Source organism: Dermacentor andersoni, chromosome 10, assembly GCF_023375885.2.
Source record: "Dermacentor andersoni chromosome 10, qqDerAnde1_hic_scaffold, whole genome shotgun sequence".
Classification (NCBI taxonomy): domain Eukaryota; kingdom Metazoa; phylum Arthropoda; class Arachnida; order Ixodida; family Ixodidae; genus Dermacentor; species Dermacentor andersoni.
Window position 1 is genome coordinate 58,048,759 of NC_092823.1, and position 72,089 is coordinate 58,120,847.

Below are 72,089 nucleotides of genomic sequence, written 5' to 3' on the forward strand. Positions count from 1 at the left end.
CGCCTTTATTTTCAACAGACCAAATACAGAGCCTGCTAGAGGGGCAGAGGCTAAAGACTTAAAATGCCTTACAACGGCCTCTGAGCCTTTACAGTTTGCTAAGTGGTTTTAGGCAAAGATGCCCGTCACGCTTTCATCACAAACAAAAAACAAAACAAAAAACACGGAAACAACACAAATAACATAACCATTTTACACTTTTATCAGAACAGTATCAATGTCTATGAATGTCTATAATACTTACATCCTGTAGGGAGTGCATATATACATTAAACATACAGTTCACATGCATTCTTGACAAAGCTATTCCTCGGAATTTAGAGAATGACATCCGAGAACAAATGTCATGGAACAAAACACCGACAGCGGATCCCTTTCATGTTAAATCTTCTCAACCGAAATATTAAAAGTGCGAAACAATACCAGAACCATGAAACCGATCTAATTTTTTTTTGTTTTTAGCACGGCTGTGTCCAACGTTCGTAATCGGTGTCCGTATGGTGTCCGTGTTTACCCACGTCAGCCAATCCACTATCTCTGATGAGACCAAATAAAGTGGCTGGGCTGTGCTTATATCGGTAGCTATGTGTTGCAAAACGAACGAAACTACAAGCACAGTTGAAGACTGAACAGAAATTTGTTGCCCAAGTGCACTGCGATTCTGACCTAAAGAGTAAAGCATCGAGCTGCTGTGCCAGAGGCCCGAGGTTGAGATTTTCCACCTGTCCTATTTTGTTTTTGTTTTTGTTTTTTACAGTGAGGAGGAACGTAGTTGGTATGAACCCGACAAGCAACCGGCCAACCAACCAGCTGAGTGACCCAGGCCACACCACTGAAAAAAAGAATTCCGACTGTGGCCTTAAGGTGCAATCACACAGGCGACTTAAGGAGGTTGCGCGACCATTTTGGGCCGCAAAGCGACTGAAGCCAACCGGTGCTCATACCGGCAAGTCCTTATTAGCGCGACCAGCAAGTCGCAATCCCGTAGATTGTTGTTCTCAGCGAGAGCTGTAGGGATCTACACAATCCGCCCGCCCATCTCTCGTTTCGAATTCCTGCAACAGCCATGGATTTTGAACCGAGCGAAAAAGAAGGCGTTGTCACTGAACTGATGTGCTGTACCGTGGCGTCAGCTGTGGCAGCGTGGAAGTCTCCGAAGAAAAAGGAATGCGAGAACGTGCGCCAATGCCTGCGTTCGCGGTAACTGGCCAGCCAGGCAAGCCATCTCCTGCCAGAAATGTGCGCCAATAACGAGGAGTATTATTGAGAGTGAGCTGTAATCTGTAGTTCGCGCTCCGTGGGAATGGGTACACACTTTTTGTGTTTTCTGTTGTTCTTGAGGTTCCTGCGAATGCTACCATGTACATACGACACGTTACTGGATCTGCTGCGCCCCAGCAACACAAGGCACGACACCAATTACAGGCCTACAATCTGCCATGGTGCCGTGGAATTTGTACTTGGCTGGTTGCAGACGAACGCCACATAAAGCGCATGATAACTTTCGACGTGCCGCTAATTGAGTTAGTAGTTTGGCAACCACGGCCGTGCAAGTGCAAAATCAAGCAGCGAGCTACTGGCCAAAAATTTTGGATTTTAATAAAGTTAACATTTGCGACCATTTGCGGCTGGTGGCGTTGTGACCAACTTGGTCGAGCGACCGCTTTAAGTCGCAGGTATGAACAAGCCTTTGCGTTTAGAGCAGTAGACAGCTGTGCTGCGGAGTCATCGTTGAAGTCCAACTGCCTCTCGTGCTCTTTCTCTTTAAGAGTATCGAAAAACCTACTTGGGGAGAACCTGTCCAGTAGCCGGCCCACCGAGAGACAGACCGACCCAAGCATAATCATAAAAATGCATTTAGGCAAAACAAAATTAGTTTAAAATCATCATTCACGCTTGCTATCGAAACACGCCCTGCAAACGTCCATCAAACTGCATAGTAATTTACCAAAGCTGTAGGCTCTAGTGAAGCCATTCACTCAGAAATAAGGTGGCCGTACTTGAGGAAAGCAGAATGTCAAAGTTGCTTTGCCGTACCAAAATTCAACTTGCGCAGTAAAGATACTAACAGGTTGCCCAGAACGAACTTGCAGCGAATCGTTATGCACATTCCTTTCGCATATGTTGAATATGGTTACATAAATGTTTAAGGTGAATTTCGTGTTTTCTGCTACGGTTAAGTTGAAGACAAGTTGTAATTCAGTGCACAATCACATGCTGAACAAGCAATTTCAGCCTAGAGAAAGTGCAACATGAAGCAAAGCTTCGTTTTCACATTCCACGCATGGAAATTGTTTTCCAATACATTTATTTGTCTGAGGGCCTTCCGTACATAGGGCTATCTGAATGAATATTTAGTATAAGATTACAGTAGCATCATAGTATACTCAAGGGCTTTGCCCATTGGTACCTTTCTCTGAATTGTTGTGATTGCTGCTATCCAGTGCGGGATGTCACTGCTTTTCTGTGCAATTATATTTAGAAAAACTGTCACGTGAAATAATGGAGGCATACCATACAACAAAGAGTGGTTCTGATTCAATTATCCAGCCATGCTTTACGCTGCAAGAAAGCAAAGTTCCCTTATTAGATCTCACTTGAGGGCACAGATTCGATTGATGCCTAGCGATATGGGTGCATATATATATATATATATATATATATATATTGCTTTGGAAAAGTGGAATTTAAATGGTACAGCCAAGCCGATACTTCCGGAACTGTCTGTTAACGCCCTGAATATACGTGGTAGGACAAGAGAGTGCCAGGAACAAGTTCCAGCTTGCCACCAACCACAACAGACCAACTGCTTCAGTGACTGTCATATGTTGGGACTACAGATTTTTAATGTGACATTAAGATAGACACGGGTCACAACTCTAGACCAAGCCTCAAATGCACGCGAGGCTCGGTACTTCATGACCAGCCGCACCTCCTACATCAAGGGACCACAGAATATCACCAATAACATGAATAAACGGTGTTCCTGGCTGAATCAGGCGTTCCGACAGTGCCGATGCTTGTAGCCGACACACGCCAGCATTGATTGACGCTGGTCCTTCCGTGTGCCTAATTAATGAAACTACTTTGGAGTCAACCAGTATTTTTTCCGGGAAGCCTGTTCGTATGTGTAGCTACTATAGTTCGTCTCAGGATATCCATAAATGAACGACAGCCGATCTTGAGTTTGAGGGTGAGAAGTCTAAGCTGGAAGTGCTCTTTCTGTCAGAGGTAAAGATGGTCTTACTTTTATGACAACCTGATATAAAAAACATGAACATTACCATGGCGTGGAATGAGGAGGTGTCTATTGGACAACCTGAGCAAAGTGAGTGTTCGACGGAAAAAAACTTGACGAAGGAAAGCCATTATGCGCGGAAGACGAGCCGTTGCAGATCTCCAAGCTAATCTGCATCGGGCCATGTCCCAAATCAACAACCGCGATTAAGGTGCCGTCATTGTTGCGCGACAGCAGAGTCTTCAGAAAAAAGCCGCATAGCGTCAGCCTTGAAGGAATGTATGGTTAAGGCAAGAAGTGCAAGGCATGTTAAAGGGACGGAATATTAGGCCATCGACATCCTATTTAAGGAAGGTTGGTCATTGTGACTATGCACTGATTCCCGAATGATAAATAAGCAGACCAAACTTTTTCCATAAGCGATGCCTAGGATAAATTACGTCATTGACGACACTGGAGGATATAAATGGTTTTCGCGTAGACGTATGCAAAGGGTATCGGTACGCGTCACTGAAAGAAGAAACTATGAAGTTTACCGCTTTTGTTAGACGGTTAGACCTCTACGAAGACAATTGGTTAACATTCGGCTCAAAGAATTCTGGGTCATGGTTCGAAAAAATGATGAACAAATCAATCAGGAAATTCAGTGGAAAGTTTTGCAGTGTACATCTGGATGATATCGCTGTCTACTCCAAGGGCCCTATAACGTAGAGCTATTCCAGACTTTTGTATTCCAATTCTGCAATCAGCCCACCGTGATTAGTAAACGAAAAATTTGAAGCACCCCCACTTCGCCTGTTTGTCTCGTGACATCACGAAAACCGCAATTGCTTCCCGCTTGATATGACGCGTACACACCTATTATGTATCATTGGACCAAACAAAAGAAAAATAGTTATTTCTGATTCGACACCTTTTAGCCATTAGCCCTCGGCTATTGGCCAAAAGTTTCGGCCTGCACCCACTTCACTTGCTTGTCACGCGACGTCAACAAACCGCGAAATCTCACCGCGTCAAAGTAACATGTACGCGTTAAAGATGAATTATAATGTCGAACAAAGCTGAATTCTTTTCCGAATAGCGGCAGGCTGCCCCATTCCCCAACGAATAAAAGATAGTTGCCGACGATCGCCCAGGCACTGGCTACTCGCTCCTGCCGGAGGGCATGGATTTATTTGCGTACAATAAAACTTTCTGCGTGTCCGTGCAGCGTTCTCGAGTACTTTCGGCACGTTTACTACCTCGCGCTACCAAGTCTTATTTGCTTAGGATTCGTTTTAGCGGCTTTCATAAAGTTCCGTTGCATGCCGCCGTGATTTTGGACAAGCATCCTCAAGAAGAGTAAAGGGAAGCGGACCAATCGCAGACGCCGGCCCCAGCCTTTTCGTTCTGTTGTCGATTTTCAGTGCACTGGCTCGGCCCAATCGAATCCCTCTCCACTTGAGCGTGCTGCTCACCTTTCTTTTAGCTAATTAGACAAGACACGCCGCTCACTGTAGGCAATATTATTTGTTTTTAAAGTAAACACAAATGGCAACTTATAAGCGAGAAAAGCGTTTGATTAGTCTGTTCAGACAATCCTGCTGGGCACCGCCCGATGCCTGCGTTGGCGGTTACGCAAATTTGACATCAGGAGATTGGCCTAAACATAATGGAATAGTTTAACGTAATAGGGCCCCAGCACAACGGAAAATCAGGAGGAGCACCTGTGTAAAGTACCTCCGGTACTAAGCACCGCTCGACTTAACATTAAGATCAACTGAGCGTTTGAAACGGTGCTTGGCGGTGAAGCGAAAAGCACTAAGGAAGAGTGTTCAACGCATCAAGAAATTGGTGAACACGTATGATGTTCATTCCCTCAGAGTGTTTTGAGACGGGCGGGACATTTCCGTGCATTCATAAGAGACTATGCCGGAAAGAGCAAATACCTAAACATACTGATCCAAAGCGGCGAGCCATTTATGTGGTCCGAAGAGCGGGAGAATAGGTACACCGCACTTGGCCGCTTCATTTATAGGACCCTCTATTAACGCACCCCGATTTCAAGCTGCCACTTGAGCTTCGTACCTACCCGTCTTAATAATGAAGTAGGTGCCATACACCACCAGCGTGATGATAGAAACACCAAAGAAAGTAACTGAGGCTATTAGGCTACTTCTCTTCCATTTTTACGAAGACACAAGAAAATTCCTCAACTACGAAGGAGGAAGCACTGGCGGTGGTGTTAGCCTTGAGATATTTCAGAAGCTAGATGGAAGGCAACCACTTCAAGCTGTTGAGATACAACCAAGCAGTGACGTTCCTATTAGAGCTGTCGCAGCCGAAGTGCAGACTAGCTCGATGGTTTAGCAAAATACAATTAAGCTTTGACGTCATACATCACCCAGGACAGAAGGGTCACGATGCTAACGCCCTATGTAAATTCCATGTGCCGCATGAAACCCCCACTAGAAATGTAAACATGTTACAGCTTTGGGAAAACACACAGGAGATGGAAGTAAAGAATGGTGAAATATGCTTTTCGGAGACAAAACTGCGAACTGTTCTGAAGATTTACTACACTAGACCAGAGTCAGAAGGTCACGACGGATTCCGCAAGATATGCACCCAAAGAGCCCAGCGTTTTCTAGGGAAAACATCACAAATTATGTGAAAACTTATAATCAGTGTTAGCTTGTTAAAGCCAAGTACAAGTCTACAGGCAACATGATGGTCTTGCAAGTTATTAGCATGTCCCCTTCGAGGTTGTTCATCTTGATTTCGCTGAAATCACAAAGAAGCTGGAGGGAGTTAGGAGGACGCATGCGTGCCTTGTCGCAGTGCACGAGTGCACGCGATTTTCAGCGCCAGAGCTGGAAAGAGAACGCAAACTGTGTGATATTGCTGCAACGAGAACTTTTCCACAACGTCAGAGTAGTCGTCGTCGACAATCTCACACGACGACTGCAACTGCAGTCGCTACAACTGCAAGAAGCTGTAACTTTGGGCTGAGAAAAGAAATACCAGCCTTCGTTTCCCCGCACCTTACCATCCGGAAGCAAATTCTCTTGAACAGCGAGGGATAAGCAACTTGAAGATGTACATAGGAATATAGTCTGAATTCAAAAGTGGCTGGAAATGCGCCTTAGAAATAGTCGTTGCGCATCACAACAGATCATACACAGCTGGCTAGGAACGCAGCCCATATTTTGCGGCATTTGGCATGAGCTCATGGCTGCCAACGGAAGACGAGTTGAGTTTAGTGAAATAAGTTGATCTAAAGGAACATCCCAAGACATCTCCTCAGCGACAATGAAAAAAAGTTTGACCGCCGACACTGCACAAAAGTGCCGGAGATTGAAACGGATTTGTGGATTCTGGTACGCAAGGAATTTCATCCAAAACACCGTTTACTGGACCTTATTATGTCGCCAATACAGGTTGATAGCAAGGACTGCCGAAGACGATATACTATCTAGGACCCAGTGAAAAAGTTTAAAATACTTCATTTGGGAATGTGATGCCCTACTAATACCTGGGGGCCAAGACAGCCAATTGGGAGTCTGGGGCGGTCCACATCGCCAGCATGATAATATGAAGAGAACAACCCGACGAAGTTAGCAGGAAGAATGTAGCAATAAATGAGTTCTACTTGAACTACCCTAGTGAAAGTTGAAGAAACTGGAACAAAGTACGTTCAACTCAGAGGTCAGTGGAGGCTACATTACAGGTTTCTTTTAAGCAGATGGGGGTGTATTGAACATCTTCGAGTTTGCACAAAAGTTCCAGCTACTTCAAACAAAGAACAAAAGGAACACTCTCCCGGCAGCTACAACCCGTCGCATGCTCTTTACCATGTCAACCCTCTCCCCTACGTTCGGTTGGCTGCGTCTTTCGCCTTTGCTTCCCCGTCGACACGACTGAATGTGCCCCTCTTGTGTGGATTATTAACAAATTGCCTACCTGATTTCCCTTCCTTCTTTTTGTATATATAATGCCACTGTGTGCAAGCGCAAGTTTGTAAATTTTGGATTCACTTTCTTGTTTTCTCTTTCCCACTCCATTTTTTTCTTTTATGGAGAAAGTATATAAACTTCGTTCTGTGTGCTTGCAATCGAACTCTCGATGAAGTCCAGACGCCACCTGAAACGTCACTAAAGTCCTGTTTCTTGTTCATATGTACTTTTATAACCCGCCTTGGTTGCTCAGTGGGTTTGGTGTTGGGCTGCTGAGCGCGAGGTCGCGGGATTGAATCCCGGTCACGGCGGCCGCATTCCGATGGGGGCGAAATGCGAAAACAGCCGGGTACTTAGATTAAGGTTCACGTTAAAAAAATCCAGGGGGTCGAAATTTCCAAACTCCTCCACAACGGCGTGCCTCACAATCAGAATGTGGTTTTGGCACGTTAAGCCCTATAGTGAAATTTTACTTATATCATGTGTATATATATATATATATATATATATATATATATATATATATATATATATATATATATATATATATATATATATAGTCATATCATTACAAGCCAACAAACACTGACACAAAGGACGACATAGGGGAAATTACTTGTTCTTATTAAATGAAATAAAGAAATGATAAATTAATGGAAATTAAAGTGGGTGAAAAAACTACTTGCCGCAGGCGGAAACCGAACCCTTCGCATTTCGCGTGCGATGCTCTACCAATTGATGCGCTACCAATTCACTTTTTTGGGTGGGTATTTATGTGCCCTAGCAGAACCCTGGGAGTGTTAGCCAGGCGTTTGAACCGTTCTTCTTGTTGCGGGGGTTATTGTACAAGTTGAGGATGTACATGTTTCGTCGAGACACGTTGCCAGGAAGAATCTCTACCATGACGTATTCAATTTCGGGCCTGTCGAGGTCATGTGCTAGGCAGGAGATCTTGTTAGAGTCCAGCGCGGTGGTACCGCGTCTTCGCGAGGGTCTGGGTAGCCAGTGGTATCTGGAGAACGTGGCAGTGGGTATTACAGTTTCTTGTAACAGGATGACGAAGGGTATGGCTTCGGGGCTTCAGAGGTCTTGCAGCAGCGAGGCTTTCTTCAATGCGAAGTTTTTGCAGTTCCACTGCTAGATGCGAAACGCGTCCTTTCGCCTAGACCTATTGACACAAGTGGGATCGGCCCGGGCAGCCGGCAGGTTGTAGGAGGATGATTAAGGGGGTTAACTGGCCGTGGGTGTGTGTTGCGACCTTTGTTGATGGCGGGAGTGTCGACGTGTTGGAGATAGTCTTTTGCTTGGCTGAGCCGATTACTGCGGGCCGCGACGGTGGACTGCACGAGGGACACGTTCTCGCCGAGTAAGCAGATGCTCTCCTTAACCGCCGACAGCGTGTTCTCAATATGGTCACAGTCGGTAATGTGGGAAGAAGAGGACGCTGATGGCGGCCTTGGAGACGACGAAGAGTTTAGTAATAATGCTGCTGTGCGCTTGTTAGCTCCGCCATTAAAAGCCATCCGTGAATAGACGCACGCTTCATCGTTCCCGTAGCATCATTGGTCGAGGTGCGGGATAATCACTTGTGCAAGACGGAGCTCCGCAGCGGACGTAACTAGGCGGCCATGTCATCCGAAAGAGGGTCTTCAACCACGGCCCGGTTGTAGCCACCAACGCTCATCCTGGGCCAGCCTCGCGGCCTTGGCATGTCATCGACGTCAACGACAACGTTGAAGTCTTACGAACGGGTCAGCGCACACTACAGGTGGCATAACACGCTTATGCTGGCTGTTATAATATTCTACCTAAATAAAAAGCACAGGTCTGGTTCCAGACACACTAAGGAGAGATTGCAAGTTGAGGCAAGTGGAAACAGAAGCTTACAAATTTATTCGGCAAGCCTATCGGCAGCCAACGTGCTGCGAAGAACGACCGTGGGGCCCGCGCACAGACGTCCACTGAATCGTACGTCGCGTACATCGAGGACACCCTCGCTCTTTGCCGCAAGGTGGATAACAATATCCTCACAGGTCAGCCACGTTTTAAATGGCATCGTGGATGACGTGCTTAACCTGCTTGGTTACAAGGACATAACAACGGTCCATGAGATCATTCACTAATGTCGCCGCTTTAAAGGCGCGAAGAGCCACCGCATAGTTCAACAGTTTATGCGTCTGCCCAATACCGCAGCTTCACCAACATTCATCATTGTATTCACCTGCCAAGAAAAGGAATTGATTTATATTCCTTGTTAATGTATCTAAAGGGCAAAAGCATTTCACCTGGTTGTATCTTACGTCGCTAAAAAGTGCGCTTGATAGTTACTTAACGGTTTCGCAGATTTGAATAATGCTGTTCCTAATCTTTCAACATTTTGTTTTGAGCTAAAATGTCCATAAAACTAACCATTTTATAAAAATCGCGCTCTCACGTATTGGGCTTTGTTCATACGACAAGATTCAATGTGATAGTTCTTCTATTTTACAGTAAAAAAGTAAACGTTTGCTTTGAAAACTATTTATTGAGGCTAGGCAGCGTTTATTGTTTTGTTATTGTAACAGCAGTTTTGATTTATAACAGAAAAGTAAATGTGAGATTAAGCTGCGTACCATTCAAAACTTTTTGTGTAAAATGTGTAGGTAATATCGTTCATATCTCTTATGCCGTGATGCAACAAAGTTCACTGCTCTACCTAGGCCGACAACGTAAATATTATTATATTTTTTTGGCAGGTAATTGCGTCTGCAAATTGAGGGTGGTTTACCGATGTCCAAAAACCGTGTTCAGTGAACTGGACCTGTCTTGCATTGACACGTTTCATGGTATGAGTAAATGCTAATGCACCAGCAAAACTACAGCTCATTAGTGCTTCATATGTGGCAGTTTGAAACTTCGTGAAACAGGTGTTTGCCCACCTACATACATGACCTCCGGACAACAAATCATTTCGTCATGAATGTCAAGACAAGAATACAAGAACGTTAACCTTCAAGTGCAGCCTGAAGCTTAATGGACACTTCATGCTAAAGAAGTCAGGTTTACTCGAGTCGTACAGCCAATCAGAGACGAGGAGAAGCTGGTTTATTTTTAGGCGGCGAGTATAGAAGACAGCGGCAAAGAAAGCCTTCGCAGTTTTTTCGGACTGCCGAGGTAGTTTAATAATTTGCTTTGAGTAAAAGCATATTGTTCGCTTCTACTGTTTCAGAGACGAACCAGATCGTCTACGTAGGTAAAGAAGTTGGAGATCAGAAAAAAAAGGTAAGTAGCTCCGCTGGCACCATCCACAGAGCAAATTGCAGTTAAATGAGTGCATGGACATTTGGAAGGTGTATGAGCATTGAGTCAGAATCAATATTACTGCCAGGTCTAGCAGCGGACACAATTGTCACTTTACAGAATCTTAGTACACATTATGATATAGTGATCAGGAAAGTATACTAAAGAAACCGTGTCACAAATGTGCTAGAAACAGCAAGGATAATAAAATTATCGAAATGAGTAATTCGACCGTCTGCTTATGAACGAAGTAACAAAACGACATAAAGAACCTTTGTAAGTTAGAGCGCCCAAAAATAGGACGTTTTTAACGACTCAGAGATCGGAACCAGTTTTTTACACTTCAAGGTCACAACTGTCTATTGGTTCACTCCTTGTTAAAGCGAAATCCTTGTATGTCTCATCATTCAGTCGACATCCTAATTCCTTGAGTGAAAATGCTGCGACGACACGGAGGGTACAAATATCATCATCATCATCATCATCGTCGTCGTCGTAGTCGTCGTGATCAATGGCTCAGATCCCCGTATGCAAGCAAGATGGATGATAAAGATGGCTTTGAACACGAATTACGAAGGATGATAAAGTGAATTAAGCGGGTGACTCAGGCGAGTCAGAGGCAATTGAATTAAACAGAGGCAATCGAAGTAAACATGAAGAGACCTTACTTGATAAGCGCAGAAAAGCGCTGTCAAAATGCTAGATGGAGGAAGCGCGGCAGCAACATCGAGCGAATTGACCTTCGTGCATCCACTCAGTTCAACGCGAAGTAGCCGTCGAAAGCACAGCGCGTACAAAGCTACTAGCACTCGGCGGACTTTGTCCGCATCGCACATCGCTTTCAGGATACAGCACCAGCGCGGCTTCGCCATATGCAGCAGCCAACAGCGTGCAACTCCCCCTCCCCCGTCCTTGTGCTCCCCTCGGGGCCTCGCGCATGCCGGAAGACTGCGCTTCCTCCTGCCTTTCCTCCCATGCGCGCGCAATATTGAGCTGCGATCATCGGGTGACCCTCGCAAGTTTCACTCTCCGAAGCAGCATACAACGCGCGGTGACGGTTGTATTGTGCTTAGAATTGATACGGAACATCAAGGCGACGGCTACACCAGAGATGCACCTGGAGTGTCAACATAATCGCTATAGCAAGAAAGAAGTCGTGTCCTAATGGTTACTGTCGCTGTGCTTGACCGGCAGAAGCTCGATTCCACTGTCGGTTGCTTATTATTTGTTTATAATAAAACGAAGGGAGGCAGCAACCTACCAACTTCAATGTGCCTATACAGTGAGGCGCGAATTAATTAGGTATAAATGGAAACCACAGGATAGCCGCTGAACTTTACATTATACAGACGAAAAAAAAGATGGTTCAAATGCGAACAAAAATACGGAAGCCCATATGATACACAACTTCCCATACAAAATTGCTTTCAAGTATTCTTGAACGATGGTGGTTATTTAATTTGTACTCAATAAACGGTATACGATAGTTGTTGTGCCCCACTGTCATCGAAATGCGGCCCTTCTTGCCTAGATAGAAGCAACGACCTCATTTCCAGAAGCACAAACCCGTGACCACTGTCCGACATTAACGAGTAAAGTGGCAAATAAAGAATAACTCAGTGAAGCCTTTTTCGTGAACTCTTCCAGGTTTACCCAACCATGGCTTCTTTCTGCTAATGGCTGTTGTTTCTGTCGTGCCGAATGGCTCACACTTAGCCAAAAAGTCACAGGCTTGCCCAGCACCCGCGGCAGAGCAAGAGCGTAAGGCTGCCGAGGTGGCACTAAGGGAGCTTCATTTTCAGTAGCACGCACTACGCCTTCTTCGCAGTAAAGTCTATTTGCGTCGTTTTCACGAGAATGAAGTTAACTATCCACCCGCCATCGACGGCGAGCTGCTGCTTCTGCACAGTGGTCTGCTGAGCCAGACGTGTCGTGGTGGCAGTCGCGCGCATACTTCTGCGACTCGCTTTTTCAGTATTGGTTCACGCCTTTCAACGAGGTGCGATGACGCGCACCGCAGAGTTACGCGAGACTATGTGGTGCACAGGTCACATCCATTGACGCGTGCCACAATATCATGCAACTGTTACATGTCGTGACACTTGGAGGAATACGATGCAAATGCAGTGCAAGGTTACACGCATCGACGCTGTGTGGTGCGTACCTCACACTGCGTGAGAACCGGCACGATACAACGTTGTTGTTGCTGCTGCTGCCGCAGCTGATGATGACGATGCTCATTTATTTGCATCAGCCCTTTAGCGAGGCGGTTACAAATGGTCACCTAGCCTGCTTCATTTTTCAAGCACGTTACACATGGTTTTCATTTGAGCAATTTTGTTACATCACAATGTTGATGTTTCTTTCTCAACACTTATCTACCCTGTACTGCTACCAATACAGCTGCTATATGGCGTGCTACCTGGTACAATAATATGCCACTGCAATGCAAATTGTGCACGTACACACGCCATGCAGCGCGATTCTTACATCGCTTGACTTCTCGCGCTCTAGGACACGTGTATAGGGCATGTTTTCGCAGAAGCTAGCAAGCGCAGCAGAGATGTGCTGCCGCTATTGCTGATGTTGCTGATGCTCTTGTTGCGTGATTATTTCCTTTATAATTTTCAATGGCTCTCTCCACAGCGGCTAGGAAGCGCTGGCTTAGCGTAGTGGTATAGTAGCTGACTCCCGCGTAGAATGCGTGGGTGTGATGTTGCGTGAAGAGTATTTTTTTTGCTCCTTCCTGGTGACAGCTGCGACGGACACTGGCGGCGGACGTCACCAACCGTAACAGCCATTCGAATGAGCCCATAACAGCTCGCGCAGATAAATGAATTACGTGCCCGATGATGGGATCAAAAATTTGGTCCCCGAGCACACCAATCCGATACTCTCTCTAAAGATGCCATCCGAGAGCGCACGCGCTGACAGGTTTCACTCCGGTCGTCCAATTCTGCATGCTGCCCCGCAAAACAGCGTGATTCGTCGAGCGAGTCCGGCTCTTCACAGTTGGTGCTGTCAGGCGAGGGCTCTAATGATGATGTATGGGGTTTTATGGCGCAAGGGCCAGGAATGGCCAAAGAGCGCCATGTCTGTGGTAGTGGGTGTGCAGTGTAACTATGATTACTATGAAATTGGTGTGACGTGGCTGTAAAGGGGCCTTAAAATATACGCTCTGAAGTGCGTAAAACCTGTGTAATAAAATTATGGCGATGACATATGACTTGTACTATGAACATTTCGATGCATTTAAAAAGAATGATACGATAGGTAAAATATATCAGATTATAAGAAATGCTAGAGCACTACTGCCTCCTTAGAGCCCTTGAAACACAAGGGCCTGGAGGCATGTGCTATGCAAGACAATTATCGCAGTGGCATCCTCTGGAGAGAGGAGGCGCTACGAATACATGGGACTAATAACATGTAAGGTCACATCTCTGAGGAAACATAGGACTGTGTCTGTATTAAAAAGCGGTTCTGGACCAAGAAACATCGCAGGATGAAGGGGAATGTGCTGTCGGTATGCTAAGGAAAAATATCTCTTTCTCTCAGATTCGGCTTCCCGACACTCCAGGAGGACGTGGAGTACGGTCAGCCTCTCCCCGCATCTACCACAGGTTGGAGGCTCACTTCCGGTGAATAGAAAGTTATGGGTGCCAAATGTGTGTCCTATTCTTAGACGACAGAATAGGACATCTGTTCGGCGCGATTTTGCAGTAGAGGGCCAGAATCCTAACTGTGGCTTTATCAGGTGGAGCTTATTATCCGTTTCCGCGTCCCACATGTGTTGCCAGTGGGCTCGCAGCTTCCTACGCAAGAAAGGCCTCAGATCTGTGACAGGCATCTCAGCGGTAGGGTTAGCGGCTCGCGATGCGATCGACGTGGCCATGTCGTCCGCCAGAACGTTCCCTTCAATTCCCCTGTGGCCAGGTACCCAGCATATTATGATATGCTGCTTAGATGAGTACGCTTTACACAAGACGGAATAGAGCTCATTAAATACGGGATTTTTATGTTTGCTGAATGTGATTAAGGCCTTCACGACGCTTAGGGAGTCTGTATAGATCGCTGCTTTTGGAAGTTTTGATTTTCTTATATGCTTCACAGCAGAGAGTAATGCGTAGGCCTCGGCCATAAATATGTTTGTTTCCGGATGCAGTACGTTGGATTCCGAGAAGGATGGGCCGACGGCTGCATAGGATACCCCAGCATTTGACTTCGAAGCGTCTGTGTAGAACTCTGCACAGGAATGCTTGTGCTGGAGTTCTAGGAAATGCATTCTGATTTCGGCCTCAGGAGCGTGCTTTGTAACTTGAATGAAAGATGTGTCGCATTGTATTAGCTGCCACTCCCAAGGAGGTAGCAGCTTGGCTGGATGCATTAGGCGAAGCTCGAGGAGTGGAACATGCATTTCTTCACTAAGCTCCCTCACACGCAGCGAGAAAGGCTGTCTTACGGAGGGAAGATTGCGAAGGAGTGTAGCATATGTCATGTCATTAACGGTATTAAAACACGGATGTTGAGGATTTGAGTGGACTTTAAGAAAATATGTTTGGCTGATGTATGTTCTCTGCAGATGAAGTGACCACTCATTTGATTCTACATATAGACTTTGTATGGGACTCGTTCTGAAAGCACCAGTGGCCAGTCGGATTCCTAGATGGTGGACTGGGTCTAGCATCTTTAGCGCACTCGGGGCGGCAGAGTTATATACTACAGCACCATAATCCAATCGAGACCGAATTAGGCTCTTGTATAGGTTCATTAAACACTTCCTGTCACTACCCCATGTAGTCTGGGATAGAAGTTTCATAAAGTTCATTGTTTTTAGACATTTTTCTTTCAGATATTTAATGTGTGGAATGAAAGTGAGTCTGTAGTCAAGTATGATACCTAGGAATTGGTGTTCTTGGCTGATAGGTATTCGTTGTCCACACAGTTCTAAGGAAGGATCCGGAACCAGGCCTCTCTTTCTTGTGAAAAGAACACAAGAGCTTTTGTTAGGATTGATCTTAAATCCATTCTTGTCTGCCCACATTGAGACTTTGTTCAGGCCATGCTGTACCTGTCTCTCGCACACTGCGAGGTTACAGGATTTGAAAGCTATTTGTATGTCGTCCACGTAGACAGAATAAAAGATTGCCGGTGGTAATGAAGCGCGAAGCGTGTTCATCTTCACGATGAAGAGTGTGGAGCTGAGCACGCCTCCTTGGGGTACACCTGTTTCTTGCGTAAAAGGACGCGAAAGTACATTACCGACTTTTACCCGGAAGGTACGACTGGACAGATAGCTTTCTATTAGGTTTAGCAAATTACCATGGATGCCCATTTCTGATAAGTCTCTTAAGATTCCGTAACGCCACGTCGTATCGTACGCCTTCTCCATATCGAGGAATATGGATAAGAAGAATTGTTTGTGTACAAATGCGTCCCGGATATTTGCTTCTACACGTACAAGATGGTCAGTTGTGGAGCACCCTTCTCGGAAGCCGCACTGGTAGGGATCAAGGATTTTGCTCAGTTCAAGGAAATGAATGAGTCGCCGATTAATCATTTTTTCAAACACCTTACAAATGCAACATGGGAGGGCTATCGGGCGGTAACTTGCCACTGAGGAAGGGTCCTTGCCTTGTTTCAAAACAGGGACCACAATGGCTTCCTTCCATGCGGTTGGAAGGTACCCTGCTTCCCAAATGGTGTTGAAAATTGTGAGTAGTGTAACCTGCGTGTCATAGTGTAAGTTTTGGAGCATTTCATACATGATTCTATCAGATCCTGGTGCGGAGCTGTTGCATGCGCTCAAGGCAGCTCTCAATTCGGCAATACAAAAAGGACGGTTGTAAGGCTCATTCTCTCGACCTTTTCTTGTTAATGGCTTAACGTCCTTCTGTTTGTTTGTATTTGAGAGAGGATTGTGTATAATTTGTTGGACTTGACACGCTCTCAAAATATTCCCCAAGTGATTCTGCCTGGTCTTGCAGTGTATCGCCCTGTGTGTTTACCAGGGCGAGTGAATATGTTTGCCGCCCTCTAATCCTATTAACTCTGTTGCAGGCTTTGGCCTCATCCCTAAACGAGTTAATACTCGATAAAAACTTGTGCCAGCTGTCTCTTCTGGCCTGTCGGCGGGTTCGCCTGCCTTGGGACTTTATCTTTATTCTTACGGGCGATCTTACATTCGCTGTTCCACCACGGTACACGTCGTTTGCATGCCAGACCACTCACTTCGGATATGCATTTTGATGTGGCATCTATTATGAATGATGTAAGATACTCCACAGCAGCATCAATTTCAAGAGAACACATGTCGGCCCATGAGATGTTAGTGAGAGTTCGAAATTTCTCCCAGTCGCCTGTGTCTATCTTCCACCTAGGAGCTTGTGGAGGATATTCGTTTTCTTTAGATGTTCTTATCAGTATAGGGAAGTGGTCGCTCCCGTAAGGATTGTTCGTAACTTCCCATTCGAGTTCGGGCAGTATGGACGGGGAAGCTATGCTAAGATCTATTGAAGAAAAGGTTCTGTTTGCTAGGGAGTAATACGTGGGTTCCTTCTTATTCAGCAAGCACGCACCTGAAGAAAAAAGGAACTGTTCAACAAGACGACCTCGTGCGTCTGCACGAGAGTCGCCCCACAGGGAGCTGTGCGCATTGAAATCGCCAAGAACAACATAAGGTTCTGGCAATTCATCTATAAATGACTGAAATTCATGTTTGTTTAATTTGAAGTGTTGGGGTACATAAAGCGAGCAAATGGTGTCGAGTTTATTTTAAAGAACAGCTCGAACCACCACTGCTTCAAGGGGCGTATGTAGATGTAAACGCTGACAGGAAATACTTTTATGAACCAAAATGGCAACACCGCCTGATGATACGACTGCATCATCGCGATCTTTGCGAAAAGTTTGTATGTTGTGGTTTTAGGTGTGTTTCCTGTAGACACAGCACTGTTGGATTGTGTTTTTGGATAAGCTCTTGCACATCATCAAGGTTCCTAAGAAGACCTCTGATGTTCCATTGAATTATTTGTGTATCCATATTGGAGGTCAGTAGGTGCTGTGTGTACAGAAAGAGAAGTAGTGATTCGGAAAATTACAGAGATTAAATTACAGAGCCCTTTCAAGGCCCTGTAACGGGAGTTTTGCCCTTTCTGGAGCGTTCGAGGGAGCCTCGCTGCTCCTTAGGCGCTTGGTGCACCTTGAGGATAGGTGTTGTGTCCACTGCCTCTAGTGAGGCTTCGGACACGTGCTCTTGCGAGCGAGACGTTTTCAGAGGGAGTCCCGCCTTGGAGGGCATGACCCCTGCGCCCACCAGCCCGGAGGTCGATGGGGCTCCCTGAGGGATTTGACTGCGCCGGCTGTGGCCAGCGCTGGAAGTGGCCGGGGAGGTTGTGGCAGCCTCGGCTGCGCCCACCTTCGGGGTCGATGGTCCCTTATGCTCGGTTGGCGGAGCCGCGCTAGCTGCAACCACCGTGGGGGCAGATGGCGTAACTGCCGACTCACTGCGTGTGGGTAGGACAGCCGCCGGAGGCCGTTGTGACGCTGCCCCCTGACGCGCCAATTCGGCAAAGCTTTTCTTTGGCAGGTATGCTACCCGCCTGCGTGCCTCTTTGAGCGATATATTTTCCTTAACTTTGATTGTGACTATTTCTTTTTCTTTTTTCCATGATGGACAGGACCGCGAGTACGCGGCGTGTTCCCCATCACAATTCACGCAGTGTGGAGCATTCTCGCAATTGTCAGATGGGTGTTCTTGGGCACTACATTTTGCGCAAGTCTGGTGGCCTCGGCAGTTCTGTGAACTGTGGCCAAATCTTTGACACTTAAAGCGTCGGAGAGGATTGGGGATGTACGGTCTGACTCGGATCTTTAGGTAGCCAGCCTCAATGGTCTCAAGTAGCATACTTGATGCAAAAGTTAGAATTAAGTGCTTTGTCTCAATCTCCTTGCCAACGCGCCTGATCTCTATTCTCTTGACATTGGTCACATTTTGATCGCTCCAGCCCTCCAGTAGTTCGGCTTCAGTCAGTTCCATGAGATCGACATCGGAAACGACTCCGCGGGTGGTGTTCATTGTGCGGTGCGGTGTGACCGTCACTGGAAGATTCCCAAAGGATACTAGATTAGAGAGTTTCTCGTACTGTGTCTTATCACGCAGTTCTAAGAGGAGGTCGCCACTTGCCAACTTAGAGACTTTATAGCCTGGACCAAAAGCTTCACTAAGTGTCTTCGCAACAAGAAAAGGTGAGATCATTCTCGCTGCCTTTTCTTTTTTCTCTGAATGTACTACATGAAATCTTGGAAAATTGTCATTATTTCGGCCAAAAAACTTGAAAACTTCTTCGGTGCACCCTCGTTTATGAGGGCGATGAGGAAGTGTTGGAAAAGAACTTGCCATAGATATGTGTAAAAATTCGGCAGCGCCGTCAGCCACCCACCATGGAGCCCAACAAGGGGACGCTGCAGGACCGTGAAAAGGCGGCCTGCACGCGCCAGCTGTACGACACCACTATAACCAAATCTGTTATAACCAAGGTTGGCTATCCCACACAAGGTTACCCCTTGCCGCCGAGGAGAATGAAGTAAATGGAAGAGAGGAGAAGACAGGAAAGGTCAAAAAGTAAGAGATAAAGACGAAGATTCGAGAGGAAGAGACAGGAAAAGGCGACTGCCGATTTCCCCCGGGTGGGTCAGTCCGGGGGTGCCGTCTATGTGAAGCAGAGGCCAAAGGGGTGTGTTGCCTCCGCCGGGGGGCCTTAAAGGTCCAAACACCCAGCATCAGCTCAACTCCCAGGATCCCCCTTTCCCCAGACACGGCTAAGCCGCGCACGGCTACACGCGGGAGGCTCCAACCCTCGTGTGCTCGGGTACGTGGTGTCGCAACACACCAAACGCCTGCTGACGCAGACGCCCCTGCGGGGGGGGCGAGGGCTCTAATCAAGAAAGAGAGTGAGGAAATTTGGTAAGCAATTACAAGGTAATTGAAAGCATATATAGACTACCAGGAATAATAGCAAAGGAAGTCAGAGTAACAGAGACGGCAAATTGTAGGCAAAGGATGCAACCGAAATAGACTACGGATATTTACAAAAACAGGAGCCGCAAAGTGAGAGAAGATTTGTATGATAAGGCAGAGGGGGAATTCCTTGCTATGTGAGGCCTGCACTGGCAGCCCGAGGACAATAGCATACCGGACCAAATATGCGCCACAGGATGAGGCATGTTTGGGCATCAAAGAAACAAAATCCCGCAGATGACTCGGCAAATCGCATGGAATCTCAAGATAATGAGCCAGCAAGACGCGTAAGGAGTATTCGCCTTCCAAAAGCGTTGGGTAAATGGGAGGATTACTTGTTCAGCAGTTTACATAAGAGACGATTTGAGTATCGGTGGAAGAAAAGCAGGGAAACGATTTATATATAGGCTGAGTCATTGCGAGTATATTTAACGGCAATTTAATTAGGCTTTAAATGCGAAGATTACGACAGAGATCAGACTGCCAAACTTTTGATACCCATGGAAATATGAGAACCTGGATAAATGAAGTAGTAGGCTCTGTGTCCTTGCCCCATTTCTAAAGCGATGCTAATAAACATCATGATCATCATCATCCCCTGGCGTCTGTGAAGGCGAACGTAGAAGACAAACCATGGGCGATCTGAACGTGCACATTACCTCTCTTTCATATGTCGCCGAAGCTATTCACGAGATATAACTCGGGCAATTTTTCAGGTCAGCCTCAAATATTTTCCCGTATCACCTATTTATTCCTTTCCTGCGTTTCCTTTTTCCTGCGCCTATCTGTACTTGTATCCATATGTATTGTAGTGTCAATGGTTCCAAATTAGGCTACGTTTATTGATTTCTTTTTCTAAACAAATCCTGTGTTGGTTCCGACACCATCCATTGTCTTTAAACTGATAGCTTATCGCAGATGGCAGAGTTTATTTGCTCCCTGCTTGTTCTTTCTTCAACATTGCGTTGCTGTAATTGATCAATTTATACAGTATTTTCCCGTTTGCATGCATACTTCGTAGTGCCGTGATATTCATGCAATATTTACTAGTATCATCCTGGGCGCACTTTTTTCTTCCTGTAGTTTTGATGCATGCTATTGCGTTGTGCGAATAATGCTCTTCTTGCGTGATGCTTTTATTGATGTTTTGCTGATTAACGCTTCATTTACGTTGATATAACAGTATCCCCCCTTGCCCAATGCTTTACAGAAGGCATGTAAGATATTCATAACTATCAGTTTCACCATAAGGGCGAAGCAATCAACACGACAGCAACAAGTTAGATTTTTGGAAGAAGTGGAAGAATCGTAGCTGTAGTGGCAATGCGAATCGAAGTAAACGTAAGCTCTTAAAGTAAAAACGAGCTGTTGTTATAGGGGGTACTCTGTTTGAATCCTGACATCGTACAAGTTCGTTTGCGTTTGTTAATGATGGCCAGCGCCGTTGTTGTCAATTTAGCACCAGTTTTTCGCATTGGGAATGTCGCAAACCATTTTCCTGGGCCTATCTTGGAGATGAAAGCCGCGCCGCTAAAATTACATCAATTGCAGGTTTGAGCTCTGTTATTTTCTGCACATTTATATTTAAATCTGAGAACATTTAAGATAAAAACATGCGCTGTCGGTGTGTTGTTTCGTGACATTGCTTGTGGGCTGCTATTCTCGAAATTCTTAAGCAAAACTTTCTCCAACTTCTCAAAATTCTTTAGAAAATTCTTGTCTCGTATGAGCAACTTTAGTGTTAGAGTGAGGTGGGAATATAACCCACATATATCGCATTTCATATGGCATGGCGCGGCATATAGCATACACATACCTAACTGTACGCGGAACCTAAAGGCGATGCCTATAGGAAAAATTCGCTTGGGGCGTCCTTATATTTGGTATCGGAATAAAATATATTATAAATATGTACTGAACCTCACAGCAACGCCGACGGGGTAGACGACAGCAAAAATATATTTGGAGTGTTCTTACCATGGCTATCGAAATGAAAGCTAGAATAAGCGTGACGTAAGGAGATATGCGGAAAATCAAGTGGTATTTTTCTACTCAATGTAATCAAAATTTGCATTCTTATTTTTATGGAAACGCCTGATTGTGTGGCAACTGTATAATTATCTCCGTGTATGAGTAAGATATAGCATATTCATCAGTCCTTGCATGGTGCACAATTTCTCTCTCAGTCAGGTCATGGGAAGGTTGCACAGGTTTCTGAAGGGAAGCTGACGCGGCAGCACACAGAGGTTTTCGTTACGCTACACACACACACACACACACACATGCACATACACACAAACACACACACACGCACACACACACGCACGCACGCACGCACGCGCACACACACACACACACACACACACACACACACACAAATGTCTATAAAAGACCTTTTTTGTGTGGTGCAGTATTAAGCGCACCATTCGATGTATATAAATTGCAGTTGTCACTACGGAAAGCGAGTATAAATGTATAAAACAAGACATTTCTATCTGCTTAGTCCCTTAAAACTGTGGAAACTCACAATGGTGGCGTTGTGGCTTCGCCGTTACGCTGCTAAACCCGAGGCCCCTGGGAGGTGACTCCCTGTCACGGCGGTCGTGATTCGACGGGAGCGAAATGCACCAAGGCCCGTGTAGCAAGCATTAGGTGCACGTTGAGGAGCCCCAGCTAGTCAACATTACGGTGGAGTCCTTCACTACGGATTGCCTGATAACCATATCCGGGCTTCTGAACGTACAACCCAAGGATTTGTTCTTAAAGCTGTGTGCGGACACCTCAATACTGATTACTCGAGGCAATGACGATCTCAGAGGCAATGCACCACTCCGTTCGCCATGACTCCGTCTGTTCGCAAATGCCGACGCCACTTTTCAACACATGCTAGCTGAAAAACATGAAATTTGTCTCCCACACGAATAAGACTTAGCAGAAGAGGATTGAATATTGTATACGAAGAAACTGCCTACCCTTGCACTGCTTTTCCGATACAGTCGAGTAGCGGAACATGTGATTTTGGCACCACCTTACAGAGCGAAATTAAAGATATATTTTCATAACTCTGGGATAAGAGTATGCTCGTTTCTATCACTATGGCACAGAATCTTCTCATTCCCACGAAAATCCAAAGACATGCTCCGAACGGTAGGTAGACCTCCCAAATCTTGTTGGGCCATAGTATAAACATTCTTTGTGTGTTTGCACATTAGAGTAACATTTCACCTTGAATATTTCCCTCTTTACTGGCATACTTAATCCTGCGAGAAAGCTTTGTCCATTTGCTATGAAAAAATTATGCACTTCGACGAGGATGAGATTTTTCTGTGTAGTCCCCCATAATAATTTTGAACGCTCTAGCTCTTGAGATAATGCTTATCAGTGCGCATAACGCTGGTTCGAAATTTGTGTTCGAAATTTCCGAATCAAATGGCAAAGCGACTCTCATTACAATTGATGACTTCGCATGGCGAGGCGTTACTGTGTCGATTGGCAAGGAAAATTCTAGTAGTATGTTCCAAGAAAATGGTGAAGTTATCACGCACGCGGTAGTGTGGGGCCCCGGAATGTTTTTAGCCACCCTTAGGTGCACCTAAATCAAAGTTCACTGGCGACCACACAATCTTTCTTTAGGTTGTTCACGCTGCTTCCTGCTTCATGCAGTGCGTCACGCCCTATCACGACAGTGCGATCTACACGCGCAAGTAAGCACCGGCCTCAGCAACCGACCGTTTCAAAGATTTGAAAACAGCTCACAAAATGGGAAACACATATCTGCCGAAAATTGCAAAGTATAGTGCATTTCCGGCTCACACGATGACTTTTGGAGACCTATTCCAGTTCTCCCCACCAACGTGAATGCAGAGCGAGTATGTGCGTGGAAAAAGTACACATATTAGTGAATAAATAGCGTTCAGCATGCAATTCGCGCCCAGCAAACCATCAGAAATCGGTAAGGAATCGCATAACAGCGCAAAAGCATTTTTTTCGCCTGATCAAAGCTACTATAGAACGTCCCAGACGCATGAAAAGCCCTCGCTTGCGAGGAGACCTGTAAGTATCCAAATGTACGTAATCGGTTACTTGTTCGAAAAATACATTTTTCGTAATGTTGTAATTTAACGATTACTTTCTTTATTCGGTAATAATCATTATATTTCGCTTACGTTTTCAAAACCAAACGCCTGTAACCAGTCAGTTTATTAACGAGACAAGCTGCAACAAGCGACGTAGCATTGAGAATGTTAATTTCGCAGAAACTACAGTGGAACCTTCGAAATTGTGCAACGCAACAGCCTCGTGATTTCACACGTTTAGTACGACAGAGGTGCGGGCTCGGTATTCCTCTACCGAAGCTGTTAGCCCCTCGGTCGTAAGGGCTTTTTGTGTCCGTCCACGAGCATAAATTATCATCATCAGCGACAATGGTTCATACCCTTGCCTCTCCCAAGCAATAAAAAATGCAATGGATAATCCCTTTTGTATTGAAGCGGCTACAAGCACTCAGCAAAGGGAAGCGAACGGTGCATATAATAATTGAAATCACGCATTGAACATGTAAAAATACTGAAAGATATCTATAGCGGCGCCACAGCCACCGTAGTCCTTCATAATGAAAGCAACAAAATCCCTATAAAGAAAGGCGTCAGGGAGGGAGATACGATCTCTCCGATGCTATTCACAGCGTGTTTACAGGAGGTATTCAGAGACCTGGATTGCGAAGAATTGGGGATAAGAGTTAATGGGAATGCCTTAGTAACTTGCTATTCGCTGAAGATATTGCCTTGCTTAGTAACTCAGGGGACCAACTGCAATGCATTCTCACTGACCTGGAGAGGCAAAGCCGAAGGGTGGGTCTAAAGATTATTCTGCAGAAAACTAAAGTAATGCTTAAGAGTCTCGGAAGGGAACAGCAGTTTACAATAGGTAGTGAGGCACTGGAAGTGGTAAGGGAATACATCTACTTAGCACAGGTAGTGACTGCGGATCCGGATCATGAGACTGAAATAATCAGAAGAATAAGAATGGGCTGGGGTGCGTTTGGGAGGCATTCTCAGATCATGAACAGCAGGTTGCCATTATCCCTCAAGAGAAAAGTTTATAACAGCTTTGTCTTACCAGTACTCACGTACGGGGCAGAAACCTGGAGGCTTACGAAAAGGGTTCTACTTAAATTAAGGACGACGCAACGAGCTATGGAAAGAAGTATGATAGGTGTAACGTTAAGGGATAAGAAAAGAGCAGATTGGGTGAGGGAACAAACACGAGTTAATGATATCTTAGTCGAAATCAAGAAAAAGAAATGGGCATGGGCAGGACACGTAATGAGGAGGGAAGATAACCGATGGTCATTAAGAGTTACGGAATGGATTCCAAGGGAAGGAAAGCGTAGTAGAGGGCGGCAGAAAGTTAGGTGGGCGGATGAGATTAAGAAGTTTGCAGGGACAACGTGGCCACAATTAGTACATGACCGGGGTAGTTGGAGAAGTATGGGAGAGGCCTTTGCCCTGCAGTGGGCATAACCAGGCTGATGATGATGATGATGATGATGATTGAACATTCACAACAGCGTACATTTCAATAAAGAACAAGCTCAAAAGAAGCATCTATCATAATCAGCAATGTGTTATACCCCTGTAAGCAAGGGAAAACTTAAGCTTCGCCATTAAGAGTGGAACGTGGTAGCATTCGAAGATCCCTGACTGCTTCTCACGCTTCCCAGCAAACTGCCCCATATATAACTGAAATGTTTACCGGGAAACGCTGGCGGCGAACGCTATGCACGAAGGCAATCTTTCTGGTGAAATAGCTGCCTCTTATTTAGGCAGATCCAAGCGGTTGTGCACAGCCACTCCAAAATAGTTACCTCATTTACAGGTCTCTGTTATTGTTTCCCACTTTTAATATTTGCGTCTGAGAAGGTGGAACCTAAAAGGCATGCGTTATCGGTGTTTAGTTTCTTGACATTTTTTTGTGGGCTATCATTCTGAAAATTCGGAGTAACAAATTTGCCAGAAATGTAAGACAATGGATCTGGAATGTCAGTGATTGAATGGCATGGCAATATAAGCCACGTATGGCGCATATCATATTGCAAGGCGTGGCATATATATATATTCCTAAATATAGACGGAAATTATCGCTCACTCATGACTCCGCCAACACTGCATTTTAGGTCTGGCCAAATTGAGCTGAAACGCGCAGAGAATACATTGCGCGAAACAATCGTATCTGCAAAGTACTGCATCGCTACGCGCCGCGGAAAGGTCTGAAATTTCAATCCGAACGCCATTTCCCTCTTCACTCACGGCCGCCGCGCTACAAGCCGGACGGTGACGTATTCGTTCCCCTGTGCCTACGTAATAGTGTCCGCGGTGGGACGTCGCTCGTGGTGACACGCGACTTCGAGAATTATTCAAGACAACATCTGTTATGTGTACGATCTGTTGCTTGAATTGGCGAATTGAAGTTTAGAGAAATAATAAAACACACAAACGGAATGTCTGCGGGTTTTTTGTTGTTTTACTTAGCACAGAAGCAAGAGAGATGTACTTCCGCTTCGTCTGCTTATTTCCACGGTCATGCGGTCACGTGCGGAGGTACCGAAAATACGTCATTTTCTGCCGTACTCCAGCGCCTTGATCACGCTCTACGATTCGCTTGTTCTGTCTCAGTACTAGTGTAGCACTGAATTATACAGCTCGTTATGTTTCCTTGTGAACAGCGCGCAAAATCGTGCGCTGCTCAAACGAGACAACAGCTCGCGTGCCACGGCGTCAGCGGAAGTGCGTAGCGCTGAAAGAAAAAAAAAGCGAGGAGCAAAAAAAATTATGAAGGCGGGGCCTGTGACGTGCGCGTCACGCGATCCTCGAGGTCCGTTATGCAAGAACGCAGGGAAGGAATTTCGCTTGCGTAGGCTAGACGGGGCGGGTGGAGAGAGTGTCTTGCTTGGCAGTGGAGCCCGTCTGCTGAAGTCACGGGTTGGCGGCACTGAGATATTCCTATCTCGGCTATTAAGGAGCCGATATCAAAAATTTCGCGGCAGAATGCTCCCTAGAGGACACGTAACAACTTTCAGCGTATAGCAAAAATTCGCTAGGGGCCTGGTGAGGGGCCCTTCAAGGCTATAGCGTTAAAACATGCAACAGCCAGAAACTACAAGTGCTCAGCAACGTTACGGGAACAGTGCGTACGTTCATTGAAATCACCCATAGAACACACAGAACAGTATATCTCTGAATAAAGAAGCTCAGAACAGTATCCGTTCCTTAAACTAAGCATTACATACCTTCCTCAGCAGTTGTAGTGGCGGTTTTGTAACAGCTTCGGTGGATATCTGCACTCACAAGGCAGGGAGGGCGAGTCAGTTTTCGTTTCCTTACGAGAGCTACGACATCTCAACAGCGAAGGCTCCTTAAGACGTGTACGCAGTCCTTAGTAGCGTGAGCGCATGTACGCACACGCACACACACACACTACTTTGGCAAGAACGACGACGTCAATAGTTCGATGTACGCGCGCAGCCAACGTAAGCGGCAGTGGCCAACGTGCTCCTACGTGCCTTGACGTCGACCTGGCACTTGCTGCATACGCAGCCCACGCGTTGGTCGCACCGACTTCGCCGAGCTGCGATGCATTGCACAAAGAAAAAAAAAGCCACCCACGCCGGTTAACCGACGGTCTCAGGCAGCAGTTCAAAGCGGCGCGCGGGTTCGGCTTCGTTCAGTGCATGCTTCGAAGAAAGCAGCGGACTGCGCGCGCCTTCACGCAGTTCAAATATAAAGGTGATGGCTTTTGGCCCGGCGCACTACAAGCGGCGCAGCGTGATTAGGTGCAATCATCGCTTTCGCGCGCGCTAGAAATGTCGTTCTATAAACGCGCCTTAAGGATGCCAGAAAGTCACATGCGGGCGATTTTTTTTTTCAGTTGCTCATTGGCCAAACTGTGAAAGTCTTAGGTGTGAGCAGCCATGAAGCGCTTTGTTACACACACGACCCAGAGGCCGAGTAACAGGACATTTGTGCGCAAAATTCGTATGTATTACGACACCGCCCTACACCCCTTGCGCACATACAGACCGAAACAGCTAACCTCCCTATATTTCCTTCTTTTTTTCCTCCGTGTAACGGCTGCCTTCGCAACAAAAACCAGTTCATATGACGAGTAAAATGTTTAAACGCAATAATAAGCAAGATAAGCAATGCACGTAAAGCGGCATGGAAATGCACTGAAAGCGCCAGTCAATTACGTTTAGTAAATTTTCGATTACTTTTGTGCGGCTGTAATTGGAAACTTTGTACAATAACGTTTTTAAATGAAGCATGTCTAATTATATTCGGTTACGTTTTTGTGCAACGTGCGTAAGTCTGCTTGCGAGCGTCGCGATGGTGGCGTAAAAAAGCGCCCACCACTGAGATTTCGCTTTCTCTGTGCGAATCTGATGGCCAGAGGAAAACCTGCTTGTGCGCCCATCTTGGAGGTCATGCTCTAATCAACGTGTACTTCTGTCGTGCCAACGCAAACTGAGCCATTCAGAGGGAGAGTACCGCCTGTGTCGAGCTGCGAAACACTGCCGTTCGAGAGAAGATGCGCGAGCCACAGTTTCCCTTACTTCAGAGACGCAGGACGAAATAGGCAAATTTTAGAATTTTGACTACCTGCTTTATGAACGCTTCGCTTCACATTGGTTTCACAATGGGCGTTGGATGCGCATGTAGGTGCGGAAGTGCCAAATGTTCCATTCAGCGAAAAAGCCGTCGTCTGTATTCCTCCCGTAGCAGTGAAACCTCAACTGAAGTACAGCTGCAACGGAAAAAGAATGGCACAAGTGAATCATAACCGGAGCGAAAAAATTGCGACACGCGGCGCTATTGTTGCCGAACACGCTGATAGCGAGATTGCCAGGCATATTCCATTTCCAAAGCGGGGGTGGTCGTCAGAAAGCTGTCCATCCGAAAGCTTGCATTTTAAATGATAGCTTATGCTCTGCTTATCGCTAGAATCATGCGCCAACGTTGTCGCGCACATGACTTCATTTCTTTTTCTTTTTTTTGAGCTGGCGTTTTGGCCGGCAGCATTTCCTTTAGCGAACGTTTCCCTCAAAGCCCACAATTTGCTGGACGATAGACTGTCAAAGGCTGTCAGCGCTAGTGAAGATACAGGGGACCATGCATGAACATGCATATTCTAGAGGTGAGTTTACTTTTTGGCAACAAATGATCGCAGCACAGCTTGAGCTCCAAATTTTGTCTTTAATTTTCAATGTCCTTAACATTATAGCGCAGAATGTGCAATAAAGAAAGTATAAAATGAATTGACAGCTGTCAATAAATTAAGAAATCCCTTCCAGGCTAGTGGCTTAGTGACGCGCGAAAGCTCCACCAGCCATTACGACATTGCGTGCCCGTGCGGGCAGTGAGGCATAGAGTGTGCTCGCAATACCAGGCAGGCCCTGGAGTCGCTTCCATTCCTCTTGCACAGCCTCCCAAAGCAGATCTTTTCACGCTCCGTGCAGTTGCCGTCTTGCCAGTTGCTGCTTCATGAGGCCCCACACATTTTCAATAATATTGAAGTCCGCTCTTTTTGGAGGCCATGGAAGCTCCTGAATGCGCAGCTCAAGCCTCTGCCGCACCATCCATAAAAAGAAAAAAAAAGACATTTTGACATTTTAAGCAAAAAGCCTGGGAAGCTTTTTGCTTAGCAGAAACATAGGAACAGCACATGGGAGTTATGAGGGTGCAATAATTGAAAGCTAACGCTGTTGTGCATAAGCACCGCGGTGCATTACTCTCTTAAATACCGAACGAAACCACTCCTTCGGAAAAAAATAACAGCCTTAGGGCTCAACATTTTATGAACAGAAAAAAAAATTATAGTGACAACTTTTCTGAAGGATCAGCCAGAAAATAACGTTGTAAGTGGATAAAGACAAAAAAAGTTAAATGACAACAGTCACATGTTCATTAGCCCCAAAAGGCACCGGTAGAATGCCCACATCATATAGGCCTCAACTGAGAATATTATTTAAAAAAAAACAGACTCCTAGCCCTCCATTTCAATGCACTAATATCAATTCATAGCATCCATTTACAAATTGTGAGCAAAAAGTTTGCCAGTTCTTTTGTGCGAAGTGCATATAGGTTGCAAGTAATTATACCTGCTTGTGTGGATGGGGCTCCTGTCATGCTGAAAAATGAAGCATCCATCCGGAAACGAGCCATTCAGGATGAAAGGAATTAACTTCCTTTCGAGTATGTCTGCATAGGCTGATGCTGTCAGAGCTCCATCTATCCGGATGAGCGGCCCAAGCCCTTGGTATGTTATAACACCCCACACATTGACGGATCGTCGGCCGATAGCAATGACGTGTTGCGTATACTCGGGTTCAAACCTGTAACAAAAAACAAAGCTCACGTGTTGCTTGTTACGCAGCAGCTCAACAGTTTTTTTCAGAAATTCGCGTAGTAGGATTTAAATGAAAAGTAAACTCCTTAGCAACAGGTTTTAAAATATGCCAGGCGTAGAGAAATGCAATAAAATGAAAAGACCACCGCAGCAGCTGCCATAAACATTCGGCCATTTTGTTCTTAACATATGTGAGACGAAAGAACACGTAGGCAAGCGCTGCTTCCCTGTCCTTTTATACACGGAAGCACATGACCTACCGGGCACAGTCTGGCCGCCAGACACGGCGCTGTTGGTCCCACTTGCTGCTGAAGGTAGATTCGTTGGTGAACACTACATTCATCCATTCTTCAGTCGTCCAGAAAAGATGTCTTGTGGCAAACTCCAATCTCAGCGTCTTGTTTTGTCGCGTCAAAAGTGGCCTCTGGCAAGACATTCTACTGCGGAGCCCCACTGAACGAAGGCGTTCCCTTATAGTAGTAAGGGATATCCGAAGGCCGAGTTCCTGCCGTATCTCCTTGGCTGTTATAAAAGGGTCCCAACAGGCAGCGGCGACAATCAATCTGTCTTCTTCCTCGCTGGTTCGTCTTGGGCGCCCATCTCGAGCCGCGTCTTCAATCCTTGCCTCTTGGAGGAAAGCTCGAACGATCCGCGTAACGCTTCCAAGCGAGCACCCAACCTCCACAGCAACGCTCCTCCTTGTCCGCCCAGCTTGAACAAGGGTTAAGATTTGAACCCTTGTTTCCTTGTCGATTCGCGGCATCCTAAAGTCGTTCTGGCAAATTTCATGCGAACTACACCTACTTTTAAAGTCTTGCTGTCGTGTGACGTAGGCACTTCCACACGCTACTTTTGACAGTGCATCGCCCAGCAAATCTTTTAAAGGAAAGCTGAGATGAAGATACCGTTGCTCGCAACGCCAGCGCGAAAAAAAAAAAAAAAAACGAAATTATGTGCGCAGCTACATCGGCGCATGGTTCGGCCAATAAGAAATGCACAAGCGTGTTTTTAAGATGTTGAATATCCGATGGGGCAACATCGGGATGGGCTGCTTTCTGCCGGCAACCCCCGCTTTGGAAATGGAATATGCCTGGCAATCTCGTTATCAGCGCGTTCGGCAACAATAGCGCCGCGTGTCGCAATTTTTTCGCTCCGGTCATGATTCACTTGTGCCATTCTTTTTCCGTAGCAGCTGTACCATCGGCTGTGACGCCAAGCTAAGAACGCGCCTCGAGCAGTTGTCATTTGCAGCGACGTCATTGAACGCACCTCGACGGAGCAGAGAGCGTGAAAGGGGTTTCCTGCTGTTGTCATGGCGCGTCAGGTGTTGCGGGAAGGGAAAGGGCACCACCGCGACGCTACGTCACCATCGCTCTCGCTCTCGGAAGCCGGCACGCGATGCCCGAGCCAGCGCCGCAGGCTCCTGTTGCTTGCTAGCTTGGGCGACATGTACCGCGATCCCCCGCTGGTCTTGGGGGTCGATGCGGCTTCCTTTGTCTCTCGACGCGTAGGACATCGGTGGCACGCACCGTTGACACATAAGCGACTGTTGCTTGCTGGCTCTGGGAGGACGTACGACTATGGTTTATTACTCGAAGCGCAGAACTCGAAAGGCTGCTATGCGGCGTTCAGCTGGACACTACTTTCGCTTTGGCAATTAATAAAAAGCGCTTAGGCGCCCTCACTTTCTTCAGCCTATAGATGCACAATTATTGGTCGATACCAGTGCAACTAATAAGTTTTTCACTCTATTACCAGGATTCCTAAAAGTGAAGCGGAAATGTCTAATGTAGGAGATCAAGCACGCTTGCGCCATCAAAGCTATATTGAGGTCCTTGAGAATTGAAAAATAAAGTTAAGAAGTGTTGAGCTTGAGACAACTTAAAAGAAACCAGGTTGTGGCATTGGCAATGCCGATTGGGCCTGACCTTCTGTAAAATATGTATATGGGTGCATATGTAAAGGGGCAGGTGGGTCCTTGGGCTTCCGAGCCACCGCATAGTCGGCTGGTACGGTTTGGCGCTAACTCAAAAACGAATTCAAAACCCAACCGGACATGAGATCAACACGTCAGAATAGTTTCTCGCTCGCTGCGCCTCCTAATGACGTTCCTCCATGTTTGTGAGCTTTAAACTTCTACTACTTGGCTAAATGATAACGGTCGTTTGCTCAAAAAGAGAGATAGCGTTTTTCAGTACTGCACGGTGAGATTAAGCAGCATTGGAATGAAGAAATGAACTGTTAATGTTGTAAAAATAACATGAAAATGGCGCGAGATAACGAACAGGCTTCTTGCGCATGCACTTCTAATCCTATCAATATAACCTGCAAATATCATGTACTCTTAATTCGCGTTTGCTTGTGCCTACGTCAGAGTACTTAAAGGCGCCTGATAAAACCATTATTTTGAATATTTACTGAAAACACCATCAAATGAAGAGATGAATTTAATCTCACGAAAGAATATCTTTTTTCCATCAGCGATAACAAAAAACGAGATGGCCACTGCGAAGAAACTGGTAGCGTATCTCATCATTTCTGCCTTGTTGGGACTAAGGTAAGTAAATTGTCCATGCTTCCCATCTTTCCCTCCATAGCCTGCATGTGCCGAAGACGGTAATGTGTGATAGCGTGCAATTCTGCATCAATGCTACCTCAAGCGTCACATTTAAAATAAATAGTTACAGGCTCTAGTTAGCACCCAGACTCAATTTAATTCAATCAACTTATCACAGACACCAGTGCAGTCATGTGCTATTGTTCTTATGTGATATGAAGACATGTTTCATACGTGGTGGATTTCAGAAAAATTCCGGCTCAGCCCTTCTTACGATGAATGGCAATATAAGTGCGATTAGCGTTTGTGCAAAATACCGACACGTCGTAATGCCGGTGCCGAAACATCTATGCAGCCAGGCTGCTCCCTCACGCTTCCTACTTCACCAACTGCGCTACCCTTGGGACAACACGTGGGGTGGGTGAATTTCCGACGAGCATTAAGGAAGTTTAAAGGATTATTTGTGTTATTCTATAGTGGCAGCTTCACTGAGGCGCATGCCTATTTACCCTACTTAGTTACTGATACCATACGTAGTTATTTGGTATCAAAGAGATTCATTTAGGAGAAGCAGACACTGAGGGGCACATACCCAATTGTTGAAGGCGGCCTCAAAGCTGTTCATTGAAGAGCGGCGCATACCACATGTGACATATCTAGTGCCGCGTGTTCAGTTATCCAAGTCAGCCGCTGTGGTTGTTTAGTGGCTCTGGTGTTCGGCTGCTGAGCCCAGGGTCGCGGAATCGAATCCCGGCCACGGCGGCCGCATTTCGATGGAGGCGAAATAGGAAAACACCCGTGTACTTAGATTTAGGTACACGTTAAAAACGCCAGGTGGTCAAAATTTCAAGAGTCCTCCACTATGACGTGCGTCATAATTATAAAGTGGTTTTGGCACTTAAAACCCCATAATGTTTTTTTTTTTTTAGTTTAGCCAAGTCGGCATCACAGAGGTTTGTTGATGTGTGGCACCTAAGTACAGTGCCACATACTGAATGGGCCAAGATTGTCGCGCTCTTTGTTTCAGTAATGTGCCCTCAGCTCGTGAACCCGACGCTCATCTGACGCCGGACAACCCGTGACCTAAGTTGGTGGAAAAACGGTCAGAAGCATAGACAGGTCTGCAGTCGGTCCCCGAGAATTTTGTAACCTATCCAAAGATTGGTAATCGCATTAGTAGTGCATTTTCATGTGGTTACCTTTCTTCGCGCATTTTAAGAGGGTCTTTTAGGCTATCAGGATGGGCCTCCAACCATTCTATTACAAGTGTGGATTGCTCTGTATTATAGAGTCCATGGTGAAATGGCTAGAGCATCGAGCCGCTACAGTGAGGGAAGCGTGTTTGAAAGTGAACGTCGGACAAACTTGGGTCTCTGGGTATTTGCCACAGGATAGGTACCAATTCCAGGGAACCTCGTGGGTGGCACTTGCAGTTGCTGGGTTTGTTACAGAGTATGCGTCACTTTTTCACCAACAAACGTGACATCAACTTAGCTGATTTGGCGAAGTAACACCTCCGTCGAAGATATTCAAACGTTGTCGTGCGAATATATGTTACACAGACCCCACGCGCTGACATCATGGCGGTGCCTCATTTTGCTCAACGAGTTCAGAGGGGATGCACGACAGGGGATTCCGCCTGCATACACACTTTATTTATTACCTCTTTAGGCCGTCGCGATATGCTGTGTTGCTACGTTGCTTCAATCCGTTTGCATGAACCAAAAGGACTTCTTCTTGGGCAAGTTGGTGCTTAGATTTCCTAGGTATACTTTGTGGCGCAAAATACATTTCTGGAAAAGGGACAGAAGAAAGGGAGACAGTGAAGCGCCACTGTTGGCGCTTCACTGTCTCCCTTTCTTCTGTCCCTTTTCCAGAAATGTATTTTGCGCCACAAAGTATACCGTTTGCATGAATGTCGTCTTCATCGAGAGATAGGAGGTTGCGGTATTATCTTATTGCGCTACCATTTTTAGGGTACTTCAATAACTTTTCCGGGGCTACGTATGTATGAATGTTTGTACCTCCTCGCCTACCTGAGTCACTGGGGATACAATTGTTTAATGAATAGGGTATTGGGCTGCTGTGCTTAGGGAACATTGTTTGCAACCGACAGACAGAACAACTTGGGTAATTGAGTAGGTGGCAATGTGTACATATGTGTGAATCATCCACGTACCTGCTTCACGCTGACTTGAGTCTCTGCATACGCAGGAATTGATAGGTTCAACAGTTGAAGTATACTCTGGCGTTGTCACTCAGCATTGGGAACGTGCCAATCGGCCTGCGCTGGTTTTACAGCGAAGCTATATACCTCTACCATCCAAGAAAATTTTCGTGTCGTGAACAAAAAACTCCCCATACATGGGCCGATTCCCCAGGTAGTGCAATACCGGCCCGACCCGCGGCGGAGGTGAAGCAGGCCTTAAGCACTTGCACCATCCTGAAGATGGTGCAATGCCGGGAGGACCCGCGGTGGAGGCGAAGCCGGGGTTAAGCACTTCCTATACGTGGGCCTATCCAGAACATTCTGCAATGCCTGGTTGACTCCCGGAGGAGGTGAAGCAGGCGTTAAGAGCTCCTCATGCGTGGGCCTATCCCGAAGATAGTGTAATGCAGGGCGGACCCGCGGCGGAGGTGAAGCAGGTGTTAAGCATTGCCCAAATGTGGGCCGATCGCGAAAATAGTACAATGCCGGGCAGACCCGGAGGCGCGGAGGTGCAGTTCGCCATTAAGGGGCCAGCATACACAGCTTCGCTGGTCTTCCTACTTCATAGAGTGGAAAGAGATGGGTATTTTTTTAATGAACCTCTCTGATGCCAACTTTGGTCACTGCGTGACACTAGCTGTGAGTCGCTATTCAATGAACGTGTTTGAGTCAGCTTGCGTAACCAGCCATGTGCTACTGGGAATAAGCCGCTCTACAATGACAAAAACGTTCCTTTAAATTTATCCGATGCCGAGCGGAATCGGACCAACATAAGGATTCTTTAAGGACCCAAACCCGATCATTTCGCAGGCTCAACCACGAATACACTGGGTGTGGGCCGCTCTTTCATAAAATTATCCGCTATTTGTGTCACTGAGCCTGAGGGGCAGGTGAGCGCGTCTCTTCCTCTAGCGCAGTCATGGCTGTTGATGGTATTCCGCGTAGTTGAGCGCGTACCCGCCACCGACCGAAGAAAACACTGGACGAGCTGAGACATCCAGTCTCTGCATATGGGCGCTTCCTCCCATGCACCTAGTGCTGGTTGTCGCGTGATCTCAAGTATCCGAAAGGAGTCGAAGAGAAAGGCAGCAGAAGGGTTTCCTCCTGTCTCTTTGCATATATCCTAATGCCAGCGCTTTGACAGAAAGTGTTCGCCACCATCGAGTAAGGTCTGTGCAAGATTGACTGTGGTCCTGTGAGTGCACGATTGTTACTTAGAAAATGATTGAGTATGTTAATAGTTATTGACCAAGAGGCACTAAGCTAAAAAGCCCGCAACGGAAAATTGGAGTAGTTAGCTATTGAAATGTAAAATATGGGCACGGAAAGTGGCCGATTATACAAATACGAGCGAACAGAATTGGACTAGAGCTTGCATTCAACGAGGAGTGTTGAGATCTGGAAAAATGAAGCAGGCGTTGTAAACGGGAACTTGGGGAAGACGGGTACACAGAGGTGAAGAATTTGGCAATGCTGTGTGGTGCTGCATCAGGAGTGCTGCATCATTTCAACGCTAATCGAATTGAAATGGATATTCAGCGTGAGACAAGTTCTGCTGGATTATCCTTAAATGACATCACTGTGAAGCGAGATATTCATTTAATGAGAAGGCAATATGGCCGTATCAAGGCAATGTTCTGTCCGCAGAAAACCTGTACTGACCTGCTACGAGGAGGTATTCACATGTTATACGACACATGCCGCACTATTCCCTCGTTGCTGAGATTTGCTTGCCTCGGTCATGAAATACAATGTTGGGTAGAGGAAATAAGAACGTGTGTCGCGACATGCGACTTGTCCAATCTCTGCATCTCACAGCAGTTGTATGGGGCTAGATAAGTAGGCGTGTCGACCGAATCTCCTAGAGAAGATTCAGCCACTCCACCACATTTGACGCAAAGCTGCCGGTGCGCTCAGTAGAAAGATAGCGTGCCTCGATAACCGTGACACTGTACAGAGAATAATGCAACTACATGGACGCGACGTTTCTTTGCCTTACTGTTCGGTACTGCCAGTCTATTTAACGGTTACTGCTACAGCAAGCGCGCGGTGTGGAAGTTTTTGATCGTCCCTTTTCATTTGGAGCGTAGATATTTCTGTACGAAAAATACGTGCACCAATCGGTAGTGGGCGTTCTTCCTGTCTAGTATTTCTTGTGTTATTTTTTCCTCGCATTGTTTTTCCTCGTGAGGCAACATGAAGAAGCTCAGGTTGTGACGTTTCAAAGTTTAGGAAGCTGTTCAGCTGCGCACGTCATCTATTACTTTCGGTAGGCGGTATGGAAAAGATAGAGCACGCAGAGTTAAATAGTTGTATGTTATTTGTATCCGCAAGACTGTGCAGTGAGAACCTACGAGTCCCAGTGAACAAAAATGTGGAAGTTATCACGACAAATGAGTTGACTGGCAAAATTAACGGAAGATCATCTCCAAGAACGAAGATGAGATGCAGGATTGATTAGTGACAGTATTTCTCCACAAAAGCAGACGGTCAACTATACGTATTGCTTTGCTCACGATTATAAGCTATGTATCAAGGCAGCAGGACAACCTAAAAATTAGCAATAATTTAGCAAAGAAACCATGCAAAATATTGCCCAAGAAACGACATAACTAAATATTTTAGGAGCCCTGTTTGGAATTCACGTTGTGGGTGATCAGGAATTGTGAATGAAACCACTAGTTCAGATGAAAATACGGGAACATGACTGAAAACAGGGTCCTAATGAAGCCTGCACAGATTCCGGCTACTTTAAGGTTTCAATGACTGCGTTTTCAGGATTGTCAACGTTTGTGTCTTACGGAACTCTTGCTGGATGCGTAATCGGAAACGTTGAATGGTGGTCGCATTTTGCCTAGGTGACAAAGAGTGTGCCAAAGTCAGATCATTGGTGGTAATTTATTACTCTTCCGGAGGGGCAGGGGCCCCGCAAGCATTTCCTAGAGGCTCCGACGTAGCTATATGTGCAGGGTGGTTCACGCAACTTAAAACAAGACTTAAAAATAAAAGTGGGTAACTGCAGCTGAATGAAACCAAGACATAAGGTTTGCCGTCATGCGGCGCTCCCTAGAGTATTTTTTATATTCCCCTTAATTAGTTTCCAAGTAATAATCAAGCATTCCGCTTAATAAAGAAACATGCTTCGAAAAGAAACGTGCACGAGTCGAACCGCGCAAGCACAGCGCCGAAGTGAGTGGCCGCGTCTAGGCAGCGGCTTCACAGTGCGTCAGAATCTTTGACGTAGCCACGCGGAAAGGAAGCACTGGCGGTACCTGACAAGTGATGGGCTCAAAGAACGGTGGGAGTGCTCTAATACGATAGTGCATGAGCGCAGTCGCGTGGTTTCATTGAACATTTCGCGGCCTTTTGTTAAACGGTAAAAACAAAAAAAAAATAGAACTTGCAGCACTTACGTTTCGATAAAAATTGGAGTGGTTGTTTCTGAACCTCCTCTTCACGTAGTGAGACGTGCTAGGGCCTAAAGGGAATACTTAAGCTTTTGAATAATTGATCACTGGTAATTGCCTATCTAAGCGCAATATAAGAAATATTCAGAAGAGTGCTACATGACGGCAGAACATAGGTTGTGGCTTTCACCCAGTTGCGGTTAAGCACGTTTTTCACATAGTTGGTTCAAGTTACGTGAAACCCCCTGTATAATCACTGCCGCAGATTAGTTTTCCAAAGCTGAGTGGTGGCGAAGCTTTGGGCCCGGCTATGATACGACCTCGCCAATTAACTGTAGGTCGTCCGGCACGCCGAGGCAGCCGTCCATGTTCAAGCACTCGAGGTCGTCGCCTAGGCTGGGATGATTATAGCCCCATCCAGCCTAAATCCCCGGACATTTCAAATAATGTTTTCACTCACTCTTTGTGAAGTGTGCCCATCAACGTTCAGCACTCTTTAGGTCACCTAATGAGTGATTTGCTTGTTTCATTCAAATGCTGTTTTCAGTTAGATAGGATATTCCCGGACAAAGAGATGTTTAAATTGTTAATATGATATGCGTAAATATTCTGCGACAGCGGAGAGAGGCGTGATAATTAGGCCTCGTCTTGCGCGACAAACTCACATAAGATGCCCTTCCATAGAATATACATGAAGGGATGGGTAATCAAGCGTTTCTCGGACCTCTAGCTTCGTAACGTCGTAGGTAAGTGCAGCATTACTGATCTGCAACAAGTCGTTGCACCCTATTTTAACTGCCAAATCAGTTGTGCGCAAATCGGCAAGGTGGAAGAAGCTACCCGATTGTAGCGTGGGGCTGCAAAAGAAACCCCTACGGATTTCTGAAAAATAAAGCTTCGCAGTTTAGCTATGATAGCAAGTATTGCTTAGAACAATGAAAATATGGAAATGCCTAATAAAGCCATTGCAGCAAATCCATCAAGCCAGAGGAGAAATACGACTTTTTACAGCGAAGCTTGAGCCAAAATTCTAAAAATGAAAGGCACTCCTGACGCGAGTTGAACCGAATGCATAATGTTGGAACTGGCCTAGAGTTACTCAGGCTATTTTTTATTTTCCCCTTAACTAACAGAATAGTTATATTTAATTATTCAAGTTTTATAAGTATTGGCTGCAGACAATAACTGTGATATGCAAAGTTGTAGAGCACCCCCCCCCCCACCTTGAGAAACCGCTCAATAAATTGTTTTCACACGACATAACTCACGTGGTATTATTTTTTTCAACGTTCCAAAGAAAGCTCGCGCGATATGAAAGAAATACAACGCGACGGGGTGCTTGCGCATTGTTAGTGTACTGCTCTCAAGCGTGCGATGGATGAATAAGGTCGGCTGCAGTGAGGCTGGCTGGCGACAAGGCGTTATCCCTGGTGTAGGTATCTGGGCATGCGGCTATTATCGCATGACGGGACAAATGCATGCTGCTGCGCTAGCGTTGCCGAAGCGATAAAACGTCTAGGCCACAAAAAAGAAAATACGAAAGCAGAATTTTGATTCTGCTTGAAAGAAGGAAAGGGCGAAGCGCGTGGGAACCATGGAAGGCGATGAGCGCTGCTACCATTCTGCCTTTGTAAACAAATAACCTTGTAGTATTTTTCTAATTGAATGATGATGCTACAACTTTAAACGTTAAGGCTTGAACAACAACGGATCAATCACACGGGGACAAAAGTAACTAATGGTAAAAAAAAAACCTTGCAATATTCAAGGTAGATTACGCATGTTTTCCTTAGACGATGAGTCTTTTCGCACTGACCCCGTCTGCTCTCCTTCTTGCATTTACTGTCTACCAGAAGTTCTTTTTTGATCTCGCACCCCGCAGGTGCGCATCACTTCGTGGTTGCAGCATCGGGTAGCCTCGTCTGGCTTCACACTTATGCACCGTGACCCACGCGTGAGTCCCTCAGACAGAGCGCCCGCAGGCTGTTCCGCTATGTCGCATGTAGATCATACCTTATAAACCTCGTTTGAACCAGTCCCAGCGAACTGCAGTACATCCAGTGCTTCTCAGGCACCCGTATCCCTGCGTGTTCTCCACAGCAACGCTAACTGGCTGTCACCTACAAAGAGCACAGATATGGCTTACTCCATTCAGGAAAGTGCGGATATGGTTTTGGCTCTACGCTCGTCATGTGGACATAGAAAGCGCGCAGTTGAGCTATTTCAACGCTGGCATCCAGGTACGGTTCCAAGCTCAATGACGATTGTACATGCATATGAAACGCCGACACAGACTTGGACTTTTTAATCTCCAACCCTGGGTGAGGACGTCGAGACAGATATTCCGTCAAGGTATTCCCCAGACCGACATGCAAGTGTTCGTAGCGTGGGTGCTGAAGCTGGAGTGTCAAATTCTTCAGTGTGGAGAGTACTTAAGAAGAGGCCATTTCATCCGCAACACATGCAACACCAGATGTTAAAGCTCCGCGATTTCCTAAATCAAAAGGACTTTGCAAACTGGCCTATAATCAAGACGAAAGAGGACTCAGGCTTTGTCAACATAGTACTGTGGACCGATGCAGCTACCTTCTCACGTAATGTCCAAGTGAACATCCACAACGCTCACTATTGGAGCCACGAAAACCCTGACTGGATTTTCAAGACACATCACCAATATCAGTGATCGATCGGTTAATGTGTTGTGTTGAGTTTACGCTGGCACTATCATAGGCCCCGTGTTTCTTGATAACACGCTTACAGGTGAAAGATACGTGAACGACATCCTTGATGGCGCTCTTGAGGATTTTCTTTGCGAAGTTCCATTGGCTAGGATCAAGGATGTTTGCTATCAGCATGATGGTGCTCCCGCGCACGGTAATAGCAAAGGTTGCAAATGGCTCCGTGAGGTATTCCAGCAGGAGTGGATTGGACGGCATGGGCCCATTGCTTGGCTGGCACGGTCGCCAGATTTAACTCCCCTCGATTTCTTTCTCTGGGGCTACGTCAAAGAGCAAGCATACCGGACACCAACTACAACATAAGAGAACCTAAAATAAAAAATAGGACAAATCTGCAACTCCATCCCTGATACCATGATAAAGAACGCCTCGCAACATGTGTCTATCAGATGCCAAATGTGCATTGCAGCAGATGGTGACCTCTTCAAACACGCATTATAATCAATGGGCGCTTTTTGGATTGAAGGTCACTGGGGAATCATTCCGGCCCTAACCCCGCCTTCCCACCTAACCCTATAAAACTCCGTCGGGAGGCTGCCAGCTCTTGTGCAGTTTCAGCGTAAAACAAAAGCTATATTCTTGTTCTCTTTCGTCTCCTTAGACGCTTTATCGCTTCGCCACCGCTCGGCCAGCAGCACGCATTAGCACCGTCATGCTATAAAAGCCGCATGCCCAGATACCTACCCCACATAGCCGACCTTGCAGGCGACCTTATTCATCCATCGCATGCTTGAGAGCAGCACAATAACAGTGCACAACTGCCCCATCACGGGGTATTTTTTTTCTTCGTAATTTGAAGACTTTCTTTGGAACGTGAAAAAAGGACCACGTGAGATATATTGTGTTGAAAACAATATATGGAGAGCTTTCTCAAGGTGCTCTAAAACTTTTCGTATCACACTTGGTGTCTGCAGCCAATACTTAAAAACTTGAACAAATAAACATAACTATTCCGTTAGTGAAGGGGAAAATAAAAGCAATGGCCGGAATAACTCTAGGCCAGTAGCCAACATTATGCATTCGTTTCAACTCGCGTCCGGAGTGCCTTTCATTTTTGAAACTTTGGCTAAAGGCACGTGGGAGAAACTGTACCACTACACTCCGGCGGAGGTCGATGTGTATCCGTCTACGTGTCGTGTCGACACGCCAAAGTTTTAGTCTCCAGCTTCTCGCGAATGCTTTGCGCCTCTCACTATGGTGTAGCTATCTTAGAAAAAGATATGCTGAAATTGTCCGCTAGGAAGACTCTGTCACTATACCGAGTTTGATTTACTTGTCACAATTAGTTTGCTCACACTGAAGTTTTAAACGTTCAGCATTCCGGTCTGCTTTCAGTACATGGTCGTCTATGGAGGGAGTATGGTTTCACAAAACGGCTGTGAATCTTGTTTTATCAAAACTATGCCGAAACAAATTATATGACAATTATCCGCTAAGAGAACTGTAACATTACGCCGAGTTTCATCTACTTTTCATTATTAGGTTAGCATAGTGAAGTTGTAAATATTGTGGAATTCCCCTCTACCATGCGGCGGTACAAGATCGGCGATGAAAAGATTACTTCTCAGAAAAAAAAGGAATATTCTTTATTTGTATACGTCGGTAATAATAATAATAATAATAATAATAATAATAATAATATTAAAATAAAGAGATTCGTCGATTCAGGTAAAACGCACCACAGCTTCGCTGCTTGTCCTTCACCGAGTGGAAGGGCTGACACATTTTTCAAATATTACACAACGTTGTCCTGCCAAGCAAACAGAGAAATCTGATGTGACTACAGAGGTTTTTCTCTTGGCCATCTCTGTTTAAATACACAACAAAACCGCTTCTGAAAGATTAAAAAATGCTCAGAATAAAACAAATAGAATAGGAGAAGTTTCCTCCAAATAACTTCGTATGACGTCAGGGAAAACAAATTTCTCATATGAGTGTATTATACCATATACGCGGCTCGATCGGGTTTATGCATTTTCTTCAAGTTGTTGTTGTTTCGTATCAGCCTTTGGCTGCTACTGACTCTTTGCTATTTTTTGTTGTCACTGCCTACCACAAAGTCCTGCTGTGGATGCATCTCCGCAAAACGTATGGTATAGGAGCCACTGCTGGAAACATGTAAGTATGCAAAGTATACGTACAATACTATAAATTTCCTGGCTTTACATTGGAAAACCTTCTGCACCAATATTTTCTTCATACAACATAACAGTACATGCAAGTATTTGCAGTTATGTTTGCAGCTATGTTTTCCCTGAATAATAATTTTACAATTGCAGCAATTCTCATTTGCAATAATTGTTAGATGCATTGGGAATAAGCAATGAGAATGTTGGTTGCAGCAGTAGGCAAATAAGAATTCCGTAGAAATTAAAGAAGGTGCAATCCATATGCAACTATGCAAATGCCCGACAATCCCCAGAGACACCACACATATTATTGAAAGGAGACTAAAAAAGGCAAAAAACATTCAATTACTATGGACACCTACACTCGCTCCGACCTCAGGAGGGGACGGCGTAAACAACGAGGAGACACGCTACGCAGCTAGAGAGCTAACCGACCGAGTAGCGCCAAACATTGGTGCCGTCAACTCAGGGGCCGCCGAAGAAGGCTGATAGATTGACCAAATACAAAGATATGACAATACATTACAAAATGCAAAGCCGTATTTATCCATGACGTCATCATAAACTAAATAAATCGCAGCCTGTCCTGAGGCGACCATTACAAGGCCATACTGTGACCCAGTAGTTTTGGTATTTAGTTTATCCAGATATATACAACGCGAACGAATGTAAATTTTGAGGCTCAGGAGCAACTCTTGAGCATATGCTCTGGGGATGCAATGGGCTGACGTGTATGTTGGGGAGCCCTAGCTAGTAAGTATTAATGTAGAGTCCTTCAATACGGAGTGCCTCATAACCACACCCTGGCTTCTGCACGTACAACCCAAGGATTTGTTTTTAAATCTGTGTGTCGGCACCGCAGCACCGATTACCGGAGGCAATGGCGATGTCACAGGCAATGTACTACTCTGTTTATCGTAACACCGTCTATTCAACACACGCTAGCTGAAAAACATAAAATGTGTCTCCCACGCAAAGAATAGTTAGCAAAAGAGGATGGAATATTGCGTACTAAGAAATCACCTATCCCTGCGTTATATTTCGGGATACGTGAGGGCATACAAATTGGTTGCACTCTTTCACAGTTGAGCGGCGGAACATCTGATTTTGGCACCACCTTACAGAGCCGAATTAAAAATATATGCTCTGGGGTTGCCATGGGCTGGCGAGTAGCAACGGGGAGACGGCGTCTAGCGAACGCATCCATAGCCGTTGCTGTGCTTTGCTGCTTAGCTCAGTCTCAGAAGATCAACTCCAGCCGTCCTGCGGGCCGACGACGCCGTGAGAGCGGCAGGGCTTGTGGCCGGATAAAAATTAAGTTTTCATCACAGCCACCACCAACCTATGGTAGATGGTAACGTACATGGTAACGTTGTGCAGCCGAATACGAAAATATTGCAAATATACACGCGGTTCGTGCCAAAGAAAGAACAAAAATATTTAAAGGGGTCCTGAACCACACCTCCTTAAGCTGAAGAAAAAACACATTCCACTGTTAGCGTATGCTGTTCTTAAAAATCTCACCTATGCTTTCCATTCATGGGCAACCCTTCGGCTGACGAACTAAGGGCGAAGTCACCTTTTTCTGAAACGCTCCGTTTCTTAATATCAAATTATGTTTTCGGGCCTGTAATATTTTGCAAAATATTCAAGCTCCCATACACTGCTGCTAATGGCCAATAGCTGAAATCAGTCAAGTAGCATTAGGCGATTATCGTCTTCTCACCTTCAGCAGCGGATGCCAACATTATAACTGCGTGAAATTTAAGCTCTGGTCACACGTACGCTATGCCTGCAGCGCCTCGCGGTAAATAGTGATTAGCAGCTCCAAGGGACGGGCGCCAGTACGCACACACTCCCAGTCGCTCCTGGATAGACGTTGCGTTCTTCGTACTAAGCGCTACGATGTTCTCACAATGGATTTGCCCACTATCCGTACAGAACAAAACCTGCCCGCACCACGTAGCCCGGCTAGAGCAGAGAACGCGGGCGCACACTCCAGCCATGATGTGAACTTACAGTCACGCGTAGCCACACGTAGCTGCGTAGCTGCGTACTTTGCGTGGCGTAAATACCGCGGCCGGCGCGGCGCGCCGCATTGAGCGCGCTTGCCGCAGCGTCCCTCTGTATGCTCCCAAAAGGAGCAGAGTTACACGTACCTATACATTTCGCTGCTCGTGCCGCTACTCGCAGAGTGGCATCACGTGGTCTAAAAATGACGTCACATTTGCCGCCGCGCTACAGAGATGCCAACCTCACCAGCGCGACGACGTTTCTTCTTTACCTGCAATGCCAACAACATCGCAATTCGCCGCTTCCATAACACGACATAAATGACACGCAATGTCATCTCTGACAGAAGGTGACATGTTGATATGAACGCACAGCATGTCATGCTATGAAGTGAAATAATCGCCTGCACATGTCATGTGTCATTCAAAACATGAATTACGACCAACTCGCCCAAGTTTCCCTTCAAGTACAGTTCACTTCTTGTACCTGCGTCGCGTTCTTTTTGCCCAAGTTCTTGTCCATTTAACGTGTAAGGAGGTTTATTTACAAGCAGTATTCCATAATAACAACGTTGGCCCAAGAGCCTCAGTCGCTGGCTCTCGCTCTCCGTGCTGTCGGACTGCGTCTTCTCTCAATGATTCCTGACTCTTTTGCACCACATCGGTCCCGGTGGCAAAAAGGAGTCATTCTGGCGGCTCAAGGTGAGGCGAGCACAAGAGGGTCATAGTAGGGCTTTAAGTTGATCACGTGGGCTGTTTCACGACCGCGGGGGCGTCTGCTGGTGGGAGGTGTCACAGGCTCGATGATGTAGTTCGCCGGCGACGTGCATTGTACGAACCTGTAGGGACCGGGACATTTCGCTGCAAATTTGCTGGAGCGACCGTGGTCCTGGTATCAAATTGAAAGCCACGCGAACGAGCCAACAGGGGAGCTTAGGGCAGGTTTAGCGAGGTCAAGGTGTTCTTTTTGAAGATCTTGTGTCGCAGATGTAAATGAGCGTGCCATTTGGCGGCACCCTTTGGCATATTGAGCGGCTTCTGAGGCTGGGTGTCATTCGTACGCATCCGGGCGGTAATGATTGTAGTGGGCCATGCGTAGGACAAGTTATTTTCCGGCGCCGACACTCAATGCAAGAGTGAATGTGCGCACGTATGTGTATATTCCACGCCAGTAGAATCACTGGCGAAGTTTATCATAAGTTTTCAAAACGCCAGAGTGAGCGTGTTGTAGGCCTGCGTGGAAGTGCCTGCACAGGTCGGAGCGCGAATGGTGAAATACAACAAGAATCCATTTCCGACCATCTAACTTATAGTTGCGGCGCTACAATATGGCATCCCAGAGCGCATAACGAGGTACTTGGAGACGAAGGGCGCGATAGAGCCGTAGGGATGGTGTTGTCGAAGGTGCAGAGAAAGCGTATATGAATGAGGTTATCCAAGGATCCTTGCACTGTTCTGTAGACATTTCAGCAATATTGAAGTTAGCGAAGGAATTTGTGGAAAGGAAAACAGGTGCAACGTCAGAAAGCATGGGCGAGTGGTAAAGTGCGTTGGCGTCGGTGTGCTTTCGTCCTGAGCTGTAAATGACGCGAATACTGAATTCTTGTAAGTGTACTGCCGAGCGTGCACGTCGACTCGACGGATACTTTAATGAACCCACCCAACAGAGGGAACGGTGATTGACGACGACATCAAACGAATGCCGTACAAGTAAGGTGAAATTTTTGCAACGCCCAAGCAATTGCCAAACATTCCTTTTCGGTAACCGAGTCCTTGTACTCTGCCGTAGGGAGGGCACGACTCACATACGTAACTACGTACTCAGACAAGCTAGGCTTTAGCTGGGCAAGTACAACGCCAAATCCTATCCCACTAGCATCCGTGTATACTTCAGTTGCAGCGGTAGAGTCGAAATGACATAGAATGAGCAGTGAAGTAAGGAGACGACGCAATGTGGCGAAAGCCTCATCATACGCTTGCGACCAACCAGTGAGATTGACATCACGGGTGAGCAGCTTCGTCAGTGGTGCTGTTATCAAAGCGAAGTTCTTCACAAAGCGGCGAAAGTATGATATGTATTCCATTTTAGACCACGCAAGACACTGTTCGTCATCCTTTGGAATGTTGCTGCGCCATTATATAGGCCGAAGGGCATAACATTGAATTCGTACAGCCCATCGGGTGTTACGAATGCTGTTTTCGCGCGATCGGACGGTGCCATAGGGACCGGCCAATAGCTGTATCTTAAGTCTAGTGATGAAATGGATTCGGTTCCTTGCAAGCTGTCTAAGGCATCATCAGTGCGTGGCAGATGATATACATCTTGGCGCGTAACTTTATTTATGCGGCAATAGTTGATGGAAAAGCGGATCGAGCCAACTTTTTTCTTGACAAGAACAGGAGACGATAATGGTCTGCAGGACATCTGAATGATGCTGCGCTGAAGCATGCCGTCGACTTGTTCGTAGATGACACGACGCTCAGCAAGGGATACATGGTAAGGGCGCTGAGGGAGCCTATCTCAATCAGATGGAGAACAGTAGAAGCGCCTACTGTAGAAGCGCAAGAAGTTTCTCGCGGTGCGCCTCTGCAATCTCGTCGTTGATGGTGGAGCCAAACTTGAAATGGGCGATCAGGCGTACACCAAGAAGGTGTCTGGGCACTAAGTTGCAAATTGTCCGCGTCGTCAAGGCAGAAGATGGAGGATACGCCGAATGCCTGAATTGTGCCTATATACTCTCCACGGAGTAAGGTTGAGAGAACTGGCAACGATTTCGTAACAAAGAAGGATGTTGTGCCGTTGGGCACATTGAGAAGGGCAAATGAGAATGCGTGATTTCTGCAGAGTTGAATGGTCTCGGAGGGTGTAAGCAGACCTATGGAATCACCAACACCGGCACAGGACGAGGGGGCAAGGGCTGTACGCAGGTGGTATGTTGGTATCGTCGGTGACAAACAACGTTGCCAACCTAGGTTAAGACGACGCAGAACAGAACTCAGAGAACGTGACCTCGGAAAGAGCACAGCCAATGACCGCATGGGGGCAAGAGAGAAAATCGCAACCGAGGATAACATCATACGAACAGGCCGATAGCACAATAAATTCGATAGGATACACATCTTCAATGACGCGCAGGCTCTGCAGGCGGTTGACGGCTGAATATAATGTGCGCTGGCTGTACGCAGCGAGAATACCTTTGACGTCGTCGTAACCTTCCTAAGCAAGCGGCAAAGCTTCATATCTATCACAGAAACAGCAGGACCAGTGTCCACAAGAGCAAAGGTACGAAAGCCGTCCACAACAACTTCAATGAGGTTGGCTGCATAAGTTCTAGGACTTCAATTTTTTGACGGCAAAGAAATTTGTGCCTTGGGGACTGTGACATACAGTTTTCCTCGACAGAAGGGCAGGGTCGACGGCGCATAAGTAAATGAAAGTGACGTCGGCGTGATGAGTATTGGCAGCTAGCGGAGGGCAGGCGTTCGGGCGAAGAGGATTGTTGCAGGCGCCCTGTCCCATAAAGCGTGAAGGTCACACTCAGACGGGCGCATGACATCAGTTTGAAAAGGAGGGCAATGGCGACAGTAGCGTGCCACAAGCCCTGCATAACCGTAAGAATAACAAATAGGGCGCCATGGATTCGCAGACGTAGGGACTGGTTGGCTTAACAGAACTAGTGGTGGTCGAAGGGGTGCTGACGAGGAATAATACACTCTAAATACAGTTGAACCTTTTGGAGTGTGTATTTTCCACACAAAAATTATCGTCATCTTATCAGTACTCACGTACGGGCAGGAACCTGGAGGCTTACGAAAAGGGTTCTACTTAAATTGAGGACGACGCAATGAGCTATGGAAAGAAGTATGAAGGGTGCAACGTTAAGGTATAAGAAAAGAGCATAATGGGTGAGGAAACAAACGCGAGTTAATGACATCTTAGTTGAAATTCAGAACAGGAAATTCCCATGGGCAGGACATACCTTGAGGAGGGAAGATAACCGATGGTCATTGAGGGTTATGGACTGGATTCCAAGGGAAGGGAAGCGTAGCAGGGGGCGGCAGAAAGCCAGGTGGGCGGATAAGATTAAGAAGTTTGCAGAGACAACATGGCCACAATTAGTACATGACCGGGGTAGTTTAAGAAGTATGGGAGAGGCCTTTGGCCTGCAGTGGGCGTAACCATGGTGCTGCTGGTGATGATTAGGATGATGATGGTTATGATGATGATGATGATGAATAATCGTCATCTATCTTGCTTGCGCTTCGTTTGTTGAAAGTGCTGTGCTCGCTACATTCTTGACGAGGATGCTGTCATGCTGATAACGCGCATGTCGTTCACGGCTTGGAAGTACCGGGCTCTGAGTGCTAAAGAAAGGAAATGCGGGCAAGACAGATGACGATGATTGTTGAGTGGCAAATATGCACCCCAAAGGGTGCAACTGCTTTTAGAATGTAGTTTGCTTGATAGGGCGACTCGGCAGCGACGACTTGCGCATGCGACAAGTGTGCAGACTACAAAGGTGGCGGATGAACGAAAGGCAAACGGGCAGGGACCTCTTCTTGTATCATTTGTGGCATGCTTGGAGCCAGATATTGTGCCTGTGTGGGCTCGGGCGTGTTCGATAAAATTCAGAGCTTTCGGGCGACTCCCTCAGGCACAAATTCCTTGCTCTAAATCAACAGGGCATTCTGGTCACCCAGAGTCAAGGCTGCCATCGAGTCATTACGTTCTAGAGGGCGCCAAGTTTGGGTGCGTTGCTTGCGCAATTCGTCGAGACTGTCCCAAGCTGACAAGAGCTGCGGCAGTTTGTGGGTCTCTGGCCAATAACATTTGAAATGCGTCATCCGCTATTACAAAGCGAATGTTCTTGTTCTTAGCGGACTGGTGCATCAACGGATTTAGATGCTTACACAAGCCGATGACGTCTTCAATATAACTGGAGAAGTTCTCACTGGGTTGTTACTCTCGTTTACGAAGTCGCTGTTCTTCGTGGAGCTTGCGAACCAAGGAGTGACCGAAGATTTACAATAAGGTTGCCTTGAACGATGCGTAGTTATTAACCTCCGCTTCGTTATCACGGAACAAGAGACTGGCGATGGCGATGAAGTAATATATTACGTTGGTCACCCTAGTCGCATCGCCCCAATTGTTGACTGCGTTCACCCGCTGATAAGTTACGAACCAATACTCGACGTCTTGGTCGTCAGTCCCGCTGAATATCGGTGGGTGACGCTGAGGCAGCATGCCGGTACAGACGGTTCCTTGAGTCGGGGAGCCTTATGTGCTATGGCTAGGGGAAGCGAAAACAGGCAATAGAGGTGTTGGTGAGTGTGTGTTTTAATTTTCACGTTCCTTCATTCGCAATGGGCATTCTGTAAAGATAGCTATTCCGCAAAAGCAGGATCGTGGCGCATTGCCCTAATATGTCTCCTGAATAGTTTGGTTCCTGTTTCGGACAGGACAGCCTGTATTTACGTATTCAAGCTGACGTTAAGGTTCAGTGATTACTTCTAACGTCGATTCTTATACTGACCCTTTGCTGCGAAATGTCATGTTTCCATAGCCAAAAAAAAAAAAAAGAAGAAAGCTTCGAACGGAATTTCTGATGTTTGTCGCTTCAATTATTCTGCAATGGTGCCATTATCGTGCTGCTTTTCGTAAGCATTCTTTGAAATGTTTCTGAGAATGACTATATTTGAAGTAACCCTCCCATATGAAATATTTATCTCAGCATAGGTGATATATTGTACACCCCTATAAATCTTAGCAGCCCTATATGAATTGTTAAAAAAGTATTTCTGTGGACTTTCGCAATGTGTCCTGTCTAATCACACATAGGTGGATCTCGTTGTCATGGTCATTTTTCTGTGCGCGCACTAGCTTTTTCTCTGTGTGTTTTAGCTTTGCGCTAGTTCAATAGGTTCTGCAGGATGTATACGCAGGTGCAAAACTAGCGAGAAAATTGTCTGTCATTGTTAGATACACACATCAGTGTGTCTGAGTCTTCATTGTATGCTGGTATATTTTTCCGATTAATTTTATGCGCTTTTTACATGATATTAAAACAAAATACCCTAGCGTTGCGCAGCCAGCTTTACCGTCACTTTTGAAGGAACTACAATAATTCAGCTGTTCTGCCCAATTTGTTTCTGTACAGGACTCGGTGCCAAAGTGCAGTTAATCAGGCGCTTTTTGACTGAGCATAAGAAAACGATCAAATTCCTCTTCAAATTCATCATTTTGATCACATTTAAACTGATTCACCAGTTGCAATAAAAGATGTTGACTCCGTAGCAACAAGTCAATGATGGCCGAGCTGCACTGCAATGCATCCTTTGACATAACCAAGCAACCCATAGATTGTAGAATATACAATAGACGTATATTAGCGCCAGGATTTGCGCATATCGGGCTGAAGTGGCACTCGATATCTGGTGACGTGGACACGCGCCCTGTGAGGCAAGTGTGAGTGAATTAACAACGGTAGCTTCTCAATCACGACGATTGTATGACGAGCACGATGATATGCGAAGCCTGGCAGCTGGCATGCACTTGCTCCAGAAAAGAAACCCCGCAGCCTGTTTTATTGCAACCTGCGTAAAATCCCGAAGGCAGCGTAATGTCGTACAGCATGTGAATGCGTTACTTGCCATGAAGAACGCGCACGAGGTACTGGCGCTTTAACAGTTCAGTTCTTAATCAAGCAAAAACTACCATTAAGAAAGAGATCAGTTATGTTTTCTTGTGGCGAGAGTACGTTTGCATTTATTTGTTTCAGTTCTCATATTCATTGTTTTGTAGATTGAGGATGCTGGCGTATTGTTTTTAGATATGGCCCCCCTCGCAGAGGAAGCGGTAGAAAAGAAACAATACACCCAAACCAACACGTCATTTGTCATTTAAAAACCATGGCATCTCTCAATATGATAGGTTCGTCTTCTTGAGTCTATGCAGTTTTTTGCAAAGTCTAATTTCTCTCTGTGATAAAAAAGGTACAAGGAGACGAAACTTGTTTCAAATCGACACTCTATGCTATGGGTGCCGTGTGTAAAGGGCACAAGATGATCCACATTTCTGGACTTCAGTTTAAAAAGATCTGTTTTTCATCATAATTATCAGGTTCTTGTTCGCATAGCGCTTTATTTTGCGTCTACTTCCCGTGTGGTAAAGTAAGAAATGCCTCTGCAAATCAGTGAGTGGAGCATTCCGATGATTCTCTAAGACACCTTCATTTCCCTCAAATCATCGCAATTGGTAGCATTTTATGGAGCCAGAGCTTGTGCGACGCTTTTACAGTACAACAAATATGCAAAAGAAGAAAAAAGAAAGCAAAGTGGGAGAGCGAATAATAAAACAGCTCAATTTTAAAGTGTATGCGCGTCTATATAAACTTTCCATTTATATACTGTTCTAGCAGATAAATAACGAGCGACACTGAATACATAAAAAATGACTTGCTAAACCACTCTGCGATCTTTTCTTTAGGACTGCTACAGAGGGGTCGAATGTCCTCCCCCTTGCCTGTGCCCTGGAATCGTTCAGCGCATGTTTGGACACTACACTTGTCATTGATGGAGATCCCAAATGTAAATTTTAAGGGGTCAAAATAAACATTGTTGTAAAAACCCTTGCAGTGTTCTACTTCTTGAGAGCTTGTGATTGCAGCCAAATCAACGGCAAAGAAATTCAGTTAATTAACCAAATTTGACACGGAAAACGTTCAAGAGATCATTTGCATGTGGTGGCTGAGGACGATAAAGATAGCAATCGACAACATCATGGCATGAAACTACCCGTGGAATTTATTCTACCTACAACTCACATTTTCTTGAAATTATATTGCGTTTATTATTTTGCATGCAATTTTGAAATGCCTGATTCTTGGCCAATCCTCGAAGGATGAATGTGCTACTAATGCCTAGACCATGTATACATGAGGATCTATGCAAGAAGCGTAAGCTCAACGTAACAGAAATGAAGTCCTTCAGTCATAAGAAAAAGAAAAGGTTGAGAAGTGCAGACTTTCCTAGGCCTAATGCTCTGCTTTCGATGGCGGTTCTCAATTCGAAGGACGTTACATATATTTCTAGGTCTCTGGCCACCCCTTGCCCACCTGGCGGATAGCTCGTGGAGAAGCGGTGGAAGGCTGACTCTTCGCCCATTACTCGTTGTGGGAGGCGTATGTGCAATAGGGTTGCCGCTGTCTAATCGCACTTCCGTACACGGTCAAAACGACTCCTAAACGCTTGGAAAATGTTACAATCACATGGCTTTTCCCGTTCAATAGGCAGGTGCTGCCCGGACAACAGTTGATAAAAAGTCTATGCTGCTTGTCTTTCGTATGATAAGTTTTTGATAGATTGACCACTTGAGCATTCTTCACAAAAGTTTTCCCTAGTGACGCTTGCCTGAAAGAGCTGAAGTCAATGGCGAAGAAGTGTGCGTTCCGTGTTGTAAACAGGTAGATGTCAAGCGGTGTGCGTCAAAACACGTATTCCAAAGTGATATCTTTGGCTCACATCATCCCCCCTGGTTAGGTAATCAGTAGTGCAATTCACAAAAGCACGAGAACTATGATTCTTCAATAAACATGTAACTGAGCCGCGGCATTCCCTTATATTATGTTCTGGCACTCGATCACCCGAAATTTGCTATTCCAAATATTTTCGAATTAGGAATATTCGGAATTCCGCCCAGGGGCGGAATTCAGAAAGCCAACAAATAATAACAATAAATCAACAAATAACAATAACAAACAAAAGACAGGGTAGAACAAGAAAACCTTGGGAAACAAGCGCATTCGCAAAAAGGTAAAAGCACTCGTAATATGATGTTTAGGACGCGCCCCGCTGTAAAAACAAGCTCTTTAATTGACAACAGACATGCACATAATTGTAGCAGAGACTATGATGATGACGATGACGTGCAGTGTTTAGTGGCGCAAGGGTCAGGTATGGCCAAATAGCGTCAATGACTACAGTGACGTGTGCTATGTGCATAGATGACATATAAACCTAAACGCTCAATTGATAATATTTTCAAGCAGCACTACTGACTCACAGGGACGCCTGAACGCGAGAGCCTGGAGGCGTGTGCTATGATACTACTGCAGCAGCATAGGCCTGTGCGATGTCGTGTCTGTCGAAGGACGAATCCCAACATAAAAGCGTTACAACTGTTTATTGGATTAGTGATGGCAGCGGACGAGCATACCAATGCTACGCTCGTCAAGGTAGCGGAAGGCAAAAGGCAACTCTTCCCAGCCGGGCAGCCTGTTTTTGTAGCCACCGTCGGTGGCGCATACCTCGGTGACGCAGCAGTGGCGCTGTGTTTTATCGGTAACGCAGTCCGATGTGTAGCCGTGTTACGCAGGGCCGGATGATAACCAGGCGGAGGGTGCTCGCAAATAGGCGCATAATGTGTGGCCGCAGGCCTTTATCGAGACACCGTTCTATGGATCGGTCGGACGTATAAGGCTTAGTGTACGAACGTCATACAAGAAGCCTAACACTGATTTCATGTATGTGACCTCGCCTTTACCCAGAAACAATGCGAGAGCCAATGGCAAACGTTGTCTCTATGCTAAAGGAAAGTGCTTTGTTTTTCTTTTGCTGTCTTACTTTGTGACATTCAAGCAAGAGAGGAGAGAAGTTAGCGTCTCGCCACATTTCCCACAGACATGAGGATCACTGTTTGTTGAGAGATAAAAGTGTGTGCTATACGTGTGGCCTATTTGAAGACGACAGAAAGTGACCTCTGTACCTCTTGTTTTGTTTGTACGTGAGAAACTTCTTAAGTACGGCTGTATTAAACAAAGCTTCTTTGAGTATTACGTGCCCCACAAGCATTGCCAATAGCACCTCAGTTTTCTGAGGGGCATAGTTTCAGATCTATAGCAGGGACCATGATGGACGAGTTTTTATTGTTTGATCCTACAGAAGTAGCCAGTTTGCCGGCAAGCATGTTGTCTTCATTGCCTCTCTGCTTCGGCAGCCAGCATATATATTGTCGCGAGAGAAAAAGGAAAGCAGTCAGCTCCAAGCCAATGGTCGTTTACTGTTTGTTTTTGCAGCAGCTACTACGTACCATTCTTCGTCCTCGGCTTCGAGCGTTACTAGCACGTGACATTACCCCTCCCTCCAAAAGAAGAGACTCCGTCTATGCGACATGAAAGCTAAGCCAAAACAGTTGGGAACGGGATAAATCCCAGAGGCATAAAATAAGAGAACTGAGCAAGACAGTGGGCGTGTGGACAGGGAGCGCACCACAATGTTTGTGAATGGGAGTCAGTGCGATGGGTAGGACTTTATCCTGGTGACGCGAAAACTGTTAGAGGAGCGTGGTCTACAAGAGTCGTGCGATGATTCGGCTGGGACAATTTCGTGGTTGACTTAGGCGATACAGAATATGGAGGGTCGAAATAAGCAGCGCTATTTTTCTGAGTGGCCTCGATGACATATAGGGGTCCAAACCCATGCGAGATCTACCGCCTTGAATATTACAGCTTGGTGGCGTGGGTTGCATTGACGAGCATGTTCACTTGGTCGAGGAAGAATTTTAGTGACGTGCAAGGTACCATGCTTCTTCGGCACGCTACACAAAAGTGTCTGTATCTGGACTGGTCTTATCAGAGAGAGTGTGCAGGAGCATTACATAGAGCATAGTGGTGACGTCGTGTCCCTAGACCAGACGGAAAGGAGGAAACCCTGAAGTTTCTTGAAGCGCAGTGCTGTATGCAAATGTCCTATACGGGAGCAGTGCGTCCCAATTTTATGATTCGAGGCAACATACAAGAAAAGCATATCTGCAATCGTTTTTCTGAGACGCTAAGTTAACCCGTTGTTCCGCGGGTGATACGCAGTTGTCGCACGGTGCGTTGTTCCACTCAGCTGCAGAATATCTCCGACCAACTGCACGTTGAAGGCTGTACCCTGTTCTGTGATGGCGCCAGCGCGAGCGCGATGTCGCAGGACGATATCTTTAACAAAGAAGTTGACTACATCTGAAGTAGTAGCTCGCTTGACGGCTTGGCTTCCGCACTATCGAGTGATGTAATCGGTGGCACCAACGATCCAACGGTAATAAACTGAAGGCTCGGGAGACCGGCTGAGTAAATTCATCTACATTTGTTCAAAAGGCGAGAAAGGGGGCCGTACAGACTGAAGCAGACCGGCTGGTTTCATTCGTGGATCCTTGCAACGTTGGCAGTCTTGACAACTTCTGATGTACTGCGTCAGAAGTTGTGAGTTTTAGCCAAGTGTACTTCTGCTCCATGATTGATAAAATACGCGTTCAAGCAAGATGCCCGTACTTTAGCTTGTCGTTGCACTCACGTAAAATGTCGTCGTGAAGCGAAGTGGGAACAGCGAGTAGGAAAACGGTTTCCGTAGGATGAAAGTTGCGCTTGTATAGGATCTCCCTATGAAGGAAGAAAGAGGACAAATGACGCGCGAACTGCCGCGGGGATTGTTGGCGGCGTCCTTCAAGCTATTCAATCAAGCGCTGCAGTTCGGAGTCTTGGCGTTGCTTTCTAACTATTTTTAAAGATGAAAGAGTAGAAAGAAAAGCCCAGTCCTCGCCAGTATCTACTGGGACAGGTTTCACAGGTATGCGGGAGACCCAATCGGCGTCGGTGTGTTTTTGACCTGACGATACGGGGTGAGAGTTCTGCGAACAGGTTGGACGGTCCGGCCAGTGATGTTTCTGTGTTTGGTTAGAGAGGTCTGCCTGACTTTGTACGTGGTGGCAAAAGAGTCGCTAAATGATGATAGTACACTCACGAGCCTCTCCTTTTTGAGTTGTTCCAGCTGTGGATTGATCTTGACCTGACTGGTCAAGTCCACATCGCTGTATTCCTGAATCGAGATTGTCGTTACCGAAGCTCAGGCGTTGGAATCGTACAGTGTTTCAAAGAAGGGCATCGGGGTATGCTTCGCAAAGTTCCTGTATTCGCCACTGATATTAGTAACTAGCATCGTGCGCCGCCTACATTGGAGATCTACGAGACCTCTTGCGATGCAGACTTCTTGATCCAGCGAAATGATGAGGTTGCCTCCGGCAATGCCTATATCTAGTTGGTATTGTAGGCACTCAACGGGGATGAAGATGCTACTTTGAGGCGGTTACGTTGCGCAGGCATCCACCACACGTAAACCGCATGATGATGTTCATCATCCACATTAGAATCCGAAGAAACAGAAAAAGTCCTGAACAAATCACGCAGATCATTGGTCGCCCCATATTCGCGAAGGAATTACATGACCAATATAACCTCCCGAGAACATTTGGGTAGCGCAAGGAAAGGTACTGCGAAGTTCGACGTACAAATTGCAAATATGGCGCTGTATCATCCAGTGGGTGACAGAAGGGGTCCTCCAGCTGTGAGCAGGTGTGGGCCGTCCGACGCTGTTAGCAACTTGCGTAGTCGAGTGGATAGTAAGGCAAGCATAACCGAGTAATCAGATCCCGTATCGGCAAGCCCAGTTGCCGGATAACAGTTCACGAAAACTGTAATAGCAGCGGAAGTTCTTTTCGCGGTTTTGAAGGAAGGTGTAAGCTGTATGTCGCGAGGAGGTGGCGCCGGCGGGGGATATTCTCGCGGAGGTCAGTGTTTTCAGCTTCCCCGGCGTAGGCTTCCGCCGTTGACTCCAGTGGAATCAATGGCAGGTCGAGCACGGTTTGCTGACGCTTGACAACTAGGTGATGGCGACGGCGATTGACTTCCCTGTGGGGCAAGAGTAAGACTGTTGCTTCCACGTATTCTTCAGTTTCATGAGGACGCCCGCCCTAGCACGAGCAGAGAGCTTCCGCGTGGTATCCCCGCAGACGAATTGATCGGTGCTGGCAGTCGCAATACAAGGGTCCACAATCCCCACCGTCCTAGCACGACCGACTGTTGTCGGGAGTGCGTCATACTGTGTACTTCCACGGACCAAGATCAAAGGCTGCTTGCAGAGTCGTGTGGTGCATTGGACTTGGGAATCGTTGAGGAATCCCTGCAGGTGGCTACAAGACACGGGCCATTCACGGTGAAGAAACCCGAAGAGCATACGCGTACGAAAACGTGGAAGTTCGATTCGTGTTGGATTCGTGTTGACCAGGGTAGAACCACCTGCGTGATTTTCTCCCGAATGACGTCCGTAAGAGCGAAGGCACTTGGAGGGGACGTAGCAGATGCATAATACTTGTAGAACTCTCGAACAACCTGAAATATTAGTTCAGTAAGGGGCTCCCTGTCATCAGTTGCAGGTACAAGCGAGCCTGCAGCAGCCATGGTGATCGGGCGTCCATACTGCGAAAGCCGCTGCCGAAGCATGCTTTCCGTTATAGTTGCCTCACGGAGGAACCGAGACACTGTTGTACCATGACTGCGCATGAGGCCCGCAAAAATCTGGTCTTTTACGTCTCGCATTTGCAAAAGCACAATCTTGTCTTCGAGCATTAATTGGTTGGCCCGACGGAAAATTCGTATGATGTCTTCGACGAACGTGGTGATGGTTTTGTTTAGCATTTGGAAACTCGAAAATAGCGCCTGTTCGCATATTTCTTTCCTTTCGGGAGTGTTGAAGGCGTCGGAAGCAGTCGCCGAAGCTCATACCAGATGTTAAATGAGGCTTCGTGGTTATCCTACCACACTATTGCCGACACTAAACGGGAAAAGTAGACATTCTTCAACTTACAGCGATCGTCGAACTAATTAAAATGGCAACCCGGTCGAAATGGTCTAATCCGTCTTCAACGTCCTCAATGGCACCGCGGTGGAACGGGTTAGGTGTGCGAGGCGCGACGACAGTGCATGGTACAGCAGCATTTAGGATCCCCTTGGTTCGGCTTGCGGTTGTTCGCCGCATCTTCCTCGCAGAGCTCGCTAGGGGACTGCATTGCGATGGAAGACCTTGGAGGCGACGACTGCTTCAATGGATTTCTGCCGTCCACGAAGTACCGGCGTCGGTAGCTTCTTCTTCAGGACCAGCAGGCACAGGGCGTATCTGTGCCCCACAGAACCACCAGTTTGTCGCGAGAGGAAAACGCAAGTAGTCAATTCCAAGAGAACGGTCGTTTACTGTTCGTTTTCGCAGCAGCTACCGCACACACTTCGTGTTCGGCTTCCAGCGTTACTAGAACATGGCAATATGTTGAAAAGCGTAATCTTGGCATAGAGCGGAGTAAAGCTAAGTACATTTACTCCGATTTTGTAGTGAAAATAGAGCGTTAACAAAGCTGGAAATGTCAGCGTAATTATTGTTTTTTGAATCTTTACATGGTATGTGTACTTGAAATCTAAAAGTATGCATAGGCCTCAGCCGTAAAAATACTACACCCTGAAGTAACCCAGTTTCTTAGATAAATGGTCTGAATGAAAATTACTAACTCTAGCACGGAACGTACGGTGTGGTTCTATTACATCAAAAACATGTTGCCGCAGATATGCATTTCTGATATGTGGAACAAAATTCAAAAATGCCAAGTCCTGTCATAAACCTTCTGTTTACCAAGGAACACAGAGAAAAAGACAATATTTCTGTGAGAAAGCATCGCGAATGTTTGCCTGAATTTCGACGAGACGATCGACTCTACAACCACCTTCTCTAAAAGCACATTAAAATGGGTCCGGTATTCTTTTTTTGTATTGAGGACGGGTAGTATCCGGCAGCTGATCTTTTCAGATAGCTTACAAAGCAACTTATTAGTACGATAGGCCGGTAACTTCCCACGATTGATGTATCTTTCGTCTGTTTTAAAACAGGCACAACAATAGCTTAATTCCATGCAAATCGGATCTATGTTGTTGTCCACATTGCATTGAAAAGATATTGCAGTACTATCTTCGTGTGAGAGTAAAGATGGTTTCGCGTGTCGTAGATAACTATATCAGATCCCGGCACCAGATGCCTCACAGATATTGAAGATGGCTCTGTATTCGACTATGCCAAACAGAGTCTTGTACGATTCATTAAGACTACACCAACAGTTTAGTCCCTTACATTGTTATAGACTCGAGTTTAACATGAGCACCATCTCCACACGGTTTGTAAAGTTCAGTCGAAGGCTATATTATGCGGGTTATCGCATTGTTATTAATGCGATAATTGGCAGATGATGTAATTTTAACGTTAACATTTGTAGATATGTTCTTTTACAGACTTTTAAAACAGGACAAGAACCAAAATTTATTCCTGGGGGCATCACGTACGGCTCCGCAGTCTTCGATGACTGACTAAGAGTTTCCATGAATCTAAAATAATATTTGAAGTGGTCAGTTATCACACTAAATATGGCTTAATTACCTAGCATGGCACGTGTTTACATATTATTTATCCGGTGACGTTCGATCGATGGCCGTCGAAATATCTGGCGCTATTAGGCAATTTGATTTTTAATATCGACGCCATCCGACATGTCATAAAAAGTGAATAAATCTTCGTGTCACTTTCATTATCTCAGAGGGAAATCTTGATGGATAAATCTTTAGTGCAGATAATCCTCAAGGTAGGATTTTTTTATGCTAGAGAATAATATGTTCTAGTATCTTGCGAACTGTACATGTTAATAAAACAGGCCACAAGCTACTTACGTCTCACTTGCTTCGCGACTTTTGTATAGGAGTGGTTCTAGATATTTGTCTTGTTCATTTTATCTTTTAACCTAAAATTATTAAGGGCACCATGTCGCAGAAAATGAGGTGTCGGCATCCCGCGTCCCAGTGAGCGCAGATTTTCTGTATTTGTTTAGGTGTAGGTGTTCGCCACACCTGCATGTATCACATGCGGTATATATGGGCTGTAGTGCAACACGATTCTATTGCTAAAGTTGCTGTTGCCTCGTTTTTTTTCCTTTGTTTTCAACAGACCAAATACAGTGCCTGCTAGAGGGGCAGAGGCTAAAGACTTAAAATGGCTTACAACGGCCTCTGAGCCTTTACAGTTTGCTAAGCGGTTTTAGGCGAAGATGACAGTCACGCTTTCATCACAAAAAAAAACAGAAAAACACGGGAAAAACACACATAACATAACCATTTTACACTTTTATCAGAACAGTATCAATGTCTATGGATGTCTATAATGCTTACATACTGTAGGGAGTGCATATATACATTAAACATACATTTCACATGCATTCTTGACAAAGCAATTCCTCGGAATATAGAGAATGACATCCGAGAACAAATGTCATGGAATAAAACACTGAGAGCGGATCCCTTTCATGGTATATCTTCTCAGACCAAAATAATAAAAGTGCAAAGCAATACCAGAACCATGAAATCGATCCATTTTTTTTTATTTTGGTACGGCTGTGTCCAACCTCCGAAATCGATATCCGTGTTTACCCACGTCAGCCAATCCACTATATCTGATAAGACAACATAAAGTGGCTAGGCTGCGCTTATATCGGTAGATATGTGTCGCAAAATGAACGAAACTACAAGTACAGTTAAAGACTGAGCAGAAATTTGGCACTGCGATTCTGACGTAATGATTAAAGCATCGAGCTGCTGTGCCAGAGGCCCGAGGTTGAGATTTTTCCACCTGTCCTGCTTTGCTTTTTTTACAGTGAGGAGGAACCTAGTTGGCGAGAACCCGACAAGGAACCGGCCAACCGACCAACTGAGTTACCCCGGCCACACCACAGAAAAAAAAAAAGAAATTCCGATTGTGGCCTAAAGGCTCAATCACACCGGCGACTTGAGGAGGTTGCGCGACCATTTTCAACTGGCGACCACAAAGAGACTGAAGGCAACCGATGCTCACACCGGCAAGCCCTTATTAGCGCGACCAGCAAGTCGCAATCCCGTAGATTATTGTTCTCAGCGAGACCTCTCGGGATCTATGCAATCTACCCGCACATCTCTCGTTTCAAATTCCGGCAACTGCCATGAATTTTGAATCGAGCGAAAAAGAAGGCGTTGTCACTGAGCTGATGTGCTGTACCGTGGCGTCAGCTGTGGCAGCGTGGAAGTCTCCGAAGAAAAAGGAATGCGAGAACGTGCGCCAATGCCTGCGTTCGCGATAACTGGCCAGCCAGGCAAGCCATCTCCTGCCAGAAATGTGCGCCAATAACGAGGAGTATTATTGAGAGTGAGCTGTAATCTGTAGTTCGCGCTCCGTGGGAATGGGTACACACTTTTTGTGTTTTCTGTTGTTCTTGAGATTCCTTCGAATGCTACCGTGTAGATTCGACACGTTACTGGATCTGCTACGCACCAGCAACACAAGGCAAGACACCAATTACTGGCCTACAATCTGCCATGGTGGTGTGGAAATTGTACTTGGCCGGTTGCAGACGAACGCCGCATCAAATGGCATGATAACTTTCGACATGCCGCTAATTGAGTTAGTAGTTTGGCGACCACGGCCTTGCAAGTGCAAAATCAAGCAGCGAGCTACTGGCCGAAAATTGTGGATTTTTGATAAAAGTTAAGATTTGCGCCCATTTGCGGCTGGTGGCTTTGTGACCAACTTGGTCGAGCGACTGTTTTAAGTCGCAGGTCTTAACAAGCCTTTGTGGTTAGAGCAGTAGACAGCTGTGCTGCGGATTCATCGTTGAGGTGCAAATGCCGCTCGTGCTCCTTCTCTTTAAGAGTAAGGAGAAACCTACTTGGGGAGAACCTGCCCAGCAGCCGGCCCATCGAGAGACAGGCCGACCGAGGCATAACCATAAAAATGCATATAGGCAAAACAAAATTTGTTTAAAATCATCGTTCACGCTTGCTATCGAAACACGCCATGCAAACGTCCATCAAACTGCATAGTAATTTACCAAATTTGTAGGCTCTAGCGAAGCAGTTCACTCAGAAGTAAGATGGCGGTACTTGAGGAAAGCAGAATGTACAGGTTGCTTTGCCACACCAAAATTCAACTTGCGCAGTAAAGATACTAACAGCTTGCCCAGAACGAACTTGCAGCGATTCGTTATGCCCATTCCTTTTCGCATATGTTGAATATGGTTACATCAAAATTTAAGGTGAATGTCGTGTTTTCTGCTACGGTTAAGTTGAAGGGAAGTTGTAATTCAGTGCACAATCGCGTGCTCAACAAGCAATTTCAGCCTAGAGAAAGTGCAACATGGAACAAGGCTTCATTTTCATTCCACGGATGCAAATTGTTTTCCAACGCATTTATTTGTCTGAGGGCCTTCGGTAAATAGGGCTATTTGAATTATTGTTTAATATGACATTACAGGAGCATCATAGTATACTCAAGGGCTTTGCCAATTGGCACCGATCTCTGAATTGTTGTGATTGCAGCTATACAGTCTCTGATATTACTGCTGTTCTGTGGAATTATATTTAGAAAAACTGTCACGTGAAATAATGGAGGCATATCATACAAGAGGGGTTCTTATTGAATTATCCAGCCATGCTTCACGCTGCAAGAAAGCAAAGTTGCCTTATTAGATCTCGCTTGAGCGCACAAATTCGATTGATGGCTAGCAATATGGCTGCATATATATATATATATATATATATATATATATATATATATATATATTTGTGTATTGCTTAGGAAAAGTGGGATTGAAATTGTACAGCCGAGCCGATACTTCCAGAACTGTCTGTTATCGCCCCGAATATACATGGTAGGACACGAGAGTGCCAGGAACAAGTTCTAGCTTGCCACCAACCACAACGGACAAACTGCTTCAGTGCCTGGCCTAAGTTGGGACTACAGATTTTAATGTGGCATCAAGATAGACCAGGGTAACAACTCTAGACCAAGCCTCAAATGCACGCGAGGGTCAGTACTTCATAACCAGCCGCACCTCCTAAGTCAAGGGACCACAGAATCTCACCAATAAGATAAAGAAACTGTGTTCCTGGCTGAATCAGGCGTTCCGACAGTGCCGATGCTTGTAGCCGACACAGGTCAGCATTGATTGACACTGGTCCTTCCGTGTGCCTAATTAATGAAACTACTTTCGAGTCAACCAGTATTTTTGCCGGGAAGCCTGCTCGTGCGTGTAGCTACTATAGTTCGTCTCAGGATATCCATAAATGAACGACAGCCGATCTTGAGTTTGAAGGTGAGAAGTCTAAGCTGGAAGTGCTCTTTCTGTCAGCGGTAAATATGGTCTAACTTTTATAACGAACTGATATAAAAAACATGAACATTACCATGGCATGGAATGAAGAGGTGTCTATTGGACAACCTGAGCAAAGTGAGTGTTCGACCGAAAAAACACGACAAAAGAAAGCCTTTATGCGCGGAAGACGAGCTGTTGCAAATCTCCAAGCTAATCTGCATCGGGCCATGTCCCAAATCCACAAACGCGATTAAGGTGCCGTCATTGCTGCGCGACAGCAGAGTCTGCAGAAAAAATTCGCATAGCCTCAGCCTTGAAGGAAAGTATGGTTTAGGCATAAAGTTAAAGGCATGCCAAAGGGACGGATTATTAGGCCATCGACATCCTACTTTACTTCGCCTAATATCACTGTACTGAAAGACGTTTCGTCATTCTGTCTATACACTTATTCCCGAATGATAAATAAGCAGAGCAAGCTTTTTCCATAAGCGATGCCTAGTCATTGACGACAGTGGAGGATGTAAATGGTTTTGGTGTAGACTTAAGCAAGGGGTATGGGTAAGTGTCACTGGAAGAAGAAACTATGAAGTTTATGGCATTTGTTACACGGTTAGACCTATACGAGGACAATTGGTTAACATTCGGCTCAAAGCATTCTGGACCATGGTTTGTAAAAATGATGAACAAATCCATGAGGAAATTCATTGGAAAATTTTGCAGTGTACATCTGGATGATATAGTTGTGTACTCCAAGGGCACTATGACGTAAAGCTATTCCAGACTTCTCTATTCCAATTGCGCAATCGGCCCACCACGATTAGTCAAAAAAAATTTTGAAGCATCCCCACTTCGCCTGTTTGTCTCGCGATATCACGAAAACCGCATTCGCTTCCCGCCTGATATGACGCGTACACACTTATTATGTATCATTGCACCGAACAAAAGAAATATAGTTATTTCTGTTTCGACGCCTTTTCGCCATTAGCTCTCGGCTATTGGCCAAAAGTTTTCGGCCTGCACCCACTTCACATGCATGTCCCGCGACATCAAAAACCGCGACAACTCACCGCGTCAGAGCAACGTGTACGCGTTAAAGGTGTATTATAATGTCGAACAAAACAGAATTTTTTTCCGAATAGCTACAGGCTGTCCCGTTCCGATACGAATAAACGCTAGCTGCCGACGATCGCTCAGGCACTGGCTACTCGCTCCTGCCGAGAGCATGGGTTTACTTGCGTACAATAAAACTTTCTGCGTGTGCGTGTAGCGTTCTCGAGTACTTTCGGCACGTTTACTACCTCACGCTACCAAATCTTATTTGCTTAGGATCCGTTTTAGCGGCTTTCTTAAAGTTCCGTTGCATGCCGCCGCGATTTTGTAGAAGCAGCCTCAAGAAAAGTAAAGGAAAGCGGACCAATCACAGACGCCGGCCCAAGCCTTTTCACTCTGTTGTCCATTTTGACTGCACTGGCTCGGCTCAATCAAATCCGTCTCCACTTGACCGTACTCCTCGCCTTTTTTTTCAGCTAATTAGAAAAGACATGCCGCTCATTGTAGGCAATGATATTTGTTTTTAAAGTAAACAAAACTCACAACATATAAGCGAGAAGAGCGTTTGATTAATCTGTTCAGACAATCCTGCTGGTCACCGCTCGATGCTTGCGTCAACGGTTACGCAAATTTGACGTCAGGAGATTCGCCTAAACATAATGGAATAGTTTAACGTTATAGGGCTCCAGGACAACAGAAAACCAGGAGGAGCACTTGTGTTAAGTACCTCCGGTACTAGGCACCGCACGGCTTTACATTACCATCAACTGAGCTTTTTTTTACACTCACATGGTTTTCCTTGAAACGGTGTTTGGCGGTGAAGCGAAGAGCACTAAGGAAGAGAGTGTTCAACGCATCAAGAAATTGGTGAACACGTATGATGTTCATTCCCTCAGAGTGTTTTGAGACGGGCGGGACATTTCCGTGCATTCATAAGAGACTATGCAGGAAACAGCAAATACCTAAACATACTGATCCAAAGCGGCGAGCCATTTATGTGGTCCGAAGAGCGGGAGAATAGGTACACCGAGCTTGGCCGCTTCATTTATAGGACCCTGTATTAACGCACCCCGATTTCAAGCTGCCACTTGAGCTCCATACTTACCCGTCTTAATAATGAAGTTGGTGCCATACTCCACCAGCATAATGATAGAAACACCAAGGAAAGTAACTGAGGCAATTAGGTTACTTCTCTTCCATTTTTACGAAGACACAAGAAAATTCCGCAACTACTAAGGAGGAAGCACTGGCGGTGGTGTTAGCCTTGAGATATTTCAGAAGCTAGATAGAAGGCAACCACTTCAAGCTGTTCAAAGAGGACCAAGCAGTGACGTGCCTATTAGAGCTATCGCAGCCGAGGTGCAGACTAGATCGACGGGGTAGCAAAATACAATTCATCTTTGACGTCATACATCACCCGGAACAGAAAGATCAGGATGCTGACGCTCTATGTAAATTCCATGTGCCGCATGAGACCCCCACTAGAAATGTAAACATGTTTCAGCTTTGGGAAGGCACACAGGAGATCGAAGTTATGAATGGCGAATTATATTTTTCGGAGACAGAACTGTGAACTGTCCTGAAGATTCACCACACTAGACCAGAGTCAGGAGGTCACGACGCATTCTGCAAGATATACGCCCAAAGAGCCCAGCGTTTTCTAGGGAAAACATCAAACAAAACATCACAAATTATGTGAAAACTTGTCATCTGTGTTAGCTTGTTAAAGCCAAGTACAAGCCTAGAGGCAACATGATGGTCTTGCAAGCTTTCGCATGTCCCCTACGAGGTTGGTCATCTTGATTTCGCTGAAATCCCAAAGAAGGTGGCGGGAGTTAAGCAGACGCAAGCATGCCTCGTCACCGTGGACGAGTGCACACGTTTTTCTGTGCCAGAGCTGAAAAGGAGGACGCAAACTGCGTGATATTGCTGGAACGAGAACTTTTCCACAACGTTCGAGTAGTCGTCGTAGACAATGTCCCAGCCTTTAAAAGCGAGAAGCTGGAACTGTGGGCTGAGAAAAGAAATATCAGCCTTCGTTTCCCAGCACCTTACCATCCGGAAGCAAATTCACTTGAACAGCGAGTTATAAGGTACTTGAAGATGTACGTACGAATATAGTCTGAATTCAAAGGTGGCTCGAAATACGCCTTAGAAATAGCCGTTGCACATCACAACAGATCATGCACAGCTGGCTTGGGACGCAGCCCATATTTTGTGGCATTTGGCATGAACTCATGGCTGTCGACGGACGACGAGTTGAGTTTAGTGAAATAAATTGGTCTAAAGGAATATCCCTAGACATCTCATCAGCGACAATGAAAAATAATTTTGACCGCTGACACTGCACAAAAGTGCCGGAGATTGAACCGGATTTGTGGATTCTGGTACGAGAGGAACTTGATCCAAAAACGCCTTTTACTGGACGTCATTATGTCGCCAAAACTGCTTGATAGCAAGGACTGCCGAAGACGATATAGTATCTAGGACGCAGTGAAAAAGTATAAAATACTTCATTTGGGAATGTGATGCCCTACTAACTTCCTGGGGGCCAAGACCGCCGATTGGGAGTCTGGGGTGGTCCGCATCGCCAGCATGATAATATAGAGAGAACAACCCGACGAAGTTAGCAGGAAGAATGTAGCAATAAATGCGTTCTACTTGAACTACCCTAGTGAAAGTTGAAGAAACTGGAACCCAGTTCGTTCAACTCAGAGGTCAGTGAAGGCTGCATCACACGTGTCTTTTAAGCAGATGGGGGTGTATTGACCGTCTTCGAGTTCGCACAAAAGTTCCAGCGACTTCAAACAAAGAACAAAAGAAACACTCTCCTGGCAACTACGACCCATCGCATGCTCTTTACCGTGTCACCCCTCCCCCTACATTCGATTGGCTACGTCTTTCGCCTTTGCTTCCCCGTCGGCACGACTGAATTTGCTCCTCTTGTATGGGTTATTAACGAATTACCTACCTGATTTGCTTTCCTTCTTTTTGTATATATAATGCCACTGTGCGCAAGCGCCAGTTTGTAAATATTAAATTCTCGTTTTTGTTTTCTCTCTCTCACTTCTTTTTTTTTTTTATGGAGAAAATGTATAAACTTCGTTCTGCGTGCTTGCAATCGAACTCTCGATGAAGTCCAGACCCCACCCGAAGCGTCACTAAAGTCCTGTTTCTTTTGCATACGTACTTTTATAACCCGCCGTGGTTGCTCAGTGGCTATGATGTTGGGCTGCTGAGCATGAAGTCGCGGGATCGAATCCCGGCCACGGCGGCCGCATTTCGATGGGGGCGAAATGCGAAAACACCCGTGCACTTAGATTAAGGTGCACGTTAAAGAACCCCAGGCGGTCGAAATTTGCGGAGTCGTCCACAACGGCGTGCCTCATAATCAGAATGTGGTTTTGGCACGTAACACCCCATAATTAAATTTTAATTTTACCATATATATATATATATATATATATATATATATATATATATATATATATATATATATATATATATCATAAGAAGCCAACAAACACTGACACCAAAGACAACATAGGGGAAATTACTTGTGCCTAATAAATTAAATAAAGAAACGATAAATTAATGCAACATAAAGTGGATGAAAAAACAACTTGCCGCAGGTGGGAACCAACCCCACGCCCTTCACAGTTCGCGTGCGATGCTCTACCAATTGAGTGACCACGGCGCCATTTCCCGATCCACTTTCTTGGGTGGGCATTTATGGGCCCTAGTAGAACCCTGGGGATGTGAGCCAGGCGTTTGAACCGTTCTCCGTTGTTGCGGGGGTTATTGTACAAGTTCAGGATGTACACGTTTCGTCGAGACACGTTGCCAGGAAGAATCTCTACCATGACGTATTCTATTTCGGGCCTGTCGAGGTCATATGCTAGGCAGGAGATCTTTTTAGAGACCAGCGTGGTGGTACCACGTCTTCACGAGGGTATGGTTAGCCAGTGGTATCTGGAGAACGTGGCAGTGGGTATTACAGTTTCTTGTAACAGGATTATGAAGGGTATGGTATCGTGGTTTCAGAGGTAGTGCAGCAGCGAGGCTTTCCTCAATGCGAAGTTTTTGTAGTTCCACTGCTAGATACGAGACGCGTCCTTTCGCCTAGACATATTGACTCATGTGGGATCGACCCGGGCAGTCGGTAGGTGGTTGGAGGGTGATTAAAGGGCTGAACTGGCCGTGGGTGTGCGTTGCGACCTTTGTCGATGGCGGGAGTGACGATGTGTTGGAAATAGTCTTTTGCTTGGCTCAGCCGATTACTGCGGGCCATGACGGTGGACTGCACGAGGGACACGTTCTCTCCGAGGAAGCGGATGCTCTCTTTAATCACCGACAGCGGGTTCCTTATATGGTCACAGTCGGTAATGTGGGAAGAAGAGGACGCTGATGGTGGCCTTGGAGGCGACAAAGAAGAGTTTAGTATTAACGCTGCTGTACGCTTGTTGGCTCCGCCATTAAAAGCCATCTGTGAATAGACGCACGCTTCATCCTTCCTGTAGCATCATTGGTCGAGGTGCGGGATAATCACTTGTGCAAGACGGAGCTCCGCAGCGGACGTAACCTGGCCGCCATGTCATCCTAAGGAGAGTCTTCGACCGCGGCCCGTTGTCGCCACCGACGCTCATCCTGTCCCAGCCTCGTGGCCTTGACATGTCAATGACGTCAACGACAACGTTGAAGTCGTTGACAGGTTGCAGAATTACGAACGGGTCAGCGTGTTATGCCACACTACATGTGGCATAACACGCTTATGCTGGCTGTTATAATATTCTACCGAAATAAAACAGCACAGGTCTGGTTCCAGACACACGAAGGGAGATTACAAGTTGAGGCAAGTGCAAACAGAAGCTTAGAGATTTATTCGGCAAGCCCATCGGCAGCCAACGTGCTGCGAAGAACGACCTTGGGGCCCGCGCACAGACGTCCACTGAATCTTACGTCCCGTACATCCAGAACATCCTCGCTCTTTGCCGCAAGGTGGATAACTATATCCTTACAGGTCAGCCACGTTTTAAATGGCATCGTGGACGACGTGTTTAACCTGCTTGGTTACAAGAACATAACAATGGTCAATTAGATCATTTACGAATGTCGCCGCTTTGAAGGCGCGAAAAGCCGCCGCATAGATCAACAGTTTACGCGTCTGCCCAAGAGCGCAGCTTCACCGACATTCATCATTGTATTCGCCTGCCATCTCTAGCAGCAACCTGCATCACTGGTTTAGCTTGCCCACCTGGATCTGGCGGAGACTATATCTTTACTCCCGCGAATTTAGTCCTGCTTTCTCACAATGTGACCTTCCCACACACCATCGTTTCTGTAGCGGACAATCAGACATGTCTTCCCATCCTAAATTTCGGACAGTGCCCACAAGTACTTCCTCGAGACATGCCTCTTGCTACCTTGTCACCGTCGAGCGAGTGCCCCATTTCCGCTCTATCTGTTTCACCGTATTCGACCAGTGCCCATTCTGCGCCTTCTGCATCAGTCCCGACCGACGACTTTACAAAGATGATTGCACCGGACCTCTCGACCCTACAAGCCACACAGCTCCGGGGCCTCCTCGATTCCTACTCCGGCATTTTCGACCTGAGCGATCGCCCTTTGTGTCAAACTACGGTCGTGAAGCATAGTATAAATACCGGCGCTGCAGCACCTGTTCGCCGACACCCCTACCGGGTGTCACCCTCTTAGCGACAAGTTATCCAGAGCGAGCATGACAAAATGCTTTCCAAAGCAATTATTGATCAATTAACCACCCTGTGGGCTTCCCCTGTTGTTCTCGTCAAAAAGAAGGATAACAGGCGGTTACTGCATTGACTATGGTCATCTGAACACGATCACCACGAAAGGTGTATATCTGCTTCGCCGCATTCACGATGCTCTGAATTGTCTCCACGGTGCCACTTGTTTTTCATCGATTGATCTTCGCTCAGGATATTGCCAAATTGCCGTGGATAAAATGGACCGTGAAAAGACTGCATTCATCACACCAGACGGCCTATAAAAGTTCTGGGTAATGCATTTTGGCGAGCTTTGAACGGATGATGAACATGCTCTTGCGTGGTTTGAAATGGTCCATTTGGTGTGCTACTTAGATGACGTCATCGTATTCTCAACTTTTGCGACTCATCTGGGAAGTCTTTCATCTGTTCTTTCTGTTTTGAACCGCTGGCATCCAGCTCAACTCGCTCAAGTGCCACTTCGGTCACCGCCATATAACCATGCTCGGACATCTCGTCGATTCGTCATGCTTTCGTCCCGACCGCGCTAATGTTGATGCTGTGCAGAACTTCCCCACACCAGCTCGTGCCAAAGAAGTTCGCAGATTTATTGGCCTTTGTTCTTACTTCCGCTGGTTTGTGGAAATTTTGGCCAATGTTACCCGTCCCCTGACTGACCTCCTAAAGAAAAGCGTTCCTTTCTGCTGGTGTTCTAAACAAGCGTCTGCTTTCTCGCAGCTTCTCACGCTGCTCACCACACCTCCCGTTCTCGCCCATTTCGATGCTTGCGCTCCCACAGAAATTCGCACTTACGCCAGTGGTTAGGGCATCGGCGCAATGTTAGCTCAACGCCAATGTGAGCACAACCGCGTTATCACCTACGCCAGCCGCCTCCTCATTCCAGCCCAGCGCAATTACTCGATTACCGAGCGCGAGTGTCTCGCCGTCATTTGGGTGGTGGGCGACCTCCGGCCCTACATATATGGTCGACCATGTACAGTTACATCCGATCAGCACGCCCTTTCTTGGCTTTCTTCCCTCGAGGATCCAACCGGACACCTCGGTCACTGGGCCCTACGGCTGCAGGAATACACATACACTGTGGGCGACTAGTCCGGTCATCTACATCAGGACGCCGACTGCCTGTCTCGTGATCCCGTCGATGCACCGGTTGGTTTAGTGGATGTCGCATCGATCTGCGTTCTTTCGCTCTCACTTTTGCAAGAGAATGGCGCTGAACGTTGCAGCTCATTATCGAATGCCTGCTCTCTTATCCATCTTGCCCATTGCTTCACATGTTCATGCTACAATATGCCATCCTGTATCGCCACAACATGCACCCCGACG

At 46.1% G+C, this 72,089-nt stretch overlaps 1 long non-coding RNA gene across 1 annotated transcript; it reads left to right on the top strand.

Moving 5' to 3' along the window:
* Positions 1 to 10,343: 10,343 nt before the first annotated feature.
* Positions 10,344 to 52,532, top strand: LOC129380665 (uncharacterized). The gene is made up of 4 exons (XR_008608849.2): positions 10,344 to 10,434; positions 32,357 to 32,432; positions 42,847 to 42,904; positions 52,414 to 52,532. It is a non-coding gene; the product is annotated as an uncharacterized lncRNA (long non-coding RNA).
* The last annotated feature ends 19,557 nt before the right edge of the window (positions 52,533 to 72,089 follow it).